A 72,089-nucleotide genomic window follows, 5' to 3' on the forward strand; every position below is an offset into this window, starting at 1 on the left:
GGAACCCTCAAAATGCTAAGGACAAAGGATTGGCTCAAGCTCAAAAGCTCAAGACTCTTCATTTTATATTTTAGTGATCTAAGATCACATTGAGTCTTTAGGAAAAGCCAATACTATCAAGGAGGGATGAGGTGTTGCTTAATGAGCCTCTTGCTTCATGTGCTTAGTGATATGCTCCAAAACCCTCAACTACTTTCCCATATCCACATATGACCTAAACCCTAAGCCAAACTCGGTCCTACCGATTCTTCCTATCCGGCGCCACCGAGTTTCACTTGTCATTAGCCACTGCCAAACCCTAGCAATTCGGTCCTACCGATAGGGATCTCGGTCTCACCGAGATGGGGTTGCAAACTCTTTGTTTCCCTTTCGTAACTTTTCGGTCCCACCGAAAGAGCGAATCGGTCCCACCGAGATTGCAATGTAAACTCAGTGTTTCCCCTTTGTAACTTTTCGGTCTCACCAAGTTCCACTCGGTCTCACCGAAAGAGCAAATCGGTCCCACCGAGTTTGCCTGACCAACTCTCTGGTTAGCTAGTTACCAAATTCGGTCTCACCGAGTTTGTGTAATCGGTCTCACTAAGATTACGTTATGCCCAAACCCTAACCATATCGGTCCTACCGAGTTGCATGTCAGTCCCACTGAAAATCACTAACGGTCACTAGGTTTACATTTTCGGTCCGACCGAGCTTATTGATTCGGTCCCACCGAGATTGGAAAACTGTGTAACGGTTGGATTTTGTGTGGAGGCTATATATACCCCTCCACCTTCTTCTCATTCGGGGAGAGAGCCATCAGAACACACACATCATTCCAACTCATATGTTCTGAGAGAGAACCACCTACTCATGTGTTGAGACCAAGACATTCCATTCCTACCATATGAATCTTGATCTCTAGCCTTCCCAAGTTGCTTTCCACTCAAACCCTCTTTCCACCAAATCCAAATCCTATGAGAGAGAGTTGAGTGTTGGGGAGACTATCATTTGAAGCACAAGAGCAAGGAGTTCATTACCTACACACCATTTGTTACTTCTTGGAGAGTGGTGTCTCCTAGATTGGCTAGGTGTCACTCGGGAGCCTCCGACAAGATTGTGGAGTTGAACCAAGGAGTTTGTAAGGGCAAGGAGATCGCCTACTTCGTGAAGATCTATCGCTAGTGAGGCAAGTCCTGTGTGGGCGATGGCCATGGTGGGATAGGCAAGGTTGCTTCTTCGTGGACCCTTTGTGGGTGGTTGCTTCTTCGTGGACCCTTCGTGGGTGGAGCCCTGTGTGGACTCGCGCAACCGTTACCCTTGGGTGGAGCCCTGTGTGGACTCGCGCAACCGTTACCCTTCGTGGGTTGAAGTCTCCATCAACGTGGATGTAGGATAGCACCACCTATCCGAACCATGGGAAAAACATCCGTGTCTCCAATAGCGTTTGAATTCTCCAAACCCTTCCCTTTACATTCTTGCAAGTTGCATGCTTTACTTTCCGCTGCCTATATACTCTTTGCATGCTTGCTTGAATTATGTGATGATTGCTTGACTTGTCCTAAATTAGCTAAAATCTGCCAAGAACTAAAATTGGGAAAAGGTTAAGTTTTTATTTGGTCAAGCAGTCTAATCACCCCCCCCCTCTAGACATACTTTCGATCCTACAAGTGGTATCAGAGCTTGGTCTCCATTTGCTTGATCTCCATAGCTTTTGGTGGTCATAGCCTTGGTTTCACAACCTAGGAGAGTATGGCGTCTAGCGAGAGAAATTATCACCGTAGAGGTCCTTACTTTGATGGTACTAATTTTGCTAGTTGGAAGCATAAAATGAAAATGCATATTCTTGGACATAACCCTACCGTTTGGGCTATTGTGTGTGTTGGTTTGCAAGGTGACTTCTTTGATGGGAGAGAACCGAACCGTGAAGCTACCACGGATGAGTTGAAGATGTTGCAATACAATGCTCAAGCTTGTGATATTCTCTTCAACGGATTGTGCCCCGAAGAATTCAACAAAATTAGCCGTCTTGAGAATGCAAAGGAAATTTGGGACACTTTGATTGATATGCACGAAGGTACCGACTCCGTCAAGGAATCCAAGTTGGATGTGCTTCAAAGCCAACTTGACAAGTTCAAGATGAAGGATGGTGAAGGTGTCGCCGAAATGTACTCTAGGCTTGCTCTCATCACAAATGAGATTGCCGGCTTAGGAAGTGAAGAGATGACCATAAATTCATCATCAAGAAGATTCTAAGAGCCTTGGATGGAAAATATGATACCGTGTGCACATTGATCCAAATGATGCCCAATTACAAAGATCTCAAGCCAACGGAAGTGATTGGAAGAATTGTTGCTCATGAGATGTCACTTAAGGATAAAGAGGAACTTCACAACAAATCAAGTGGTGCCTATAAAGCCTCATGTGAAGCCCCTACATCATCAAGTGAGAAACAAGACTTCAATGAAGAATTGAGCTTAATGGTGAAGAACTTCAACAAGTTCTACAAGAGTAGAAGCAAAGATAGAAGCTTCAAGTCAAGGTCCTACAATGACAAAAGATCTTCTAGTCGAGAGCGAAACTGCTACAATTGTGGAAGACCCGGACACTATTCCAAGGAGTGTACGGCTCCCTACAAAAGAAGAGAAGATTCTCCAAAAAGAAGAAGCAAAGAATCACCACCAAGAGAGAGAAGGAGTAGAGATGATCGTTATGAACGAAGATACTCACGGAGAAGCAAGGATTCGGAAAGGAAGGGAAAATCATCAAGGAGCTACACAAGACGAAGACATCAAGCTCATGTTGGTGAATGGGTATCCGGCTCCGACTCCGACAGCCACTCCGAGAGAAGTTATTACTCCAGCTCCGAAGATACTCAAGATGAAGGTGTTGCCGGTCTAGCACTTGTGTCAACCAACTCCTACGACATATTTGACTCACCAAATGAGGGAATTGGAAGATGCTTCATGGCCAAAGGTCCTAAGGTAACACACCCCGAGTATGTTGATTTCAATAGTGATGAAGATGACTTGTTAGGTGATGATTTGCTTGTTGACAACTCTAGTGATGAATACTATGATGAAATGTCAATTAAACATGCTAATCAAGATAAAACGAATGACAATGATAAGGAGAAGATTGAGGCTCTAACTAAAGAACTAAAAACTCTTAAGTTAGCTCATGACACTATCTTCGAAGATCATCGAGAACTTTTAAGAGCTCATGAGAAATTACGCTTTGAAAAGCTCAATCTTGAGCAAGAGCATGAGTTCTTAAAAGCAATCAATGATGATCTCCGCAAGAAAAGTTCTTCTTACATTGCCAAGCGTTTACTCTTATCCACTTACATGCCTCAAGTCAAGTCTAACAAGAAAGATTCTTCCTCTAGTAGTAACAATGATCATGCTAAATCCAATATTGTTGCTTCTAGTAGTTCTCTTGATTCCACTAATGATTCTCTTAGCCAAGTTACACTTGAGAAAGAAAATAGCTTATTGAAGGGAATTATAGAGAAAGGAGTGTACAAAAGCCTTGTCGGGAGTAAGCAATTCGAGGAAATTATGCGCAAGCAAGGAATGCACCGGAGGAATCAAGGTGTTGGTTTTGAACGAAAGTTCAATACCAATGGAGTTGAGTGGGAAGAAGATAAATACCCCAAGACAAAGTTTGTCCCTCAACAAGAGAAGTATACTTCTTTCAAGGGGACACAAGCTCAAGATGATCTTCCACCACAAGACTACGAGCAAAAAGGCAAGGACAAGCTTCAAGAGGAAATTGATGCATTTGAAGAAGCTCCAAAGACCTTAATCAAGTGGATTCCCAAGACTACTTCAAGTTCCACTTCATCAAGTACGACTACAACTCCAAGGATTCCCATCAAGATGGTGTGGATCCAAAAGAAGAAGAACTAGAGAGTTCTTGAGGGTGACTCCGCCAACATACTTCACTCTTATCATTTTGGCAAGAACAAGTGCAATAAACTTCCACATCTTGCACTGGTTCAAGGAGTCACAAACCCTCTTGTTGGTAAGACAAGGGACAAGGTGACCTAGAAGTTTTCATGGACATCATCTTTTGTGTGCATCACTCTATGTCTATGGATATCCTTGTTTGTTCCTTGTGGGACTAACCCATGTAGGTATTGAAAGTGCAATTCACTCAAATGGATAGCTCCAAGTGATCTACATCAACATTGAGCATCCACATCTTCAACATCTACATGAAGTCATCATCGACAAAACCCAAGGTTAGTTCATCCCTCTTAGGGGGGATATCACATCTAGGGGGAGATTTACTCTAAGACTTGAGCTAAAGCAACTCTAAAGATGTGAACACAACAATGCTTTATGTAAAAGTGGTAACCCCACTTGGGCTTAAACGATGAGTATGACCTATGATCAAGTGTTCTCACTTGACTCCTAAGTCAATATACTCATATATAGATGACCTAGTCATCGCAAATTGCTTGATAGATGCTAGAATTGGTTGTGCATGTCTTGTCACATATTTCATTTGCCATCTTATTGTGTGAGCATGCTGGTTGCATACTTTACTCATTCGAGGACATCCACTTGTTGTTTTGATTGTTTGGTTTTATCTTCTTTTGCCAAGTGGATGGACAAGAATGCCTAAGAACCTCCTCTAGCTATCTATGCTCTTCTCGTCTCAAACTCTATTCATGCTGCATCACAAAATTTGATCAAGTCAGATTCGAACCACTCTGTGTGAGGAGCGCTCGGAGTCCCCGATTCGTCATAGACTTAAACTTCCAAAACCTCTTTATGATTCTCGGTCTGACCGATACTCCACTTTCGGTCCTACCGAGATCATTAAGTTGATCTAGGTTTTCGATCTCGGTGCAACCGATTTGAACCTTTCGGTCACACCGAGTTTCAGTAACTGCACATAGTTATGAATCTCGGTGCCACCGAGTTGTTCCACTCGGTCACACCGACAGGGTCGGGCTATATATAGTCACGGGCAAAATTTGGAAATTTCTTCGAACCCCTTCGCCCGCGCGATAGCCTGCTCTGCCCTTGTGGTCTCCGGATCGTCTTCTCGTCGCCAGCAGCCTCCTGTCGCTGGTCTCCGTCGCCGTCAAAAGGAATTCTGCCCCGCCGTTGCCGCCGTAGCAAGTCCCCGCCGAACTAGGGTATGGACTTGATCTTTGTGCTATTCCTCGATCTGTTTCCTAGCACATTGTGATCATATTGATTCTAGCCACATTTGATAAACTTCTATCCAGTCAAAACGCCCGTAGATTAGGTTTTATTCGAAAATTCTAGGTTTAGGTTTCCGCCGAAACCATCTCGGACCCACCGAGTTGAAAAACTCGGTCCCACCGATTTGGCTCTTGCCATTGCACAAGTGAGACTCGGTCTGACCGAGAATTACTTATCGGTGTGACCGATTTTTGAACTCAGTGAAACCCTAGCAGTCTCGGTGCCACCGAACTGTGACTCGGTCCTACCGAGTTCACTAGTTTAGGTTCCAAAACTGCTTCGGTATCATCGAGTTTGAAAATCGGTAGATCCAAGATGATTTCAGTGGGAAACTAAAACTAAGTTTTTGGATCATTCTTTTGCAAAAATCTCTGCATTTTGTGATGCTCATCCACTCTATCTCTTCTATAATCTATTCACAGGGTCAGCAGTCAGTTTGCAGCATGTCTGATCAAAGTGATAGCCAAAACATGTCAGAGCAGCAAGTAGTGATGAGTGAGGGCACTAGTCCCTCAAGTTCTTTTGATGAAGGCAGTAGGAGCACTCCTAGCAATTTGCCAAAGGCTGCCACGAGACAAAGGAAGAAGAGGACTTCAGATTCCGAAGATGAGGACTATGTGGCAGAGGAAGAGGCCACTTCCAAGAGAATTGAGCCAGCTCAAGGCACTAAGCCAGGTCTGAAAATCAAAAGGCCAGCAGGCAGGCAGCCCATGTCAAAGGCAAGAGCCTCAACTGAGAAGCCCACTCCCCAAGAGCCAGTTGCTGCAGAGGGGAAGAAAAGAAAGGAAAGGGTGAAGAAGACTGTGGCTAGAGTGCTTGGCAAAGCTTCCATCATGGAAGAAGAAGAGGAAGAAGAGGTAGCTGCACCAGCACCCAAGGCACCCAAGCTGATGGGTGATGCCATAAGGTCAGGGGCTACTGCATCTAAGCCCAAAGCTGCCTCCAAGCCAAAGCCTAAGAGGAACACACGGAGCATTCCTGCAGCTGAGAAGAACAAGGCCCCAGTGCCTGAGACTGTTGCTGAAGAAGAAGAAGAAAATGTCCTAAGGAAGCTAAAGCCCAAGATCCCAGACCACAACAATGCTCATCCTGTGGCTGAGGATATGAAGCTCAGGAGAGATTCAGGGCTGAGGAAATGGAGAGAAGCAGACCCGTATGCTTCAAGAAGAAGGACAGCAGTGGACTACAGGTTTCACACCAAGGAGCAGCAGGATTTCTATGAGACTGTTTTGCTAGATAAGAAGCCAATTGTCTGTGACATGAGATGGGTTGATTGGACATACATCAAGGAGAAGGAGGAACACTACCCAGGAGTATATGACAGCTTTCATGCTTGTGGAGTAGCTGACTTTGTTGGGCATAAGCTCACAAAGTGGAATGAGGAGCTTATCATGCAATTCTACTCCACGGCACACTTTTATCCAGATGGGAGGATCACATGGATGTCTGAGGGTACAAGGTACCAATCCACAGTGGCTGAGTGGGCACAGATCATTAATGCCCCAGAGGAGCAAGATGATGACTTGGATATCTATGCCAAGAAGAAGATGGACCATAACTCCATGTCCAATATGTACAAGCAAATTCCCAATGAATCTCTTGACACCTTCAAGTTTGGCTCTGTGCATTACCTTCTGTCAGGGCTCCCGACGATCAATTGGATACTAAGGCACACCTTATTGCCTAAGTCTGGAGATCACAAGATGATCAGAGGCCATGCTATCAACTTGCTACATGTGTTCGATGTGCCTCAGAAGTTCAAGGTGATGAGCCTCATAGTGGAAACTATCAAGAGGACTATTGGAAATATGCCCTAGAGGCAATAATAAAAGCATTATTATTATATTTCCTTGTTCATGATAATTGTCTTTATTCATGCTATAATTGTGTTATCCGGAAATCGTAATACATGTGTGAATAATAGACACCAACATGTCCCTAGTAAGCCTCTAGTTGACTAGCTCGTTGATCAACAGATAGTCATGGTTTCCTGACTATGGACATTGGATGTCATTGATAACGAGATCACATCATTAGGAGAATGATGTGATGGACAAGACCCAATCCTAAACATAGCACAAGATCGTGTAGTTCGTTTGCTAGAGTTTTCCAATGTCAAGTATCTTTTCCTTAGACCATGAGATCGTGTAACTCCCGGATACCGTAGGAGTGCTTTGGGTATACCAAACGTCACAACGTAACTGGGTGACTATAAAGGTACACTACGGGTATCTCCGAAAGTGTCTGTTGGGTTGACATGGATCAAGACTGGGATTTGTCACTCCATATGACGGAGAGGTATCACTGGGCCCACTCGGTAATGCATCATCATAATGAGCTCAAAGTGACCAAGTGTCTGGTCACGGGATCATGCATTACGGTACGAGTAAAGTGACTTGCCGGTAACGAGATTGAACGAGGTGTTGGGATACCGACGATCGAATCTCGGGCAAGTAACATATCGATTGACAAAGGGAATTGCATACGGGGTTGATTGAATCCTCGACATCGTGGTTCATCCGATGATATCATCGTGGAGCATGTGGGAGCCAACATGGGTATCCAGATCCCGCTGTTGGTTATTGACCGGAGAGTCGTCTCGGTCATGTCTGCTTGTCTCCCGAACCCGTAGGGTCTACACACTTAAGGTTCGGTGACGCTAGGGTTGTGAAGATATGTATATGCAGTAACCCGAATGTTGTTCGGAGTCCCGGATGAGATCCCGAACGTCACAAGGAGTTCCGAAATGGTCCGGAGGTAAAGAATTATATATAGGAAGTGCTGTTTCAGCCATCGGGACAAGTTTCGGGGTCACCGGTATTGTACCGGGACCACCGGGAGGGTCCCGGGGGTCCACCGGGTGGGGCCACCTATCCCGGAGGGCCCCATGGGCTGAAGTGGGAAGGAACCCAGCCCATAGTGGGCTGGGGCGCCACCCCCCCAAGGGCCCATGCGCCTAGGGTTGGGGGGAAACCCTAAGGGGGGCGCCCCCTTGCTTGGGGGGCAAGCCCCCCACCCCTTGGCCGCCGCCCCCCCTAGTAGATTCCATCTACTAGGGCCGGCGCCCCCCCCCCTTGGCACCCCTATATATAGTTGATGAGAGGAGGGACTTCAGACCTTAGCCTTGGCGCCTCCCTCTCTCCCCGTTACGTCTCTCTCTCTCATAGTATAGGCGAAGCCCTGCTACTGTGACGCCCTGCATCCACCACCACGCCGTCGTGCTGCTGGATCTTCATCAACCTCTCCTTCCCCCTTGCTGGATCAAGAAGGAGGAGACGTCTCCCGTCCCGTACGTGTGTTGAACGCGGAGGTGCCGTCCGTTCGGCGCTTGGTCATCGGTGATTTGGATCACGTCGTGTTCGACTACATCATCACCGTTCTTTGAACGCTTCCGTACGCGATCTACAAAGGTATGTAGATGCATCCGATGACTCGTTGCTAGATGAACTCCTAGATGGATCTTGGTGAAACGAGTAGGAAAATTTTTGTTTTCTGCAACGTTCCCCAACAGTGGCATCATGAGCTAGGTCTATGCGTAGTTCTTCTTGCGCGAGTAGAACACAATTTGTTGTGGGCGTAGATTTGTCAACTTTCTTGCCGCTACTAGTCTTTTCTTGCTTCAACGGCATTGTGGGATGAAGCGGCCCGGACCAACCTTACACGTACGCTTATGTGAGACCGGTTCCACCGACTAACATGCACTAGTTGCATAAGGTGGCTGGCGGGTGTCTGTCTCTCCCACTTTAGTTGGAGCGGATTCGATGAACAGGGTCCTTATGAAGGGTAAATAGAAGCTGACAAATCACGTTGTGGCTTTAACGTAGGTAAGAAGACGTTCTTGCTAGAACCCTAATTCAGCCACGTAAAACTTGCAACAACAATTAGAGGATGTCTAACTTGTTTTTGCAGCAAGTGGTTTGTGATATGATATGGCCAAAGTTGTGATGGATGATGAATGATCTATATGTGATGTATGAGATGTTCATTCTATTGTAATAGGAATCACGACTTGCATGTCGATGAGTATGACAACCGGCAGGAGCCATAGGAGTTGTCTTTATTCTTTTATATGACCTGCGTGTCATTGAGAAACGCCATGTAAATTACTTTACTTTATTGCTAAACGCGTTAGCCATAGTAGTAGAAGTAATAGTTGGCGAGCAACTTCATGGAGACACGATGATGGAGATCATGATGATGGAGATCATGGTGTCAAGCCGGTGACAAGATGATCATGGAGCCCCAAGATGGAGATCAAAGGAGCTATGTGATGTTGGCCATATCATGTCACGTTTATTATTTGATTGCATGTGATGTTTATCATGTTTTGCATCTTGTTTACTTAGAACGACGGTAGTAAATAAGATGATCCCTCATAATAATTTCAAGAAGTGTTCCCCCTAACTGTGCACCGTTGCGACAGTTCGCTGTTTCAAAACACCACGTGATGATCGGGTGTTTTATTCACACGTTCACATACAACGGGTGTAAGACAGATTTACACATGCAAACACTTAGGTTGACTTGACGAGCCTAGCATGTACAGACATGGCCTCGGAACACAGAAGACCAAAAGGTCGAGCATGAGTCGTATAGAAGATACGATCAACATGAAGATGTTCACCGATGTTGACTAGTCCGTCTCACGTGATGATCGGACACGGCCTAGTTAACTCGGATCATGTAATACTTAGATGACTAGAGGGATGTCTAATCTAAGTGGGAGTTCATTAATTATTTGATTAGATGAACTTAATTATCATGAACTTAGTCTAAAATATTTTACAATATGTCTTGTAGATCAAATGGCCCACGTAGTCCTCAACTTCAACGCGTTCCTAGAGAAAACCAAGCTGAAAGACGATGGCAGCAACTATACGGACTGGGTCCGGAACCTGAGGATCATCCTCATAGCTGCCAAGAAAGATTATGTCCTACAAGCACCGCTAGGTGAAGCTCCCGTCCCACAGAACCAAGACGTTATGAACGCTTGGCAGACACGTGTTGACGACTACTCCCTCGTTCAGTGCGGCATGCTTTACAACTTAGAGCCGGGGCTCCAAAAACGTTTTGAGAGACATGGAGCATATGAGATGTTCAAAGAGCTGAAAATGGTTTTTCAAGCTCATGCCCGGATCGAGAGATATGAAGTCTCCGATAAGTTCTTCAGCTGTAAGATGGAGGAAAATAGTTCTGTCAGTGAACACATACTCACTATGTCTGGGTTACATAACCGCTTGTCTCAGCTGGGAGTTAATCTCCCGGATGATGCGGTCATTGACAGAATCCTCCAGTCGCTTCCACCAAGCTACAAGAGCTTTGTGATGAACTTCAACATGCAGGGGATGCAAAAGACCATTCCTGAGTTGTTCTCAATGCTGAAATCAGTGGAGGTAGAAGTCAAGAAGGAACATCAAGTGTTGATGGTCAATAAAACCACTAAGTTCAAGAAAGGCAAGGGTAAAAAGAACTTCAAGAAGGACGGCAAGGAGGTTGCCGCGCCCGGCAAGCAACCTGCCGGGAAGAAGCCAAAGAATGGACCCAAGCCCGAGACTGAGTGCTTTTATTGCAAGGGAAGCGGTCACTGGAAGCGGAACTGCCCTAAATACTTAGCAGACAAGAAGGCCGGCAAAACAAAAGGTATATGTGATATACATGTAATTGATGTGTACCTTACTAGTGTCCGTAGTAGCTCCTGGGTATTTGATACCGGTGCAGTTGCTCACATTTGTAACTCAAAGCAGGGGCTGCGGAATAAGCGGAAACTGGCAAAGGACGAGGTGACGATGCGCGTCGGGAATGGTTCCAAGGTCAATGTGATCGCCGTCGGCACGCTACCTCTATATCTACCTTCGGGATTAGTTTTAAACCTTAATAATTGTTATTTAGTGCCAGCTTTGAGCATGAACATTGTATCGGGATCTCGTTTAATTCGAGATGGCTACTCATTTAAATCCGAGAATAATGGTTGTTCTATTTATATGAGAGATATGTTTTATGGTCATGCTCCTATGGTGAATGGTTTATTCTTTATGAATCTCGAACGTGATACTACACATGTTCATAATGTGAGTACCAAAAGATGTAAGGTTGATAATAATAGCTCCACATACTTGTGGCACTGCCGCCTTGGTCACATAGGTGTCAAACGCATGAAGAAGCTCCATGCAGATGGGCTTTTAGAGTCTCTTGATTATGAATCATTTGACACATGCGAACCATGCCTCATGGGTAAGATGACCAAGACTCCGTTCTCAGGAACAATGGAGCGAGCAACCAACTTATTGGAAATCATACATACTGATGTATGCGGTCCAATGAGTGTTGAGGCTCGCGGTGGCTATCGTTATGTTCTCATGCTCACTGATGATTTAAGTAGATATGGGTATATCTACTTAATGAAACACAAGTCTGAAACCTTTGAAAAGTTCAAGGAATTTCAGAGTGAGGTTGAGAATCAACGTGACAGGAAGATCAAGTTTCTACGATCAGATCGTGGAGGAGAATACTTGAGTCACGAATTTGGCACACACTTAAGAAAATGTGGAATAGTTTCACAACTCACGCCGCCTGGAACACCTCAGCGTAACGGTGTGTCCGAACGTCGTAATCGCACTTTATTAGATATGGTGCGATCTATGATGTCTCTTACCGATTTACCACTATCTTTTTGGGGCTATGCTTTAGAGACTGCCGCATTCACTTTAAATAGGGCTCCGTCGAAATCCATTGAGACGACACCGTATGAATTATGGTTTGGGAAGAAACCTAAGCTGTCGTTTCTAAAAGTTTGGGGATGCGATGCTTATGTCAAGAAACTTCAACCTGAAAAGCTCGAACCCAAGTCGGAAAAATGCGTCTTCATAGGATACCCAAAAGAAACTATTGGGTACACCTTCTACCTCAGATCCGAAGGCAAGATCTTTATTGCCAAGAATGGGTCCTTTATAGAGAAAGAGTTTCTCTCGAAAGAAGTAAGTGGGAGGAAAGTAGAGCTTGATGAAGTATTACCTCTTGAACCAGAAAATGGCGCAACTCAAGAAAATGTTCCTGAGGTGCCTGCACCGACTAGAGAGGAAGTTAATGATAATGATCAAGATACTTCTGATCAAGCTCCTACTGAAATTCGAAGGTCCACAAGGACACGTTCCGCACCAGAGTGGTACGGCAACCCTGTCTTGGAAATAATGTTGTTAGACAACGGTGAACCTTCGAACTATGAAGAAGCGATGGCGGGCCCGGATTCCGACAAATGGCTAGAAGCCATGAAATCCGAGATAGGATCCATGTATGAAAACGAAGTATGGACTTTGACTGACTTGCCCGTTGAACGGCGAGCCATAGAAAATAAATGGATCTTTAAGAAGAAGACAGACGCGGATGGTAATGTGACCATCTATAAAGCTCGACTTGTCGCTAAGGGTTATTGACAAGTTCAAGGGGTTGACTACGATGAGACTTTCTCACCGGTAGCGAAGCTAAAGTCCGTCCGAATCATGTTAGCAATTGCCGCATTCTACGATTATGAGATATGGCAAATGGACGTCAAAACGGCATTCCTTAATGGTTTCCTTAAGGAAGAATTGTATATGATGCAGCCGGAAGGTTTTGTCGATCCTAAGAATGCTGACAAGGTGTGCAAGCTCCAACGCTCGATTTATGGGCTGGTGCAAGCATCTCGGAGTTGGAACATTCGCTTTGATGAGATGATCAAAGCATTTGGGTTTACGCAGACTTATGGAGAAGCCTGTGTTTACAAGAAAGTGAGTGGGAGCTCTATAGCATTTCTCATATTATATGTAGATGATATACTATTGATGGGAAATGATATAGAACTCTTGGACAGCATCAAGGCCTACTTGAATAAGAGTTTTTCAATGAAGGACCTTGGAGAAGCTGCTTATATATTAGGCATCAAAATCTATAGAGATAGATCGAGACGCCTCATAGGTCTTTCACAAAGCACATACCTTGATAAGATATTGAAGAAGTTCAATATGGATCAATCTAAGAAGGGGTTCTTGCCTGTGTTACAAGGTATGAAATTGAGCTCAGCTCAATGTCCGACCACGGCAGAAGATATAGAAGAGATGAGCGTCATCCCCTATGCATCGGCCATAGGTTCTATTATGTATGCCATGTTGTGTACCAGACCTGATGTAAACCTTGCCGTAAGTTTGGTAGGAAGGTACCAAAGTAATCCCGGCAAGGAACACTGGACAGCGGTCAAGAATATCCTGAAGTACCTGAAAAGGACTAAGGAAATGTTTCTCGTTTATGGAGGTGACGAAGAGCTCGTCGTAAAGGGTTACGTCGATGCTAGCTTCGACACAGATCTGGATGACTCAAAGTCACAAACCGGATACGTGTATATTTTGAATGGTGGGGCAGTAAGCTGGTGCAGTTGCAAGCAAAGCGTCGTGGCGGGATCTACATGTGAAGCGGAGTACATGGCAGCCTCAGAGGCAGCACATGAAGCAATATGGGTGAAGGAGTTCATCACCGACCTAGGAGTCATACCCAATGCGTCGGGGCCGATCAAGCTCTTCTGTGACAACACTGGAGCTATTGCTCTTGCCAAGGAGCCCAGGTTTCACAAGAAGACAAGGCACATCAAGCGTCGCTTCAACTCCATTCGTGAAAATGTTCAAGATGGAGACATAGAGATTTGTAAAGTACATACGGACCTGAATGTAGCAGATCCGTTGACTAAACCTCTCCCTAGAGCAAAACATGATCAACACCAGAATTCCATGGGTGTTCGATTCATCACAATGTAACTAGATTATTGACTCTAGTGCAAGTGGGAGACTGTTGGAAATATGCCCTAGAGGCAATAATAAAAGCATTATTATTATATTTCCTTGTTCATGATAATTGTCTTTATTCATGCTATAATTGTGTTATCCGGAAATCGTAATACATGTGTGAATAACAGACACCAACATGTCCCTAGTAAGCCTCTAGTTGACTAGCTCGTTGATCAACAGATAGTCATGGTTTCCTGACTATGGACATTGGATGTCATTGATAACGAGATCACATCATTAGGAGAATGATGTGATGGACAAGACCCAATCCTAAACATAGCACAAGATCGTGTAGTTCGTTTGCTAGAGTTTTCCAATGTCAAGTATCTTTTCCTTAGACCATGAGATCGTGTAACTCCCGGATACCGTAGGAGTGCTTTGGGTATACCAAACGTCACAATGTAACTGGGTGACTATAAAGGTACACTACGGGTATCTCCGAAAGTGTCTGTTTGGTTGACATGGATCAAGACTGGGATTTGTCACTCCGTATGACGGAGAGGTATCACTGGGCCCACTCGGTAATGCATCATCATAATGAGCTCAAAGTGACCAAGTGTCTGGTCACGGGATCATGCATTACGGTACGAGTAAAGTGACTTGCTGGTAACGAGATTGAACGAGGTGTTGGGATACCGACGATCAAATCTCGGGCAAGTAACATATCGATTGACAAAGGGAATTGCATACGGGGTTGATTGAATCCTCGACATCGTGGTTCATCCGATGAGATCATCGTGGAGCATGTGGGAGCCAACATGGGTATCCAGATCCCGCTGTTGGTTGTTGACCAGAGAGTCGTCTCGGTCATGTCTGCTTGTCTCCCGAACCCGTAGGGTCTACACACTTAAGGTTCGGTGACGCTAGGGTTGTGAAGATATGTATATGCAGTAACCCGAATGTTGTTCGGAGTCCCGGATGAGATCCCGAACGTCACGAGGAGTTCCGGAATGGTCCGGAGGTAAAGAATTATATATAGGAAGTGCTGTTTCGGCCATCGGGACAAGTTTCGGGGTCACCGGTATTGTACCGGGACCACCGGGAGGGTCCCGGGGGTCCACCGGGTGGGGCCACCTATCCCGGAGGGCCCCATGGGCTTAAGTGGGAAGGAACCCAGCCCATAGTGGGCTGGGGCGCCACCCCCCCAAGGGCCCATGCGCCTAGGGTTGGGGGGAAACCCTAAGGGGGGCGCCCCCTTGCTTGGGGGGCAAGCCCCCCACCCCTTGGCCGCCGCCCCCCCTAGTAGATTCCATCTACTAGGGCCGGCGCCCCCCCCTTGGCACCCCTATATATAGTTGATGAGAGGAGGGACTTCAGACCTTAGCCTTGGCGCCTCCCTCTCTCCCCGTTACGTCTCTCTCTCGTAGTATAGGTGAAGCCCTGCTACTGTGACGCCCTGCATCCACCACCACGCCGTCGTGCTGCTGGATCTTCATCAACCTCTCCTTCCCCCTTGCTGGATCAAGAAGGAGGAGACGTCTCCTGTCCCGTACGTGTGTTGAACGCGGAGGTGCCGTCCGTTCGGCGCTTGGTCATCGGTGATTTGGATCACGTCGTGTTCGACTACATCATCACCGTTCTTTGAACGCTTCCGTACGCGATCTACAAAGGTATGTAGATGCATCCGATGACTCGTTGCTAGATGAACTCCTAGATGGATCTTGGTGAAATGAGTAGGAAATTTTTTGTTTTCTGCAACGTTCCCCAACAAGGACTGCAGCAGATCAGAAGAGGAGCTGCGGATATGCCCCTCAGATTCAGGAGCTCATCAACTCCAAGATGGGCACGGGCATATATCTATTGGACAAGGAACACCTGCCCATCCGTCCAGATTTCGAGGACAATCAAGTTGTCATGACTGAGAACGAGCCATCATCTGCCCAAGCATTTGCAAAGAAGGAGAAGGCGAGGAAGGAGAAAGCTGCCAAGATGCCTACCCAAGAGGAGGCATCTGAATACTTCTTGAAGACCAAACAAGAGCAGCTTGGTTACTTGATTGCATCCACGCTGAGGATTGAGAAAAGTCTGGCCACCCTCACTCAGAATCAGCAGAGCCTAGAGAGAATCATGGAACAGAAGTTCTATGACTTGGATGTCAAGGTAACAGAAGTTCAGTCTGCAGTGGAGCAGCTCCAGAAGGACATGCAGGAGAGGAGAGGCAGGACTACCACTCATACCTTTGCCAGAGTGCCACGAGGCCTGAGGTCATCTGCCGTGCCAGTTGCTGACACAAGAGCCACCACCTCAGCACCAGCTACAGCCTCAGTTCCACCAGCTCCAGCATCTACTTCAGCTCCAACTCCAGCGACTACTTCAGCATCTACAGAAGCCTTCGTCCTTGGAGTGATCCGGACTCCACCACCACCTGAAGATCAAGCCTGAGCGTCGATCTAGCGCTATGCATTTTCTAGGAACTTTTTGGTAACTTGTTGCCAAAGGGGGAGAAGATGTATATATCATAGGCTTCGAGAGAGAGAGTGTTGCTTTTCTCTCTTGCTTTATTTGGTGGTTTTTTGAAGTTGTTTGCTTTTGAGTGCCTGAGATACTACGTTATTATTTGTGAGACATTGATGATCATGTGTTTGATCATAAGCTACACTTAATGCTTGTTTAATGCTATTATCCTATCTATCTTATGTGATCATTCACTTTTCTTGGTGATGAGTGCATGTATTTCATTCTTATCATTTTAAGCGCTCCACCAAGATGTATGTGACATGGAAGAGTAACCCATGACTCTAACTCTTTGTGCATTTGCAGTCCAAAGCAAATTTTAATTATGCACAAATTTAGGGGGAGCTCTTACTTATCACATACTTCTCAAAGCGACGATATATTTCATGCTTATTATCATTTGTCGAAGGTTTGATCTATATGTTGTCATCAATTACCAAAAAGGGGGAGATTGAAAGTGCAACTATCCCTAGGACTCGCGCAACCGTTACCCTTGGGTGGAGCCCTGTGTGGACTCGCGCAACCGTTACCCTTCGTGGGTTGAAGTCTCCATCAACGTGGATGTAGGATAGCACCACCTATCCGAACCACGGGAAAAACATCCGTGTCTCCAATAGCGTTTGAATTCTCCAAACCCTTCCCTTTACATTCTTGCAAGTTGCATGCTTTACTTTCCGCTGCCTATATACTCTTTGCATGCTTGCTTGAATTATGTGATGATTGCTTGACTTGTCCTAAATTAGCTAAAATCTGCCAAGAACTAAAATTGGGAAAAGTTTAAGTTTTTATTTGGTCAAGTAGTCTAATCACCCCCCCCCTCTAGACATACTTTCGATCCTAAAATTGCCCTAGCTCGAATCTGCTCCTGATCTCTCTTGTGCCTGTCTAACCAGTCTCGTAGACTTCTGAAAGAACATGTGGTGACCCCATGTTTGGTTTTGGTAATTGATGACAATCTATATGGACTAATGGTTGCCTTGAGTTATATTTGAAGGGTTTGTCCATAGGTATTGCTTGAAGACCATTCGTTGGTTTCAAGGTTATTAGAAGAAGAATATGTGTTGACCGAGGTGCTATTCAAGGATTTATCCAAATATTGGTCACATGAGAGTCGAGCCTATTGCAAGCATGTCCTGAAGAAGAAGATTGTGCGAATATTCATGTTTACCTTCAAGACGTCATCTTAATGAAGAGAGTTGGAAACATTCAAGGTTGATCAACACTAAGTTAAAGAGTGAATCAAGTTGATCAACACACAAAGCGTACAAGATGTACTGAGAGGGATCAAGTGATCCCATGGTATGGTAAGCATTGTCCATTACGCTTTGGGTACTAACCCATGGTCTACATGAGAGTTTTATGTGGGTTAGATATGTTTCCATGGGTATGCATCAAGAGGAAGATCTCATACAACTCATGGAGGATGATATCAAGTGGTGATCATCATCAATGTCTAGGTGTGCAAGTTCAAGTGGAGCATCACAAAGAGATCATGCTTGAAGCTTACCATCCATTGTGGTGACAATGTACTTGTGAAGATGTGTCAAAGAGTGGCTCACCCATAGTGGAGTATGGGGGTGCAATCAACTAGTCTTCATCGAGACAACGCAATCAAGAAAGGTGGTCCAACTTGAGGAAGTCAAGATCGTCATCATCTAGCTCAAGTGGACTATGTGTGAGGCAAAGGTTTTCCCTTGATAGGTTTTCTATTTTGTCGGTCTCATGGTGGTAGTTGGAGACTAGGTTATAGGTTTGATTGTCGTACTATCAAGGGGGGCTCTCATTTAAGTAGCTTGATCTTATTGTTCGTAGAGATCTCAAACCATTGCATATTTGCATCATATTTCTTGGTTCTTGTTTGGTGTTTCTCTTTGAGAGTTCTAGAGCTTTCGGTCATCTTCATGAGAAGCTCGTGTTCATCAAAAATGGAGTTCTCAATTGCATCTTCTATGATGTTTTCGATGTTGGAGTTTATGTAGGTTCTTCTCGGATGGAGGTTTCACATCTCTATAACATAGTATTTTTCATCATCTATCCAACAAGCTTGAGTTTGCTCAATTCGGAGCTCATTTGCAAAAGTTATGGCAGTCCAGGCTTTATTGTATCCTTTTGTTTCTCTTGGGCTGTTTTCAGCTCCTAAGCGATAGTACAGCTGCACTCCATGGTAGTACCGCTCATACGGTATTTCCATTATGAGCTACCGCACTCTCTTTCACTTGTTTTCGTGCTCCTGTAAATGGGAGACGGTAGCACGGTAGTAGAGGGCGGAAGTACCGCCCATGTGGTACTACCATAAGTCCACTTCCGCTGCCACTACTGGTTATTTTTGGGCTGCTGTAGTCTTTTCTGCTCTCGCGGTACTAGGGCGGTAGTAGGGCGCGGTAGTACTTCTCCATGCGGTACTACCACCCTGTCGCCACCTAATACCACCATGTCTATGTACTACTTGGCCTTTAGCGGTAGTACCGCTCCTAGGAGCAGTAGTACCGCTTGTGCACGACACGTGCACATAACGGTTGGATTTGGGGTGCCTATAAAAGGGGGCTTCTTCCCCATTGAACCCAATCCTTTGAACTCGTGTTCTTACCCCATTGTTGACCTTCTTCTAGCTTGCTAACTCTCAATCCCTCCATGGATTCTTGCTAGTTTTTGAGGAAAAAGGAGAGGAGATCTAGATCCACATTTCCACCGATCACTTTCTTCTCCATGTGAGGGGAACCCCTTGGATCTAGATCTTGGAGTTCTTTTGTTCTCTCCTTTGTTCTTCCTCCCATTTTCCTTCCTATCATTAATTGTTGTGGTGGATTTGGGAGAGAAGGACTTGGGCACTCCGTGTGCCCTTGCCATTGCATTTGGTGCATAGGTTTGTGAAAGTGCAACTATCCCTGGGTGGTTTTGGTAATTCCTAACAACATATAGTTCATTTAGCTAATGCTACTTAAAGATAAACATTTCAGGAAAGCTCGATGATTGGCATGGCATGGATGACAAAAGTGGATCCCCCAAAATTCTAAGGACAAATAATTGGCTCAAGCTCAAAGCTCAGGACTCTACATTTTTCATTTTAAGTGGTCCAAGATCACATTGAGTCCATAGGAAAAGCCAATACTATTAAGAGGGGATGAGGTGTTGCCTAATGGCTTACTTGCTCAAAGTGCTTAGTGATATGCTCCAGAAGCCCTCAACTACTTTCTCATATCCACATATGTCTCAAACCAAAAGTCAAACACGGCCCCATCGAAACTTTCTATCCGGTGCTACCGAGTTCAGTTGACATAGCCACTGCCAGAAACCCTAGTCTTTTCGGTCTCACCGATAGGGATCTCGGTCTCACCAGGATGGGATTGTAATCTCTCTGTTTCCCTTCATAACGTTTCAGCCAAACCGAGATGAGCGATCGGTCCCACCGAGATTGCAATGCAAACTCTCTGTTTCCCTTTCGTAACACTTTGGTCCAACCAAGATGAGCGAATCGATCCCACCGAGTTTGCCTGACCAACTCTCTGTTAGTCCATTACCAAAATCGGTCTCACCGAGTTTGTGTAATTGGTCTTACCGAGATTACGTTATGCCCTAACCCTAATGGAATCGGTCCCACCGAGTTGACATGTCGGTCCCACCGAAAATCCTAACGTTCACATTTTGAACTAAATCGCTATGGCCGAGTTGTATGATTCGGTCCCACCGAGTTTGGTGATTTGTGTGTAACGGTTAGATTTTGTGTGGAGGCTATTTATACCCCCCCCCCCCACCCACTCTTCATTAATGGAGAGAGCCATCAGAACATGCCTACACTTTCAACATACATTTTCTGAGAGAGACCCACCTACACTTGTGTTGAGGTCAAGATATTACACTCCAACCACATAAATCTTGATCTCTAGCCTTCCCTAAGTTGCTCTCCACTCAAATCATCTTTCCACCAAATCCAAATCCTGTGAGAGAGAGTTGAGTGTTGGGGAGACTATCATTTGAAGCACAAGAGCAAGGAGTTCATCATCAACACACCATTTGTTACCTCTTGGAGAGTGGTGTCTCCTAGATTAGTTAGGTGTCACTTGGGAGCCTCCGTCAAGATTGTGGAGTTGAACCAAGGAGTTTGTAAGGGCAAGGAGATCGCCTACTTCGTGAAGATCTACCCAAGTGAGGCAAGTCCTTCGTGGGCGACGGCCATGGTGGGATAGACAAGGTTGCTTCTTTGTGGACCCTTCGTGGGTGGAGCCCTCCGTGGACTCGCGCAACCGTTACCCTTCGTGGGTTGAAGTCTCCATCAACGTGGATGTACGATAGCACCACCTATCGGAACCACGCCAAAAATCTCCATGTCTCCAATTGTGTTTGCACACTCCAAACTCCTCCCTTTACCTTCATATGCAATTGTTTTACTTTTCGCTGCTATACTCTTAGAATTGCATGTGTAGGTTGATTGCTTGACTTGTGCTAAGTTGCTAAAATCTGCCTAGAACTAAAATTGGGAAAAGGCTAGATTTTTATTTGGTCAAGTAGTCTAATCACCCCCCCCCCTCTATACATACTTTCGATCCTACGGTTTGAGTTCTCCACGGTGATATGTGGAAGTTAAAAGTTGAGAATCTTATTACTCTTGGGTGCGTGGTACCGTAGAGGTTGTTCCTCTTGGGTGCTTGGGCGCCCTAGACGATTGGTGGTGTCTTGGAGCTCAATCATTGTGGTGTAAAGCTCCGGGCTTGCGTCAGGGTCTCCAATTAGGTTGTGGAGATTGCCCCCGAGCAATTTGTACGGGTTCCGGTGACTGCCCCCAAGGGTTGCCATTTGTACGGGTTCGGTGACCGCTCTCAAGGGTCCCTTAGTGGAATCACGACATCTTGCATTGTGCGAGGATGTGAGGAGATTACGGTGGCCCTAGTGGCATTTTGGGGAGCATTGTGCCTCCACGCCTCTCCAAAGGAGATTGGCATCTGCAAGGATGTGAACTTGGGGATACATGTCGTCTCTGCGTGCCTTGGTTATCTCTTACCCGAGCCCTTTACTTATGCACTTTACTTTGTGATAGTCATAGTGTTTCATGTTATATATAGCATAAGTTGGTGCACATAGGTGAGCCTAGTTGTTTTAGGTTTTGTGCTTGACAGATTAAACGCAAGTTTTATTCCGCATTTGTTCAAGCCTAAATCATAATTTTTTAAAGCGCCTATTCACCCCACTCTAGGCGACATGCATGATCTTACACCTTCCAAGCCGACTGGTGCACAGCTCCGTGATCCGTAAAAGGATCGGGAAGGAGCTTTATTTTCTTGTAGCTTATCGCGTAGGTCGAAGATCCCTGGGTGCTCGACCGCACTCTTGCCGCGAGGGCAGGTTTTGGCAGGGGCATTGAGTGCCCCTGTCGGTCGGTCTCTCCCTCTAGGGGGGCGGTCTCGTTGGCCTGCATGGCCATGTGATACGTCTCTGTCGTATCTACTTTTCCAAACACTTTTGCCCTTGTTTTGGACTCTAAATTGCATGATTTGAATGGAACTAACCCGGACTGACGCTGCTTTTAGCAGAATTACCATGGTGTTATTTATATGCAAAAACAAACGTTCTCGGAATGACCTGAAACTTCACGGAGCAACTTTTCAGAAAATATGAAAAATACCTGCAAAAGATGAAGGCCAGGGGGGCCACCACCTCTCCACAAGGGTGGGGGCGCGCCTGCCCCCCTAGGGCGTGCCCCCCTACCTCATGGGCCCCTTTGTTGCCTCTCCGACTCCAACTCCAACTCCATATATTGTGTTTCGGGGAGAAAAAATCAGAGAGAAGAAATCATCGCGTTTTATGTTAGGGAGCCGCCGCCAAGCCCTAAAACCTCTCGGGAGGGCTGATCTGGAGTCCGTTCGGGGTTCCGGAGAGGGGAATCCGTCGCCATCGTCATCATCAACCATCCTCCATCACCAATTTCATGATGCTCACCACTGTGCGTGAGTAATTCCATCGTAGGCTTGCTGGACGGTGATGGGTTGGATGGGATCTATCATGTAATTGAGTTAGTTTTGTTAGGGTTTGATCCCTAGTGTCCACTATGTTCTGAGATTGATGTTGCTATGACTTTGCTATGCTTAATGCTTGTCACTAGGGCCCGAGTGCCATGATTTCAGATCTGAACCTATTATGTTTTCATCAATATATGAGAGTTCTTGATCCTATCTTGCAAGTCTATAGTCACCTATTATGTGTTATGATCCGTTAACCCCGAAGTGACAATAATCGGGATACTTACCGGTGACGACCGTAGTTTGAGGAGTTCATGTATTCACTATGTGTTAATGCTTTGTTCCGGTTCTCTATTAAAAGGAGGCCTTAATATCCCTTAGTTTCCGTAAGGACCCCGCTGCCACGAGAGGGTATGACAAAAGATGACATGCAAGTTCTTTTCCATAAGCACGTATGACTATATTCAGAATACATGCCTACATTACATTGACGAACTGGAGCTAGTTCTATGTCACCCTAGGTTATGACTGTTACATGATGAACCGCATCCGGCATAATTCTCCATCACCGATCCATTGCCTATGAGCTTTCCATATATTGTTCTTCGCTTATTTACTTTTCCGTTGCTATTGCTATCATCACTACAAAATACCAAAAACATTACTTTTACTACTGTTACCTTTTGTTACCATTATCACTACTATCATATTACTTTGCTACTAAATACTTTGCTGTAGATATTAAGTTTCTAGGTGTGGTTGAATTGACAACTCAGCTGCTAATACTTGAGAATATTCTTTGGCTCCCCTTGTGTCGAATCAATAAATTTGGGTTGAATACTATACCCTCGAAAACTGTTGCGATCCCCTATACTTGTGGGTTATCAAGACTATTTTCTGGCGCCGTTGCCGGGGAGCATAGCTCTATTCTTTGATTCACTTGGGATATATATCTGCTTATCATTATGAAGAACTTGAGAGATCCAAAAACCAAGATCTATCCCTCAACTACGAGGGGAGGTAAGGAACTGCCATCTAGCTCTGCACTTGATTCACCTTATGTTTTGAGTAAGCTTGCGGCACCTACACCTGCTTCTGCTATTCGTTCTGATATGTCGCATGTTATTGATGATGCCACTTCTGCTATGCATGATACTTATGATGAAACTACCTCTATGCGTGATACTACTGTGCCACTTAGTGATTTTCTTGAGGATCAACTTGCTAGGGCTAGAGAGATTGAAAATATTGAATCTGATGATACTAATGAAAGTGATGATGAAGAATCGCTTGTTATTCCTAAGGGTTATGTTTTTGTTCAAGAAGCTTCTTTAGCTATTTTAGCTTGCAAAAATAGAAATGAACTCAAAAGGCTATTAGCTAAATGGAGTAAGCAATCTCTAAATGCTAGAATGGAACCTGGATCTGCTTTTGCTACTTCACCTATCTTTGTTACTGATAAGGATTATGAATTCTCTGTTGATCCTGATATAATTACTTTGGTTGAATCTGATCCTTTTCATGGCTAAAACTGTTATGGCACATCTTACTAAATTGAATGATATAGCCACCCTATTCACTAAAGATAAGAGAACTCGTTACTTTTACATTCTTAAAATATTTCCGTTCTCATTAAAAGGTGATGCTAAGATATGGTTTAATTCTCTTGATCCTGGTTGTGTGCGTAGTCCCTAGGATATGATTTATTACTTCTCTGCTAAATACTTCCCTGCTCATAAGAAACAAGCTGCTTTAAGGGATATATATAATTTTGTGCAAATTGAAGAAGAGAGTCTCCCACAAGCTTGGGGGAGGCCTCTCCAATTACTTAATGCTTTGCTTGATCATCCTCTTAAGAAAAATGAAATACTTGATATCTTTTATAATGGACTAACCGATGCCTCCAGAGATTACCTGGATAGTTGTGTTGGTTCTGTTTTCAGGGAAAGAACACTGGATGAAGCTAAAATTCTATTGAATAATATGTTGACAAATGAAAATAATTGGACACCCCCGGAGCCAATTCCTGAGCCTATTCCTAAACCAACTCCGAAGAAGAGGGGTATTCTATTTCTCAGTCCTGAAGATATGCAAGAGGCAAAGAAATCTATGAAAGAAAAAGGTATTAAAGCTGAAGATGTTAAGAATTTACCTCCTATTGAAGAAATACATGGTCTTAATTTACCTCCTGTTGAAGAAACATATAATCCAAATCCTTCTCCTATTGAAGAAACTCATGGTCTTGATAACCTGACACAGGTAGTAAAGGTAAATTCTCTCTATAGATATGATAAAGCCGGAATCCCATTTACTAAATTTGCTAGCCCATGCTTAGATGAGTTTGATAAATTTATGGCTAAGCAAGAAGATTTTAATGCTTATTTTGGTAGACAATTGAAATACAATTCAAATATGCTTGAACACTTGGGTGATTATATGGCTAATGTTAAAGGTGAACTTAAACTTATTAGTAAACATGCTTCTATGGTTACCACTCAAGTAGAACAAGTACTTAAAGCTCAAAATGATTTGCTCAATGAATTGAATAGTAAAGATAATGATAATGCTGTTAGAGTGGCTACTAGGACTGGTAGAATGACTCAGGAACCTTTGTATCCTGAAGGCCACCCTAAGAGAATTGAGCAAGATTCTCAGAGAAATAATATAGATGTACCTAGTTCTTCTAAAAAGAAGAAAAAGAAAAATGATAGGACTTTGCATGCTTCTAGTGAACCTATTACTGAAACACCTGAGAATCCAAATGATATTTCTATTTCTGATGCTGAAACTCAATCTGGTAATGAACCCGAAACTAGTGATAATGTTAATAATAATGTTCATAATGATGCTCAACCTAGTAATGATAATGACATAGAAATTGAACCTGCTGTTGATCTTGATAACCCACAATCAAAGAATCAACGTTATGATAAGAAAGATTTTATTCCTAGGAAACATGGTAAAGAAAGAGAGCCTTGGGTTCAGAAACCCATGCCTTTTCCTCTCAAACCATCTAAGAAAAAGGATGATGAGGATTTTGAGCGCTTTGCTGAAATGATTAGACCTATCTTTTTGCGTATGCGATTAACTGATATGCTCAAAACCAATCCTTATGCTAAGTACATGAAAGATATTATTACAAATAAAAGAAAGATACCGGAAGCTGAAATTTCCACCATGCTTGCTAATTATACTTTTAAGGGTGGAATACCAAAGAAACTTGGAGATCCCGGTGTACCAACTATACCATGCTCCATTAAAAGAAACTATGTTAAAACTGCTTTATGTGATCTTGGAGCCGGTGTTAGTGTTATGCCTCTGTCTTTATATCATAGACTTGATTTGAATAAGTTGACACCTACTGAAATATCTTTGCAAACGGCTGAAAAATCAACTGCTATACTTGTCGGTATTTGTGAGGACGTGCCTGTTGTAGTTGCAAACGTTACTATTTTAACGGACTTTGTTATTCTTGATATTCCCGAGGACGGTATTATGTCTATTATTCTTGGAAGACCCTTTTTGAATACTGCAGGGGCTGTTATTGATTGCACTAAAGGCAATGTCACTTTTCATGTAAATGGTAATGAGCATACGGTACACTTTCCGAGGAAACAACCTCAAGTTCATAGTATCAACTCTATTGGAAAAATTCCATCGATTATATTTGGAGGTTTTGAATTTCCTCTTCCTACTGTCAATAAGAAATATGATATTATTATTATTGGGGATGTGCATATCCCCGTTGAGGTAACATAGTGTTATTCGAAATTTCTCCGGTTCCATGTTATTCGAAATGAGTTCGTTAACAAGACTTGATCAACCTTGTTAGTGGATTCCTTTTGATGATCATGAGATGGATGAAACTAGAAGGCACAACCTTGTGTACCCCACTTTTACTTTCTGTTATTTTATATTAAATAAAATAAAAATAAATATTTTTCTGTCTGTTATCTAATTATCCGTGCAATATAAAAAATACCTCGAAAATAAAAGTTCTCCAAATGCCCTGAAATTTAAATATGATTTTTTCCAGAATATTTGAGAATATTTGGCACTAAGAACACAGCGGGGGGGTGTCAACCACCTGCCCACGAGGGTGGAGGGCGCGCCCCCTGCCTTGTGGGCCCATAGTGGCCCTCCTCCACTTATCCTTTCACCCACACACCCCTTCTTCCTCCCACAAACACGAATAACCAGCTCAATCCCGAGTCCAAGCTCGTTTTGCTGCCATTTTCGATCTCCTTGCTCAAAGCACCTCTCACAAAACTGCTTGGGGAGATTGTTCCTTGGTATGTGACTCCTCCATTGGTCCAATTAGTTTTTGTTCTAGTGCTTTATTCATTGCAAATTTTTGCTGCTTATGTGACCCTATTCTTGAGCTTGCATGTCAAATTTATATGGTTCCAAGTAGTTTTGATGCATGATATAGGCCCTGGGCACTTGTAGGAGTAGTTGCTATCAATTTTATTGAGTTTGGTTTACTTTTATTTTGAAGTTACTAAAAAATTTCAGAATTTTTCAGAGGAAGAAATATGCTTAGAAAAATGTTCCAAGGTGGTTCTTCAAGGAAGCAAGGCCCCAGGCTTGCAATGCGTGATGCTGATGAAGAGCCACCAAGAGACGCTCCAGTGCGTCCTTGTGAGTGGCCTTCTGATCTCGTGAGCTTCGAGGAAGAGAAGTGCAGCCAGTATCACAACCTCACCAGTACCTTTGTGAGGAGGTTTGAATTTTCAACTTCACGTAATTCTCCAACTGTCCTGTTTGATCTTTATGATAATTCTTACACTATGGACTTAGAGGATTTTACCACTGCTTGCAAACTTCCACAATGGGGTAGTATAAGGGATCCTCGCAAATCTGAATTTAGAGATTTTCTTGCTAGCATAACTGTAAGAGAATCTAGAGATATTACACAAGCTACCATAGGGAGCATTCACTTTCCTGCTATACATTACTTTGCTCCCTTCATAGGTAGATGCATTAATGGTAAAGATGAGGCATGTCACATGTGTGTCCCTGACCTCAGTATTCTTAGGAGTGCTGTGTTAGGAGATAAATCTTATAATTTGGGAGCCATTGTTGCACGTAGGTTGCATCTTAATAGATTTAATGGAGATTTCTTTGGTGGAATTTATGCAACCCGCATAGCTAATTTTCTTGGTGTAGCCATACGCGAAGATGATATTGAATTACCTCCTGCTTATCTAGATTTTAATGCTATGGTTCACCACCAGTTTGTCGAGAGGAACGAATCACCTCTCCAGTATTGACTAATCTTTGAGAGACGCCGTGTTGTCCGTATTACTCTCCCTGCTCCTGCCTTCTTTGATTATCAGGCAAGAGGAAGATATACTATTACCAGAGAGGAGGCAGATGAGTACGAGAGGAGAGAGGAGGCCGCTCGTCGCCACGCTGCAGCTCAGCAGGCGATAGCCGCTGCATCGCAGTACGACCGCAGCTACTATTATGGATATCCGCCAGGCCAGCCGTGGCCATAGACCAACTTAGGATAAAAGCCTAAGCTTGGGGGAGTACGTATTTCCCACCGACATTATATTTATGCTCACACACTCATTGCTAGATGTCGGTGATCATACTTTTTCATTGTATCATCCATGCTAGTTTATTTTCCTTTTTATGCTTTCTTCTTGTGTGTTTAATAAACCTTAAGAAAAACCAAAAAAATTAGTTGTAGCTTTTAATCAGTTTAATTTCCATGCTTGTACTAATAATTAAAAAGAAAACCCAAAAAGATTTCTTGTTCTTCTTTTGCTTGTTGGGAGCTTTCCCGTGTAAGTAGTTTTATTTTTTTTCTTTTCTTTGGGGTCGATAGGAGAAGACCATAATTAAATTGTTGAAGTGGCTCTTATATACATAAATGTTGATCTGGCGAAAGAGCCCATATTGCCTTGTCTTCTCCTGTTTATTGAATGCTTGCAGATTCCAGCTTAGTCCAATGCACGTGCACTATTATTATTATTCACATCATTCGATCGTGCAAGTGAAAGGCAATTATGATGTTATATGATGGACTGGCTGAGATGAGAAAAGCTGGTATGAACTCGACCTCTTTTGTTTTTGTAAATATGATTAGTTCATCGTTCCTGATTCAGCCTATTATGAATAAACATGTTTGCAATGACAACTAGAGATCATAGTTTCTTGTGCCATGCTTGATTAGCTATGAGTTATAATGGTTTACCTTGCGTGCCAACATGCTATTGAATTAGTTATGATGTGGTATGATAGGGTGGTATCCTCCTCTGAATGATTTAAGTGACTTGACTTGGCGCATGTTCACGCATGTAGTTGAAACAAAATCAACATAGCCTTCATGATATTTATGTTCATGGTGGATTATATCCTACTCATGCTTGCATTCGGTGTTGATTAATTTTAATGCATGTTCATGACTGTTGTCACTCTCTAGCTGGTCGCTTCCCAGTCTTTTGCTAGCCTTCACCTGTACTAAGCGGGAATACTGCTTGTGCATCCAAACTCCTTAAACCCCAAAGTTATTCCACATGAGTCCACTATACCTACCTATATACGGTATCTACCTGCCGTTCCAAGTAAATTTGTATGTGCCAAACTCTAAACCTTCAAATAAATATCCTGTTTTGTATGCTCGAATAGCTCATGTATCAACTAGGGTTGTCTGTATCTTCCATGTTAGACGGGTTATTCTCAAGAGGAGTGGACTCCGCTCCTCACTCACGAGATAAATGGTTGGTCACCGGGATGCCCAGCCCCATGCTTTATGCAAACTAAATCAAAATAATTGCAAACAAAACTCCCCCTGGGACTCTTGTTAGTTGGAGGCACTCGTTGTTTCGAGCAAGCCATGGATTGATACTTGTTGGTGGAAGGGGGAGTATAAACTTTACCATTCTGTTTGGAAACCGCCTATAATGTGTGTAGCATGGAAGATATCGCCATCTCTTGGTTGTTATGTTGACAATGAAAGTATACCGCTCAAAATATTATTCACCTCTGTTTCAAAAACGAGCTCTGGCACCTCTACAAATCCCTGCTTCCCTCTGCGAAGGGCCTATCTATTTACTTTTATGCTGAGTCATCATCCTCTTATTAAAAAGCACCAGTTGGAGAGCACCGCTGTCATTTGCATTCATTACTTTTAGTTTACATTGAGTATGACTTGACTGGATCTCTTTTACCATGAATTACAATGTCTAGTCGGTCCTTGGTCTTTAAAGGTGCTCCGCATTTATGTTTTGCGGTCTCAGAAAGGGCTAGCGAGATACCACCTTGTTATATCATATTATGATTGTTTTGAGAAAGTGTTGTCATCCGAGATTTATTATTATGGCTCGCTAGTTGATTATGCTATTGATATGAGTAAACTTGAGACCTACGCGTTATTGTGAATGTGGTTAGTTATAATCTTTGCTGAAAACTTGAATGCTTGCTTTACATATTTACAACAACAAGAGCAAACCGAGTTTGTAAAAGTTTTTCTTTATCACTTTCAGTTTATCAACTGAATTGCTTGAGGACAAGCAAAGGTTTAAGCTTGGGGGAGTTGATACATCTCCGTCGTATCTACTTTTCCAAACACTTTTGCCCTTGTTTTGGACTCTAACTTGCATGATTTGAATGGAACTAACCCGGACTGACGTTGTTTTCAGCAGAATTGCCATGGTGTTATTTATGTGCAGGAGCAAACGTTCTCGGAATGACCTGAAACTTCACGGAGCCACTTTTCAGAAAATAAGAAAAATACCTGCAAAATATGAAGGCCAGGGGGCCCACCACCTTGCCACGAGGGTGGGGGCGCGCCCCCTACCTCGTGGGCCCCCTGTTGCCTCTCCGACTCCAACTCCACCTCCATATATTGAGTTTCGGGGAGAAAAAAATCAGAGAGAAGAAATCATCGCGTTTTTCAATATGGAGCCGCCGCCAAGCCCTAAAACCTCTTGAGAGGGCTGATCTGGAGTCCGTTCGGGGCTCCAGAGAGGGGAATCCTTCGCCATCGTCATCATCAACCTTCCTCCATCACCAATTTCATGATGCTCACCGCCGTGCGTGAGTAATTCCATCATAGGCTTGTTGGACGGTGATGGGTTGGATGGGATCTATCATGTAATCAAGTTAGTTTTGTTAGGGTTTGATCCCTAGCGTCCACTATGTTCTGAGATTGATGTTGCTATGACTTTGCTATGCTTAATGCTTGTCACTAGGGCCCGAGTGCCATGATTTCAGATCTGAACCTATTATGTTTTCATCAATATATGAGAGTTCTTGATCCTATCTTGCAAGTCTATAGTCACCTATTATGTGTTATGATCCGTTAACCCCGAAGTGACAATAATCGGGATACTTACCAGTGATGACCGTAGTTTGAGGAGTTCATGTATTCACTATGTGTTAATGCTTTGTTCCGGTTCTCTATTAAAAAGAGGCCTTAATATCCCTTAGTTTCCGTAAGGACCCCGCTGCCACGGGAGGGTAGGACAAAAGATGTCATGCAAGTTCTTTTCCATAAGCACGTATGACTATATTCGGAATACATGCCTACATTACATTGACGAACTGGAGCTAGTTCTGTGTCACCCTAGGTTATGACTGTTACATGATGAACCGCATCTGGCATAATTCTCCATCACCTATCCATTGCCTACGAGCTTTCCATATATTATTCTTCGCTTATTTACTTTTCCGTTGCTATTGCTATCATCACTACGAAATACCAAAAATAGTACTTTTACTACTGTTACCTTTTGTTACCGTTATCACTACTATCATATTACTTTGCTACTAAATACTTTGCTGCAGATATTAAGTTTCCAGGTGTGGTTGAATTGACAACTCAGCTGCTAATACTTGAGAATATTCTTTGGCTCCCCTTGTGTCGAATCAATAGATTTGGGTTGAATACTATACCCTCGAAAACTGTTGCGATCCCCTATACTTGTGGGTTATCACCATGCGTTAGCAGTGCCTTATCCGTTGCCTCGTCGCCAAAGTCAGGCAGCAGCCGCCTTTTAGGGAACGACTTGGGGGCTGAGCCTGGAGTCTCGAGGTCTGCTTGAAGCACCCGAATTTTCATCCACTTGTCGTTGAGCTCATTCTCATGAGTATACAACTCTTGCTGCTTCTTTTTCATACTTCAGGCGGTTGCGATTACCTGTTGCTGAAACCGTGCTTGTTCGGATGGGTCTATTGGTACGACAAAGTCTTTGGGTCCAAGACTTATGTTGTCTTAGGACTCTGGCATGTAATCTTTGTCCGACCCATCATGGAAAGTATCCATATCATCGAGATTTTCCTCGGCGGGTGTGCCAGCAGGCCCATTATGCTGGGCGGGTGAGGCTTGAATGTCCTCGCCTAGGTTCTGGACGGCTTCAAGGATGGCACCGTTATTGGCGGCGACCGAGTGTTGGTCGTGCTCCTACTTCCATTGTGGCCCTTGGGTTGCCTTTTAAGGCGACGACGCTTAGGTTTTTCACCGGACTTATCCTTGGATTTGTCCTTTGGAGTGTCGAGCATGCAGACGTCATAGGTAGACGTGGCGGCCCAATTTCCTGTGTGGGGCATGGACATTGGTGGTTCTTCTTTGGAATCGACACTAACATCTTCATCCATGTCGATTGCTTCATCGGAGCCGTAGTCGAGCGCATCGGTCAAGTCCTCGACCCTAGCGACTAAGTGGGTGGTGGGTGGGATGAAAATTTCCCGATCGTCGGCTTTACATCCAATCTCATCATAGAAATCGGATGAGACCGCCAGGTTTTTGATTCGATCCAGTACCTCATTTACGTGTGAGAGCTCTTCAACATCCAGAATATGGTTGTAGGCTGGGCTGATCTGAAACAGGTTGTTTGGGCCACTTGACGTGGCGTCGTCCTCTTGCTCACCCGAGGTTGATCCCTGGGTGGCGGGAGTGGTTATTGGAGATGTGAGCGGCTTTGTCGGGTCTGAAGACAAGCTCGGCTCAAGGGAGGCATCCTGGGACCCAACGCTTAAGCCGGATGTAGCGATTGTCGGATCTATCTCTGGGGTTGGCTCTAAGAGGAGTGTGGATCTGAGGATGCCATCGTTGGTTGGCTCCGGGATAATGGCGTCGGAGCTTTCAGGCTGATCCGAGGTAAATCCCGAAAGGACCAAATCCCCTCGAGCGTCCGCGGTGTACGCCAGGCTTCCGAACGTAATGACTTGGCATGTAGCACAATGTTGCCGAAGGCAAAAGGTTAGTCGGGGACGAAGATGCCCCCATAGCCGATGCTGCTATCTATCCGTAGATGAGTCATCGACCATTAATGATCAAACAACGAGCTCTCAATGAAAGCACCAATGTCATTGTCAAAACCGACAGATCTTGAGTAGGGGGGACGAGCTATCAGATCAGATCGATGGATAACAGGAGAAGAACACACAAGGAGTTTACCCAGGTTCGGGCCCTCTCTATGGAGGTAAAACCCTACGTCATGCTCTTGTTTATATTATGAAGGTATCGAAGTATAGAGTTGATCTACCTCGAGATCGTAAGTTGTGGTCTAAACCCTAGGGTATGATGAATGGATGTATGGATGGATCCCCTCTACGAACTAAACCTCCTGGTTTATATAGGCACTAGGGGTATCTAGGGTTACACATGGTCGGTTGCCATCTAAGGACTTACATGCCGAATCTAATCGAATATGCTTGAAGTACACGCCAAGTCTTCGGTCGCCGCACTATGAAGGCCTCCGGAGTCTCGCTTCCTCAGTGGGCTAGTAGTCCGGCCCATACATTAGTTAGCCCGGGCTAGGACACCCTAGTCCAGGACACCGTCGGGTAGGGACCGTGAAACCACTGATTCCAGGAGGTGTTGTCGGTGAGGATCTATAGCCATAAGGTGTTGTTTGGCACATAGTCTGGATGTGCCTTCACCTCCGCCGTTAGCGCTGTCCGAAACCTTCCGATGGCTCACACCATGGCGGGCAAGCCGGCAGCCGGGATAGGCTCCACTGGAACGCTCATCCAATTCAGTTGTTATCCCAATGACAAGTGCATGTCTGGTGGCCCCACGATGCCGCAACGGGCGAGAAGCTCGGCTTCCTGGACTTTGAGGCCGCGGCAACCCTGGCGATGCCATGGCGGCGGAAGGGGAGGTGGGAGAAGAGGGCTAGTGTTTGTGTTGCGACGGTGACATATAATGTTGTGGAGGGGGAGGGCTGCATATATGACAGGGGAGGAGGGTGGGTGGGCACCGTTGCTAGTGTTAAGCCACCATTAATGGTCGCCGGTGATGCGACTTCTTATGTGTGAAGATGCGTGCACTCACCGTGTGGGAAACAGCCAGCGTACGCGAATTCAAGAATGCATGCAGCCATACAGGTGGGCCCTGACAGTGCCACACGGCAAGGGGGTCCCACGTGTCAATATCGGGCCAAGTAACGGTCATCTGCTTTGACCGGATGGCAAGCCTCCGTTTGGGCTTTTGTGAGGCCGAGCTGAGTAGAGGAGGGAGAAAGTGAGGAATGCTAGATGGCTTGGACAAAAGCGCGCACGACAGAGGAATGATGGGCATGAAAATAGAAATCCCTAATAAATATGTGAAAGGAAATTGTATCTCTGGTATTAAACTCTTAGTTTTGGTCTAGCCTTTCTAAGTGGAAGAGATATTTATCGACATTGTAAGGAAGTGATTGGAGATGGGAAAAAATAGATTTTGTGAAGATTGCAGGGTGTGAGATAAACCATTAAAAATTTCCTACACCCTCTGTTCCTAAATATAAGTCTTTGTAAAGGTTCCACTATGGACCACCAAATCTGCTTGTGGCTTTCCCCAGAAATTTCTATGCAAAACAAAACCCCTTCAATTGTTTTTGCGGTTAATGGCCAAGAAAAATATTCTAACTAAGGATAATATTTTGAGAAGAGGTTGGAAAGGTAGTGTTGTGTTTTCTGTGGACAAGAAGAATCTACTAATCATTTATTCTTTCAATGCTCTGCTGCTAGATTGATTTGGAGTCTTATGAAAGGTACTTTTGCCCTTAATTCCACCTGTGTTAATCTGTCTGAGTATTTTGGAAAGTGGATTAAAGGCTTTCCGAAACTTGATAGACAATTGGTGCTGGTGGGGGTTGCTGCAATGTTCTGGATGATTTGGAGATGCTGCAATGGCATTTTTTTAAGAAGAATCATCTCTAATCCCATGGCTATGATCAAACATGGATTGGTCTATCTTGCAGATAAAGGAGTCAGGACAAAGGGTGCTAAAGCTGAGGGCAAAACTCAACGAGCAGGTAGCAAGCGGGCATCACAGGGCTGGAGACCGAGAGTGCTTAGGATTGGTGGCTGATTGTAGATCTCGTGACTAGTGCTTTGCTACATCGTCTTCAACTGAAGCTTCTTTTTTTGAAAGGAATAAGATCTACTCCGCTTAGACTTGGATCCTAGCCATATCGCTAGTCACCACATCAGCTACAAAGTCTGGGGCAACATCAGCCCAAATGGTGAAAGGCACAGTCGCCTTCAGGCCGAACTGGGCAAGCAAGTGTGCAGCAGTATTGTTGTTTCTACGACAGAAAACAAAGTCCGAAACATCAAAAGAAACATAGCATACACTACGGGCCTCACGCAGGAGAACACCAACTGCTGAACTGTCATAATCTCTCGTCTTCAGCGCATGCACCAAAACCTGGCAATCTGATTCGAAAGTGATCATGTGAGCCCCAAGGTCCACAGCCCCCTCAATTGCCTTGAGACAAGCTGAAGCTTCAGCCTGAAGAGGGTCCTGGACATGATCAATCTTCCCCGCTGCCGCAGCAATGAACGAACCAGCATCGTCCCGGATAATGAAGCCCCAGGCGCCAGAGCCCGTCTCTTGAAGGAAAGCTGCATCAAAATTAATTTTAATGAAGTTCTGTTTAGGAGGCTTCTACGCGGGAGCACCATGATTAGGTGGGGCGCTGGAAGTAGCAGTCTTGAGCTCCAGGGAGAAATCCAGTAAATGCTTGGTAATAAAAGCACTAGTTTCAGTAGTTGATCTCGCCTTTTCCCCAACGTTTACCTTATTTCTTGTTGTCCACCAATCCCAGAGGAGGGTGACCACATGCACTTGATGTTCCTGGGGCAACGTCCAGATCTTGTTGAGGACCTCTTTTGGGTTCTTGCATTCACACAGCTTAAGCCGGACATCCTCCAAGCATTGTTCCCGCCACAAGGCTTTAACCTCCTTGCACTTGAGAAACAGGTGACCACCATCTTCATCCAAGCGCCAACACATGGGGCAACGCGTATCAAGCTCGACTTGTTTCCTCTTTATATTCAACCTTGTGGGAAGGCTATTATGAGCTAGGTGCCAAGTGAAAAGACGCACCTTACCCGGAACACCCAGCTTTCAAAGTTTGTTCCAAAGGAGGGATCCCTGCTCCTGAGCAGAAGATGAGCTAGCATCATGGTGAAGCCTTCTCTCGCGTATGGCCACCCCTAGCTGGTACGCCGATTTAACTGACAACTGACCCTTCTTGTCATAATGCCATAAAATAAAGTCCTCCATGCCGGGCCGCAAAGGTATAGCCAAGATTGCATGAGCATCATCCTCACAAAAAAGTTCACGCACCAGAACAACATCCCACTATTCAGTGATTGGGTTCACAAGCTCAGAAACTTTGGAGATAATTGCATGTCCTTGATGCGATGTCGGCCGTCTAGTAGAGCCCCTTGGGATCCATGGGTCTGTCCAGACCTGCACCTTGGTACCGTCGCCAATTCTCCACACAATGCCTTCCTTTAAAAGGTCACGACCGCGTAAGATGCTCTGCCAAGTATACGATGCGCCCGGCTGTACTGCTGCCTCAAGAATGGAGCAATCAGGGAAGTACTTCGCCTTCAAAATAGTAGCACAAAGGGTGTCCAGAAACTGCAGAAGCCTCCAGCTTTGCCGAGACAACATCGCCATGTTAAATAAATGCAGATCCCTAAGGCCCAGTCCCCCTTCCTTCTTCGGTTTCATCATCCGTTCCCAGCTCACCCAATGGCATTTATCCTTGCCGTCCTGCTGACTCCACCAATACCGACATATAATTTTGCTAATCTCATCACACAGGGATTTGGTTAGATCAAAGCAGGACATGGCATAGGTAGGAATAGCCTGAGCCACTGCTTTAATGAGCACTTCCTTTCCCGCCTTCGAGAGCAATCTTTCAATCCAGCCTTGAATATGCTTCCAGATTTTCTCCTTCAAGTATTCAAAGTCTTTCTTTTTTGCAGCACCCAGGTGAACCGGTAGCCCTGGGTAACGTTCGTTTCTTGATTCAACCGTAATATGTAGCACACTGAGCACTTGTTGTTTTCGCTGACCACTCGTGCCTTTGCTGAAGAATGCAGATGACTTATCTTTGTTGATCATTTGGCCCGTCTGAGATTCATACAGAGCCAAGACTTGCTGAAGCTTCTCAGCACTAGCCACTGTGGCTTTCATCACAATGAGTGATTCGTCCGCAAAAAATAGGTGGTTGATCCTTGGTGCTTGGGAACAAACCTGCATCCCCTCAATCGTGTGGTCTAGCTCAGCACGTTGCAGCAGAATAGAGAAGGATTCAGCACAAATGATGAAAAGGTACGGCGACAATGGATCACCCTGCCGGAGGCCCCGCTGAGGAAAGAAAGCATCCGTTAATTTCCCGTTCACCTTCACCCGATATGACACAGATCGCACACATTGCATAATAACACTCACCCAAGCACGCGAGAAGCCCATATGCAACATCATTTCCTCAAGGAAGTCCCACTCCACCCTGTCATAGGCCTTGCTCATATCCAGTTTCACCGCCACCATCCCGTCCCGGCCCCCCTTCTTACGATGCATCATGTGGGTGATCTCATATGCCAGCAGGACATTATCCGTGATCATATGTCCCGGCACAAATGCAGATTGGGTAGGGGATATGATGTCCGGGAGGATGACCTTCAGACGGTTTGCCAAGACTTTGGAGATGAGTTTATACAGGACATTGCAGAGGCTTATGGGTCGGTATTGGGTGAGACGATCAGGATTCTTCACCTTCGGGGTCAGCACTATAGTTGTCTCATTCCACCCCATCGGCATGTCACCACCATTCAGAACACTCAGGACTTCCTCCTGGATTTTCGCCCCCATCTTCTCCCAGAACATTTTATAGAAAATTGCCGGCATCCCATCAGGACCAGGAGCTTTAAGATCCCCTATATTGTCAAGGGATTGCTTTATCTCCTCCCCACTAAAAGGCTTCAAAAGCTGCTCATTCATGTCGCCGGTTACAGTTTTGGGCACGTGTTGGAGAAGATCATTGTTTAGCGGGCCTACAGAAGACATGAACAAACTTTTGTAATAGTTAGCAATAAAGGGCCCCAGCTCTGCCTCCCTCTCCATGACACCCCCCCCTCCTTCTTCAAGCTCCTGATAGTGTTCACCCTTCTCCTTTCAGAGGCATGTGCATGGAAAAAAACCCGTGTTACGGTCACCATTCTTGAGCCAATTGACATGAGCTCGCTGCTGCCAATAAAGATTATATTGATCCTCCAGCCGGCTGAGCTTATACCTTGGAGGTGCTCACGTGAAACCTGCTTTTGATCTAGTACCCCCCGTCGACACTTCTCAAGATCCTTTTTTGCTCTCTTAATTCTGTTCCGTAGCTCCCCTAGAACCTCCCTGTCCCAGCGAACTAGGCTACCTCCAATTCTCTTCATTGCCTCCCCCACCGAACAGAATTCGTCATTCACTGCTGCCTCCCATGTTTCCGTCACCACCTGCTCACACCCCTCCTCATTCAACCAGCGCGCCTCAAAACAAAAGCACCTTTGCCCCCCACCTTGAGAACCTCCCACTGTTTGCCCATTCAGCTCCGCAATAATAGGACGGTGATCAGAGTGTCGCGGGTCACCATTGATAATTTTGTGCAGTGGGAAAAGACATCTCCAGCCCATATTGGCGACCGCCCGATCCAGACGTTCCCTGGTGTAACCATCCGCATCTCTCCAGTTGTTCCTCCATGTGAAGGGATCACCAACATACCCTAGATCATTCAGCTCACAGACTTCTAGAGCCCTACGAAAAGTGTCCATGCTACCTTGGGCCCGAGCCGGCCCCCCTTCCTTTTCTCCCGCAAAAAGAATCTCGTTGAAGTCACCCAGGCCAAGCCACAGCAAATCTGATTGGCCATGCAGCGCCCTTAGCAGCCTCCACGTGTTCTCCTTCTCCCCCGCCCTCGATTCTCCGTAGATCCCCGTCAGCCTCCACTTAACACCATTCTCCCCCACCACCTCCACATCTATGTGGTATCGGCCCTTTGACTTGAGATTCACCTCCACACCCCTCCGCCAAAACAAAGCCAAACCACCACATGTCCCATCACAATCTTGCACCACCATGTGCACCAGACTCCATCTCCACCTCAGGAACTCAATCTCCTTTTCCCTTAGCTTCGTTTCAGAGAGAAAGAGGATGTCGGGGTCTTCTGCCTGTTGAAGCTCGAGCAAGCTACGAACTGCTGATGGGTTCCCAAGCCCATGGCAGTTCCATGCTATTACTTTCATTGACGCTTGCAGGGCTGTCCCGACAGCCCCGCTTCGCTCCCGTAGGTCATGCTAGTGCTACTCTTGTTCCTCTTTACCTCTCCACTTCCCGCCTCATCACATTCCATCTCCTCCCCCCCCCCTTTTCTTGCCCACACTAACACCCAGGATCGCGGTGTCCCCCTTCTTACCCTTACGGTCATATCTGTGGAATTTTGCTCCCTTGTTATTCCCGACCTTATTGCCAGCTTGCTCGCACACTGGCTTCTCTGTCAGAGGCACCTCCGGCTTCCCTTCTATCCCCCCAATTGTGTTTCCGACCGCACCATCGATATGTCCACTAGATATATCCATGCCATCCTCCTTATGCACCCCCACTTCGCCAGCCACCTCATAAATTAGTTGTTTTCTGCTGACATTCAGACCATCCTTTCCATCTCCAGGAGTCTGTCCTACATCTGATTGTGCCCCTACATTTTGTTGTTTTAAGGGACTAGTAACCTCCTGGTCACGACCTCCTTTATTTGTTGGCTGATGTCTTGCGCCCAATTTGTCCTTCCTCCAGTTATCGCTATCACTCCCCGATCTCCCCTTGGAATTACCTAGGCTGAGGCTCCTTCCGCTGCCACTGCTGGGCCCCGAGAACATGGTTCGACCGTCGTTCCAGCTACCCCTACCACTCTCATTCGTAGACCTGGGAATATGTGCCTTGAGCCAAGGACCGAATTGCTTCTTCTCTCCCTTCTTTAACCTTATAGAGCATTCCTTCTCCACATGATCGAGCATGCCGCAGGTGTAGCAAAAGTCCGGCAAGAATTCATATTCAAAACGGCACCAATTGTCCTCTATTTTCTTCTGTCTTTCCTCCTCAGTTATGGGCTCCCCTCCCTTCCCCTTATCATCATCTGTGTCAAGGACAAAACCCCTCATAATCGGGTTAGAGATGTCCATGCGGACTTTGATCCTCAAGAACTTGCCCACCGCCATACCATCTGGCCCAGCATCCACCTCATTCAACTGAAGCTTTTGTTGCTCCGCTGCTTCCTTTTTGTCATGGTAGTTCTAGTTTGTTGGTCTGAACCGGTCATGTTTCTGTTTTGGAGTCTGGAGTTTTGGAGGGTTTCCAGCCTGGCTTGGCCTCCTGTGGGATCTTGCAAGATCTCTGTCTGAGCTGCAGATCATAGTGTCCCAGTTATGTAAATTTGGGTGGTGTTGGCTGCTTCTTTTGGGCCTGGTAGTGCTAGTGTGATTAGAGTTTGTAGTGGCTTACTAAGACCATAAAAAGAGCATCATCAGCCTGTTAGAGTTATAATATAAGTCATGTACCCCTTTGTATTTATCCCGTTGTATAAGGGGTTTCCTGCATATGTTCCACACCTGTACATGTATATATATATCGGCCTATGGCCTCATGGGAATACAAGTTGCCTATTCCTAACATGGTATTAGAGCTAGGTTAATTTTTTCGCACGCTGCAACTCGTGCGTTCGATCCCTCCTCTCCAGATCGATCTCCTCTCTCGATCTCTCACCTCTCCCGATCGGCGATCGAAGCAGCAGGCCGCAGGGGGCGATCTCTCTCCTCTCCCGATCGGCGATCGAAGCTGCCGCTCCCGCTCGATCTCTGAATCGCTCGAAGGACTCCATCGAATGATCGCTAAGCACCGAAGCTGCCGCTCCCGCTCGATCTCAGCATCGCTCGAAGGCCGCCTCTGCGTGATCGCTCAGCAGGCCCAGCAGGGATTCGTCCCGCAGGAAGGATTCCATCGCTCCCGCACTGCCACCTCCGCCTGATCGCTCGATCTCATCTCTCGCTCGCAGGCCCGACTTCGGATTCCTAAAAAAAATAAAAAAAATGTCTGCTGCATCAGGCTATGTTGCTGTTCCTCGTTGTCCGATGATCTTTGATGGTACTAACTACACCGAGTTTACTGGCTTCATGCGCATTCACATGCGTGGCATCCGTCTTTGGGGTGTTCTTTCTGGCGAGGTCTGCTGTCCGCCACGTCCGGTTCCTCCGGTGGCTCCTATTCCGCCGACTCCATCGGTTCTTCCTACGGATGCTAATCAGGCCGCCAAGGATGCGGCTAAGCTTGCTGATGAGGCTGCTGATCGTGCTTATGATGAGAGGGTTTTGGCTTATGAGGAGGCTCTTCAGACATATCATGGTCGTGCTTATGAGAGGGTTTTTCCTCAGCATTACACTCGTCGTCCACGACCAGTCGATGCCTCTGTGGATGAGTCGTCATCTTCCTCTCAGCCTACTTATGGCTTGCGTTCTCGTCCTCGTCCGCCTGTTGATCGCTTTGGATTTCCCACCGCTGGTGCTGCTGTTCTTGAGCCGACTTCTTACCGTCAGGCTGTTGTTAATCCTGAATGGCAGTTTGCGATGGCAGAGGAGATTGCTGCTCTTGAACGCACTGGTACCTGGGATCTTGTTTCTCTTCCTCCCGGAGTCCGTCCGATCACTTGTAAGTGGGTCTACAAGGTTAAGACTCGCTCCGATGGTTCTCTTGAGCGTCACAAAGCTCGTCTTGTGGCTCGTGGTTTTCAGCAGGAGCACGGTCGTGATTATGATGAGACTTTTGCTCCTGTGGCCCATATGACCACTGTTCGTACACTTCTTGTCGTTGCCTCTGCACGCCACTGGTCTATATCTCAGCTTGATGTTAAGAATGCCTTTCTTAATGGTGAGCTGCGTGAGGAGGTGTACATGCAGCCACCACCTGGGTATTCTGTTCCTGATGGCATGGTATGTCGTCTTCGTCGCTCTCTCTATGGCCTTAAGCAAGCCCCCCGCGCCTGGTTTGAGCGCTTTGCCTCTGTGATCACTGCTGCTGGTTTTTCAGCAAGTGCTCATGATCCAACATTGTTTATTCACCTTTCTCCTCGTGATCGGACTCTTCTTCTTCTCTATGTTGATGACATGATCATCACGGGGGATGACCCCGAGTATATTGCCTTTGTAAAGGCCCGTCTTAGTGAGCTGTTTCTTATGTCTGATCTTGGACCTCTTCGCTACTTTCTTGGGATTGAAGTCTCTTCTACCTCTGATGTCTTTTTTATATCCCAGGAAAAGTATATCCAGGATCTTCTTGCTTGTGCTGCTCTTACTGACGAGCGCGTTGTTGAGACTCCTATGGAGCTCAATGTTCACCTCCGTGCTACTGATGGTGATCCTCTCCCTGACCCGACGCGTTATCGTCATCTTGTTGGCAGTCTTGTCTATCTAGCTGTCACTCGTCCGGACATCTCTTATCCGGTTCATATTCTGAGTCAGTTTGTCTCTGCTCCCACATCGGTTCACTATAGTCATCTCCTTCGTGTTCTCCGATATCTTCGAGGCACGATCTCTCACCGTCTCTTCTTTCCTCGCTCCAGTTCTTTACAACTTCAGGCCTATTTGGATGCTACGTGGGCTAGTGATCCTTCAGATCGCCGTTCACTTTCTTCTTACTGTGTTTTTCTTGGTGGTTCTCTCATTGCCTGGAAGATGAAGAAACAGCTTGCAGTTTTCCGTTCGAGTGCCGAGGCTGAGTTGCGAGCAATGGCTCTTTTGACGGCAGAGGTGACTTGGTTACGGTGGTTACTTCAGGATTTTGGTGTTTCTGTCACTACACCGACTCTGCTCTTATCTGACAGTACAGGTGCTATCAGCATTGCGCGCGATCCTGTGAAGCATGAGCTCACCAAGCATATTGGTGTTGATGCTTTCTATGTGCGCGCTGGTGTGCAGGATCAGGTTATTGCTCTTCAGTATGTGCCTTTCGAGTTACAGTTGGCGGATTTCCTGACGAAGGCCCAGACTAGAGCACAACATGGCTTTTATCTCTCCAAACTCAGTATTGTTCATCCACCATGAGTTTGAGGGGGGATGTTAGAGTTATAATATAAGTCATGTACCCATTTGTATTTATCCCGTTGTATAAGGGGTTTCCTGCATATGTTCCACACCTGTACATGTATATATATATATATATATATATATCGGCCTATGACCTCATGAAAATACAAGTTGCCTATTCCTAACACTCCCTCCGTTCCAAATTACTCATCACAGAAAAATAGATGTATCTAAAACTAAAATACATCTAGATAAATCCATACCTGCGACAAGTAATTTGGAACGGAGGGAGTAGATTGAAACAACAGATGTTGAGGTTTGATAAAGAGCAAAACACCACAGCTTGAAATGTATCGATCAGAGTGGATACACGAACTAAACACGAGTATTCATGTAAACTTCACAGAGAAAATTACTGTTAACATCATTTGGTGACCGGTGTAGTTCTCACATATTACATCAACTTACTACACATTCTTCCAAACATAGTCGGAGGACCTATTAACCATCGACAATAAATAACACGGAGATCTGGTGAGAATACAATTGAGGACTTATACATGACATCAGGAAATATATGGCCTATTGACTACATGACGATACAGAAGTTTATATAAATAGACATCCTAAAATGCTGAAGTTAGTACTTTACAGGAGACACTGCCAAAAGCCATGGTTACCAACGCTAGTTGCGCCCTTCTAAAGGATGCTCCCCCTTAGTGGAGGTCGCTGGCTGAACTGCTGTCCGAGAACTGAGAAGCACTCGTGTTGAGAGCCTAATTGATCTCAACCTCCAGTTAGAAGTATATAACCGTTATCGATCTTTATATGTTGATGTTGTCATTACTGTTGAAGAGCGCAGCTATCCCTGAGTTATCCAAATGATGCAGCCCAAATGATTGAATAGCTTGACTCTTCAATTTACATAAATGTACATGGAACTTGCAGGACACAGATACCAACCATACTTGGCATTCCTGTTGATTCCTATGTTGGATCTTGTGCCTCAGGACTAACCATTCTCACACGGCGAGCAGCAGCTAGAGGTGGCCTACCAACTGCTTCCAGTATCCTTGTGAACACAACCTTTGCAGGGACACATGTAACTGGTGGAATTGCTCCGTCTGGTTTGATCAAGTCACCGAAAATGCCACTGTGCGTACGCGGCTTTGCTTGAGTGCCACCTCCATGATGCCTTCTTCCAGTGGGAATGGAAGAGAGGGTTCTGACCTTCTGGCTTGACAGACTTGCCTTCTTGGATGGCTTCTTTTGAGATTTGGATGCCGATGACCTCTTCTTACTATTTGACATGCTTTTCTTATCACCCTTAACCTGGTGATTTGCGGAAGTTGAGTATTTACTGAAGACTGGTTTCATTTCCCAGTCTGGATATGCAAGCCTGCCTTCATTGCCACAGTCCATTGATGCTCCTAAAGGATTAGAACGGGGAATTCTTTGCATGGCTGTCCTCCTGCCTGTATGCCAGGCAGTTGGAGCTCCTGTGCTCTCTTCCATACTAATATCACCACCAGAAACCAGGTGGTCAGTGGAACCATCAACAAGTATTTCAATTTGGATAGGGTGTCCAACAATTGCTTTGCCATCCAGTCTGCTCATCAAGGAAACAAGAGGAACATGCTCTCCATGGTAGCTGGCTTGGACCTTCAAGTCAATATCAAACAACATTGGGCCCATGCGACCCAAACGTGAACTGCCATTTCTTTGGTAAAATGAAGGTTCGTCCCAATATGCCTTCCGATCAACACGAAATATCTGATCTGTATCCCAGTTAGGTGGAGAAATCTTGGAAGAATCATTTTCATAGTCATTATAATAGATATAGCTTCGGCTAAGATCTCTTGTAGCTCTCAAAGATGTTGGGTATGTTCGACTATGATACAAGTTAACCTCAGGGTGGCTTGTGCCCTCGAATAGATCTGTTTCATCAGAATCATAGTGGGGCTCCTCTTTGATTTGGTTACTAAGCACTTGCTGATCGGATGTCTGCACACTCTCTTTTCTATGATTTATACCATTTGTGTTGTACACAGATCCTTTCATGAGACCATTGGGTTTATCCAAACAGGATTTTCCATCCGTCATATGGGTTGATTTCTTCACTGCACTACGGTTATTACGTTTACCTTTTATATGCCAGCGGGAGACACCCTGCTCAGAAGAACCATCCTCTTCCTCTGATTGATTCAATTGATGCATATAAGCAGAATAGGCGACCTCATTGTCATCATCATCATCATCATAATTATCCACATGTCCAAACCTGTCAGAAGTCCGAAGGAAATAAGGATCACGGGGGCGTAACTCTGGAGGCAGAATCCTATTAGCACCTGTTCATAAGAACACCATAAGAAAGGTGATCAAACAAGGAAAAATTCAAAACTCCACAGAGAACTAGAACAAAATAACAAGGTACAGTAAGAGATTCTGAACCGCAGTAATAATGAAGGCTTAGCTATAGTAAAACATGCATCACAAAATAGGTACGTTCTATTTATTTAAAGCAAGTTATCGAAATCTTTCTGTCTAGTGAAACACCAATGGGGCACGATGTGATGTGCATGAACACCAACATTTGACTCAAGTTATTGTATATAAACAACCCTCATTAGTTCACTTGTTTCTCAAAATTAAGGTGGCATATTGGGAAGAGAAGTGCACAGTGCAGTAACGGTGAAGCTGAAGGGAATGGTGTTTTGAAATCGTGGTGGAGAGAAGGGGAGAGAGATGTGAACAGCTGTGTTAAAAAAGGAAGAAAGTGCGTAAAGCTTTCCAAAGTGGAGAGCCAGACTTGTTCTTGAACCACACAATGCAATATTCCATGTTTGACAGGATTCATCTAACATAAATAGCTCAATGAGTTTGTTGTCATATAAGAGCTTGGTCACACACACAAGGTGACTCATCCTTGTGAATTTGAAACCTGTACTTTTATAATGCTATGATAACATTATCTCTAACCATCCGATCAAGTTATCTAATGGCTAACCAAACGTTACTGCAGGGTGAGCTCTCAGTTGGCTAGAGGTGCGAGTGCGTGCCCAGACCACCCAGGTTCGAGGCTTGGACTCCGCAGGGTGAGCTCACACTAGTTTCTTAACAAGGGCAGCCCGGTGCACGTAGCTCCTGCTTGCGGGTCCGGGGAAGGGTCCGACCACTTTGGGTCTTCTGTACGCAGCCTTTCCCTACATTTCTGCAAGAGGCTGTTTCCAGGACTTGAACCCGTGACCTCATGGTCACAAGGCAACAGCTTTACCGCTGTGCCAAGACTGCCTCCGCAGGCTCCGCAGAGTGAGCTCACACTAGTTTCTTCTAACTAAAAATTCCAAAGGTGCTAGTGTCCATTGGTAGAGTTTTTTAATCCATCTAATGGTTTATATTTAGATCTTTCCTTTTAACATAGCATGCTTGTCTCATGTAATCACATTCTACCATACAACAGCTCTGATTTATTGTTGACATGCCCCATTCGGAACGAGTAATTAGTCACGAGTCATGAAAAAAATCATACTGCCCCATCATACATATGAAGTTTTGGGCATGGGCATGTTGTCCAACATGTATTCCTCTTACTTACCAATTATCCAGTGCACTTAACTGTGTTGTGCACATAAATTAATAAATGGAAACCCCTACACTTCATGAATGATTCAAGTGCTCAAGGACATATACAGGTGGGTCGATTATGCGGTATTTAGGTGGATCACAGTCAGAAGTGCAAAAATTACCCTCTTGGGCACTTGGTCTAACCTACCAAGTTTGGATTGTGTTTAAAGAAGATATATGGGACTATGTGATTAGACAGCAATGTTCTAGCCACAAGCCAAAGCATCTGCACAAACCAAACATTTGTGACACCATCTTTAAGAAAGAAAATCTATGCAGATTTAAAAAAAATGAGTAGACTTCAGCTGTTAGCTGCACCTTTTGAAACTAATGATCTATAGTGACATAACAAGGAGGATGATATTAGCATGAAAGGCTATCTAATTCTCTGACTAAATCCATTATGCAGTGACTTTTATTAGACAGGAAGCCTAATGTGGCAGACATGTAGGCGCCATGTTGCCTAGAACCACATTGAAATGATCAAAGCCGCTTTAGAATAGTCTGCCAGGGACATTTTACCTAGTTTTGAAAGTTGATGATTACATTTGTCCTGTTTTATTGTTCAGGTGGGTACGTGCAGTCAGGAAATAGTTGGGGTGTGAGAAGTACATGTTTTCCTTTGTCAAATTTGATTTGGATACTTCAATGCTACAACTATAAAATGTTGGCAGCATGTACGCTGGGTGATGCAAAAATTATCTGTTACCATATTTAGCAATGTGAATTCACATAGTCCTACTACTTAACAATGAAAAGAGGGAAGTTAACAAGGGGTACACACGTACTTTGCAAAAGCTCCGTATCATCTTCTGTTTCACTTTCTGAGCATTCCCTCTCTGAAGACTCAGATACGTGTTTCTCAACAAAGTCTGAAGATGTATGTTCCTCAGAAGAGGAATCTGGATGCTGAAGATAACTTTCGGTGTCAAAATCAGCTCCTGTAGAAACCATTTGAGCAGAAGGTAAATCACTATGACTATGAGTTTCACCAGAATCACTAGGCAGGTATGCATATATACTTCTTTTAGCCCGATAGGTGGCAGGTGATGGATCTTTATCTCCCCCAATTAAGATAGCCCCATAATCATCATTGTGCGGCAAGTGCTGCGTCAAGTTTGCACTGCTCTGCAAGACTTGAACAAGTGGTCGGTGTCTGTCACATTTTTCAATAGATTCATCGAAATCACTTCCATCCGATCTATTCTTTTTCACAATTGTACAATTCTCCTTGCTCTCTAAACTTGCTCCACCCTGAATATGTCTCACATGGGATAAGTCTCCAATGTGGTTACTGATAAGATTCTCTGAGGTGCCCTGCGACTCTGAAAAGTTTATCTTCAAACCGGCATTGAGAAAATACTGCCCAGCTTCTTTTTTTGCAGGAAGAGCAGATACATCTTTTCTTTTCCTCTTTTTGCTCTTGTAGCGAGTACTTCCAAGGTCTTTGCGATGTTTCGTGCAAGCTGCATTTCATGTCAGCTTTATCATATCCATACATCCTATTTAAGTAACTAAAGGATGAAAAAAGCTTATTTAACGTTGTCAATCTAAGAGGGCGTACCAGAAAAGTAGGCAGGTCTGAAACCTTGAGTCTGATGCAGTTTCCTCTCTAATTCAAGGGCATGAAGAATGGCATCTTCTCTCCGTGCATATTTCTCTCTTTTCTTCGAAAGAGTCCCTTGAGTAGCCTCTGCCCTCTCAATGCAGGCATCGAACTCCCCACACCTAAATGCTTTAACGCGCTTTGATTTCTCAAGGTTGTACCAGTCACTGTGAAAAAATAAGAGGATGAAAAGTTTATACAAAATGAAGAATTTGTCATAACTCAGAAACTTTGAAGATGTGGAAAGACAAATTTACACTAGTTGAGTGCATGGGGAAAGAACAAAAGATATTAACAGCTATTAATTCCTGAAGAAAACAGTCCCAGCGAAATAGAACAGGAAACTAAGCTCAAACTGTAATAAATATGTGTCTGCTATTCAGAATACGGATTAGCAAAATAACTAGTTTGCGACTTTTCAAGAAATATGCTTAATAGTAACTGACAAAATATTAAACATTACTATTTCACTTGAGCAGAAGATTAGTAGGTTTCCCTCCCTCCTGTTTGGTTTCTACAAAACTACTGTTTTCTATGAGATACGCAAACAAATAAAATCAATTGATTGTTTCCTACAAAATCAACAAACCAAACACAGAAACAATATACGAACCGTATAATACGTAATCAAATATGATTCAGGTGCTTCAGAAATAAGGGGTGAAACAAATTGGCATCAACTTTTTTTTATTCATTCAGCCTTCGTAAAACAAATAATTTTCACTAAATACCTAGCTACAGGATACAATTAAAAACAGCCGTGCAAGGTCCCCAAAAAATAACAATTTAACAGTTTGAACGTGCAACAACTATGTAAGGGCATCTACAATCGTTGGCACTTATCTAGGTGCTTAAACAGGAAAAGATATATACCAGTGTCTCTCTTCCAGTGCTAGGCGCTAACCGCCGGCACTAATCACGATTAGAAACATAGTTCAACAAGGCACGCCTAGGCGGGCACTTAAGCACGCCTAGGCTCTAGCAAAACACCTAGTGCTTAACGTGCGCATAATTGTGTTTAAGCATGCGCTTTAGTCAGAAGAACACAAGGCGCTGGGAAAACATACAATTGATGCCTAGCGCTTTTTTTACTTTGATTAGAAATATATTCGCAAAAAACACAATTAGAAATAGCGCTTCTTGTCTCTTCTCGTGTGGAAAAAATTGACAACCGCTCGTGGCAAGATTTTGCGCCAATGCCGCATCAGACGCCAGGAATTGATGATGCAACTGCCGATCGACTGGGAAATATTCCCTGACGCCCTCTCCTAGCGCCGGACGTTGGAGATGGCCTAATGTATGATGTGAACAGCTCTAAATTTCATCTCAAAATGCATGCACAGAACGCAAATAAACTGGTAGCGAGCTTAACAGCGGGCATGAAAATAAGATTTCCTGGTACAACCAGAGGCGGAGCCACCTTCCAGGCTCCTCGAACGAAACTTCATTGGAGTTGTAGCAGGATTTAGGACTCAACTGGCTGATTTCATGGACAAATGCTACTCTTAGTGATAGCAGTTAGACTCTGCCTAGGCATTGTTTCTTCCATCAAAGTTCCAAACTCAGCGTCCCAAAAGCATCAGAAACAAGTGCTAATCGAACTTGACAGGGCGCCTTCTTCTTCTTGAGAAGACAAGCAAAAAGGCAGGAGTTGAAAACTTACACGCTGGCGTCCTCGCGGCCGAGAAGCTTGACCGGCGTGCCGGACCTTGGAGACATGATCTGCGATGGCGGCAGCTCGGATTGGCCCAGGATCCTGCCGGGCCACCAGGAGCCGTTCCTCCGGCGCACCCACACGATGGTCCCCGGCGAGGTGTCCCCGACGCTGCAGCAGCCCTCGTCCGCGTCTCCTCCTCCCTCCGAGCCTCCCCCCATCCCGCGCCGCCCCCCACCGCCAGGCCAAACCCTAACGAACTAACCGCGCCTCCTCAGCCCGCTTCTAGAAGCTTCCCTCGCCCTCGAGATCTGCCTTCCATTCAAGTCACGGGGGGCGCCGGCACCCGGGAGGCGCCCCGCCCGGCGCCTCCTCCGCGCGGCAGGCTCGGGCGAGATCGCGCTGCCCTCGCCCCCGCTCCGCCTCCGGCAGCTTCTAGAAGCTTCCCCCGCGGGACTCCTGGGGCCTCCTCCTCGTCCTCGTCCTCCCTCTCCTCTCCTCCACCCTCCGAGGGGCGGGGCGGGGGCCCGGCGGTGCGCTGGCTCGCGGCCGGCACGGCGGACGGCTCCGGCGCGGCTCCGGTGTGTGTTTCTTCTGGCTCCTCGTTCCAGAAGGAAAAATAAAGAAAGTGGGAAATAGAAAGGTGTTCTTTTCTCTTTTCTTTTGGAGCGGTTTGTTGGTCTTGGCTGGTCTGGACCGCGTGGAGGGAGGGAGAGGGGAAGGGACAAGAGACGGCAACCGACGCGGTCGCTGGTCGAGCCCGGGTCGAACCCAGGAGCGGCGCCAGCGGCCGCGCCTGAGAAGGAACCGCGAAGGGTCGGTCCATGCGCCGGGTGCCGACGGAGGCGTCTCGCCTGTGGTTTTTCGGGTTTCCACTTCCACATGGATCGGTGGTACACGCACGTTAAGACAGGAACAATTTTTTATATATATACAAGTAATAAAAGAGCATCTACAATGGGACCTCTCTTACCCTCTCAGCGGAAAACCTACACAAGATTCGGATAAAAAGGACAGCACTAGACGCCGATCGTAAACTTACACAGGGTTCAGATAAAAAGGGCCGCATCAGACGCCGGTCGACTGGCGCCATTCCCCCAGCCGGTCACATCTCGAGTGTATGTTGCGTTGTCTCTCAAGCGTCGGATCAAGCCCCGCTTTGATCCCTTCTCGCGACCCTTCCCTTCCCCTCCCCCCTCACATCATCGCACACGGGAGGGAGAGTGATAGTGAGAGCCGCCGACCCAACTGCCATGGACGTGTGAGGCCTCGTCGTTGGTGGTGATTGCAACCTCACTCTTGTCGTCAAAGCAGCACCCACCGTCGTCCGCATCCCTCACCATCACTAGCTTGTGTTGCAGCTCCTACCGTGGATGGATCGTTGCTCCGACATCGCCGCCTCATAGCAGCGGCCAAAAGCAGTTGCAGTTTGTTTGTCCAATGGTTGCAGCACCGATGCGCCGCCAGCGCCCATGCCGTCGACGCTCGCCGCCCCATGGTTGCAACCCCAGGTGCACCGCCCGCCGCCCTCGTCATTGATGCTCGCGGCATGGGTGGACGCCGCTCGCACAACCGTCGCCTCTTGGCCGCCAATTGCACCGGTTTTATAACTACCCGCCCACTTACGGAGCAGCGTTTGATAGACTCTAAGTGAGTCGATCCTCATCCGGAGAGCATGCGAGGACATCATGTGTAGGACATGGCATATACATTGTACTTAAGACTTAGAGATGACAATATCTAGTTGCGTCTCTGTAAGTGCATCTAGTGCCATCCCTAGTTGGTTTTGGAGTATTGACGACAAACCTAATTGAGGGACTAATGTGTTTGTGAGAATTGCAGGAAAACACAGGTAGAAGTCCCTCCATTGATTCGGTTTACTACCAGAGATGACCCCTAAAAATGAATGAAGACATTGAAGTCAAAGGTGGTATATGAAGATATTCACATTGAAGACTATGACAACAGAAGACACGTTATGAAGCCTATGGAACTCGAAGACTTAGACCTTTCGTAGTTTTTTTTATCTTTGTTGAGTCATAGGAACCACCGTACTGTTAAGTGGGGTCCAGGAAAACAAGTCAGAATGACTTAAGTGATGCCTAAATCAAAAAACCTATGTCTTCGAGTGAAGACAATGAGAGCAAATCTTGTCCAGAGCCGGACAAGTCAGCTTTGCTTGTAGCCCAAGTAAAGTTGCCATGAGAGTTCGAAATCTGACCGTTGAGACACGTGTCAGTTCCTTAGTGACCCAGGGTCATTTCGGACAAATCAGGTCGGGTTGCCAAGTGGCTATAAATAGCCCACCCCCACAACCACAAACAGTGGCTGCTCAGATTTCAGTGCACGGCTTTTGTCGTTTGAGAGCAACCCACCTCGAAGCCTTTGAGAGAAAATTCCTAGTGAGGAGAAAAGCCCTAACCACCCAGAGCCAGAGTAAATTGGGCATCACTTAAGTCTTCTTGTCTGTGTGATCTAAAGACTTATTACACTTGAGGACTGTGAATCCTCCAGACGGTTAGGCGTCGCGTTCAGAGCATCCAAGAGACATTGTGGATTGCCAGTGAACGAAGTCTGTGAAGGTTTGGGAGTCCACCTTGAAGACTTGCCAGAGTGATTGGGCGAGGACTAAGTGACCTTAGCTCAAGGAGATTACGGTGAGGACTTGGTGTCCTGAACTGTGTGTTCAGGACTGGGTGTCCGGGACTGTGTGTCCTAAGGTTTAAATACCTAGCCGCTCCAACCAGACGTACAGTTGTCACAGCAACTGGAACTGGTCCAACATATCATTGTCTTCAACGAGTCATTGGTTTCATCTTCACTTCCTTCTCTTGCTGTTACTCATTGTGAAGTCATTGCGTGCTTGCTTTATCATTTGTCTTCACAACGTGAATGCATGATCTGTTTGGCTTCATAACTTCTTCCCACTTGATCCTTATTACACTGAAGCTGTTTGTCACTGTGCTTTCACTCTATTGAATACATGACCATGGCTGGCCTAGTGTAATCTAACTTCCGCTGCATAGTAATAGGCATAATCTTCACTGTTTGTCTTCATAACTCCCAAGTTTTGAAGACTTTCATAAAAATCGCCTATTCACCCCCCCTCTAGTCGATATAACGCACTTTCAATTGGTATCAGAGCAAGGTGCTCCCTTGTTCTGTGTGATTCGGTTTAACCACCTGAAGTTTTAGCTATGTCGACTGCAGGGATAATCAAAGTCTCCGCTGCGTGCCCCGTCTTTGATGGAACTGAATATCCCTACTGGAAGAATAAGATGCGCATGCATCTTGAAGCCATTGACGTCGACCTATGGTATGTCGTCGAGAACGGCGTTCCCAAGGCTGGAGAAGGTGTCACTGCTGCTGATGTCAAGAAATTCATTCAACTGGACTCTACTGCCAAGAACATCATCTGTGGTCATCTGACCAAAGGACAGTATGGCCGTGTGAGTGCCTTGAAGACATCCAAACTGGTCTGGGACTGGCTCTCCAAGGTCAATGAAGGCATCTCAACCCAGAGAGATCAACGAATCAGTGTCCTTCGCAATCTCTTCAACCGCTTCAAGCGAAATGACAATGAGAATGTCCAGCACACATTTGATAGACTCAATGACATCACAAATGAGCTTCAAGCCCTCGGCGTCACTGAAATCACCAAACATGAAATCGTCAAAACGCTGCTGAGATCACTTGATAGTTCGTTTGACATCCTGGCCCTGATGATTCAAGAACGTCCTGATTTCAAGACACTCGATCCGTCTGACATACTTGAGAGGCTCAACACACACGAGTTTCAGCTTTCTGAGAAAAGAGATATCTACGGTCCAAACTATGGGCGAACTCGCGCCTTGAAGGCAAAAGTTGTCTCCTCATCTGAAGAAGAATCTGACTGCAGTTCTGATGATCCTGAAGACATTGGAAGAGAACTTGCAATGCTAGTGAAGAAGTTCCAAAAATTCACCAAGAAGAAAGGCTTCAGAAAATCTTCACGATCAAGCTCAAGAAATGATGAAGCTTCTGCTCATGACTACAAGAAGAAAACATGTCACAAGTGCAAGAAAACTGGACACTTCATCTCTGAGTGTCCACAGTGGGACAATGAGAACAGAAGGAAGAAGAAGAGCAAGGAATATGATTCTGACGACAAGAAGAAGAAGAAATACTCAAAGTCTTCTTCCAAGTCTTCATCAAAGTCTTCATCACACAAGAAGAGCTTATCTGGCAAGGCACGTGCGTTTGTTGGAAAGGAGATGGATTCAGAGGAGGAGTCCGCATCTGAGGAGGCAGAGGTGGAGTCTGAGGAGGAGTCTGATTCTGGCATTGCGAGTCTGGCTACAGCATACGTCGCAAAGTCCATCTTCAACACTGAAGACAATGACTGCATCACCGACACCAACGCAAATGACAAGAACGACTCCACTCCTACCTACTGCTTCATGGCACGCGGTGCCAAGGTAAACACACGCACTACTCGCTATGAAACATCTAGTGACGATGACTCTGAATGTGATTCAAAACCTAGCTACAAAACACTTGCTAAAATTGCAACTGAACAACAGAAAGCTATGGAACATATTCAAAAACTGTTAGACAGAAGCGATGATCTGTTGGGTGCTGAAATGACTCGATCTGAATCCTTAATTGAAGACATAAAAAACCTTCACGTTAAGTATCAGGAACTTGAAGATCGTCATGATACTCTCTCAACAACTCATGAAAAGCTTTCCTATGATTATCTTCAAAGGAAGCAAGAACTTGAGAAATTGAGGGTGGCTCATGAAGATCTTCAAAAGGAAAACGAGTCACTTCGCTCCGAACAGATCAGTCCCGCTCAGGAAGGATTTGAACCACCATGTCTTAAATGCATTGAGCGTGATAATGCTAATTCTGTTGCTGAATGTTCCACTTCTACTGCTGTTGCAATATCTTCAACTGTTGACGTGGTAACTAACCCCTCTGCTGAGGATACCACTACTATTGCTGATGAGAATGCTATGTTGAAGACATTGCTTGAAACAGGGATGTATAAAAGTCTTAAAGGACATCAGACACTATGTGATGTCCTTAAGAAGCAGATCCTGAATCGAAACCCTAGGAAAGAGGGTGTTGGATTTGTGAGGAAAATCAATGCAGATGGCTCTTACTGGAAACCTGAGCAGTACCCCAAAACCACATGGGTTGCTGCAAAGGAACTTTCAGCAGATCCATCCAACTTATCTGGCTTCACTTGTGCTAACCCCATTATCATTGATGAATCCTTTGATGCAAACTATAAACTGTTTAAGAATCAGAATGGTGAAGTGTTTGCCAGGTACATTGGTACTAACTACAGGAATGGACCGCCTATGAAGAAGTCTGGGTTTCCAAAAAGTGTCTGAAAAATCTTCCTGTGAATGTCTTCATGACACCTCACTTGAAGAAGACAAATCTCAGACCAAAGGCTTCATACGGTCCAATGGCTTCATACAAACAGAGGACTCACCTGAGTCACACTAACACAAATGTTTTGCAGGAAAACCATACTCAGGCACATGAGTATGAGAGCGGTTCATCGAACCGTGTTCATGTGACCAAAAATTATTCTGCTTATTCCTATGAGTATTATTGTCCACCTGCTAGACTGTTTGCTAAGGCTTCAAAGCCAAAATTCTCAGATGCTGCACTTAGACTTATTGCTTCTAAGCCACCCTTGAAGATGTGGGTGGTTAAGAAAGCTTAATTCTCTTTTGCAGGGAAAGGTCTCTAGCAGAAAAACAAAATCTTCTGATGCTATTGCTGGGGACCTTAAAAATCTTGTAGGGCGCAAAATAAAATGCCCGAATGGGATCAATATGTACTTCGTTCCTGAATCGCATGCTACTCTCCCTATTAGTCCTAATCTGGATTTAAGTTTTCATAACCCACTGGTTCGTCAAATGTTTATGCTTCACAATTCTCTTCGTGAAGCCTATCCCCCTAACTGTACTGTAGGGTACGACACCAGCGACTTCAAAATCTTCAGAATGGATTATTGATAGTGGGTGTACAAATCACATGACTGGCAGAAGAAGCCTTCTTATGGACTCAACATTACGTCCATCCGACAAGAGCCACATCACATTTGCTGACACTGGTAAAAGTAAGGTATTGGGTCTAGGTAGAGTTGCAATCTCAAAGGATCAACACATGGATAAAGTCATGCTTGTTGAATCCCTTGGCTTCAACTTAATGTCTGTCTCAATGCTTTGCGATCTCAATATGATTGTAATGTTTGGAAAATATCGCTGCCTGGTGCTAATGGAATCTGACAAATCTCTAGTGTTTGAAGGGTATCGGAAAGGTGACTTGTACGTGGTAGATTTCTCAGCAGGACCACAACTTGCGGTATGCCTTCTTGCAAAAGCTTCAGAATGCTGGCTTTGGCATCGGAGGCTTGGGCATGCTGGCATGAGGAACCTCCACACCCTTGCGAAGAAGAAGCATGTCATAGGCATCGAGGGCGTCAAGTTCAAGAAAGATCATTTATGCGGTGCCTGTGAAGCAGGGAAGATGACAAGGGCAAAACATCCTTCGAAGACAATCATGACTACTACACAACCCTTTGAACTGCTCCACATGGATCTTTTCGGTCCCACTCACTACTCAACTTTTACTACTACTGCTTGCCTCTATGGCTTCGTCATTGTTGATGATTACTCTAGATATACTTGGATACACATAATCCTTTACAAGACTGAAGTGCAGGATGTCTTCAGACGCTTCGCTAATCGAGCTATGAACAATTTTGGCGCCAAGATAAAGCATATTAGAAGTGACAATGGCACTGAATTCAAGAACACTGACCTTGATACATATCTTGATACCTTGGGCATCACACATGAATTCTCAGCTCCGTACACGCCACAGCAGAATGGCGTCGTCGAACGCAAGAACAGAACACTCGTTGAAATGGCCAGAACAATCCTAGATGAATACAAGACTCCAAGAAAATTCTGGACTGAAGCCATTGATACTGCATGCCATACAATCAATCGTGTTTATCTTCACAAGCTTCTGAACAAGACATCTTATGAGCTCCTAACTGGCAAGAAGCCAAATGTCAGTTACTTCAGAGTATTTGGCGCAAAGTGCTGGATCAAGGACCCCCATCACACCTCAAAGTTTGCACCAAAAGCACATGAGGGTTTTATGCTTGGATATGGAAAGGATTCACACTCCTACAGAGTCTTCAATCTCTTCCATTACAAAGTGGTCGAAAAAGTGGATGTGCGGTTTGATGAAACAAATGGTTCACAAAGAGAGCAACTGCCCAATGTGCTAGATGAAGTCCCAGCTAGTGAATCAATCAAGCTTATGGGAACTGGAGAGATTATGCCTTCTGAAGCTCATCCTGAAGAAGAACTCATCATCTCAGCACCTGATCAACATGAAGACAATGCTGAACATGAAGACATTCCTCCAAACAACAACGCAGATCAGCAAGAGCAAAGTCTTCGCCCTATACATCCTCGTGTTGCAAATGAAGTGCAGATTGACAGAATACTTGACAGCATCAATGCACCTGGTCCACTCACTCGTTCAAGGGCAACTCAGCTAGCAAACTTCTGTGGGCATTTCGCATTCGTCTCAATATCAGAACCCAAGAAAGTTGAAGAAGCCTTCATGGAACCTGAATGGATTCAAGCTATGCAAGAAGAGCTTCAACAGTTTGAGCTGAATAATGTATGGGAACTGGTTAAGCGTCCCGATCCACGAAAGCACAACATAATAGGCACCAAATGGATATACCGCAACAAGCAAGATGAGCATGGTCAAGTTGTCAGAAACAAAGCTCGTCTCGTTGCTCAAGGATATACTCAAGTAGAGGGCATTGACTTCGATGAAACTTTTGCTCCTGTGGCTAGGCTTGAAGCCATACGCATACTGCTGGCCTATGCAAATCATCATAACATACTTCTATATCAAATGGATGTGAAAAGTGCCTTTCTCAATGGCAAGATTGAAGAAGAAGTGTATGTTGCACAACCACCTGGTTTTGAAAATCCAAAACATCCTGATATGGTATACAAGCTCAACAAGGCACTGTATGGCCTCAAACAAGCCCCTAGGGCCTGGTATGATACACTCAAGTACTTTCTGAAGAGCAAAGGCTTCATACCTGGTTCCCTGGATCCCACTCTTTTCATGAAGACATACGATGGTGAACTATTTGTGTGCCAAATATATGTGGATGACATTATCTTCGACTGCACCAATCGAAAGTACAGTGAAGAGTTTGGATATATGATGCAAGAGCAATATCAGATGTCCATGATGGGGGAGCTGAAGTTCTTTCTTGGTCTTCAAATCCGACAACAGCGCAATGGCATCTTCATATCTCAAGAGAAGTATCTCAAAGATTGCCTGAAGAAGTTCGGTATGCAAGACTACAAAGGCTTCACAACACCAATGCCAGCCAAACATCATCTAGGTCCTGACGACAATGGTAAAGAGTTCGATCAAAAGGTATACCGCTCCATGATTGGGTCTTTGCTTTATTTATGTGCATCTAGGCCAGATATCATGCTTAGTGTTTGCATGTGTGCTCGATTTCAAGCGGCACCAAAGGAGTCGCATCACTTAGCTGTGAAGCAAATTCTTCGATATTTGGCTCACACCCCAACTCTAGGATTATGGTATCCAAAGGTCTCAGAGTTTGATTTAGTTGGATTTTCGGATGCTGATTATGCTGATGACAAAGTTGATCGCAAGTCTACATCAGGCACATGTCACTTTCTGGGACGATCACTTGTATGTTGGTCTTCAAAGAAGCAGAACTGTGTATCTCTCTCCACTGCTGAATCTGAATACATTGCTGCTGGATCTTGCTGCGCTCAGCTTCTGTGGATGAAGCAAACACTCAAGGATTATGGCATTCATCTGAAGCAAGTGCCACTTTACTGCGACAACGAAAGCGCCATCAAGATTGCCAACAACCCAGTTCAGCACTCGAAGACAAAGCACATTGAAATTCGCCATCACTTTCTCAGAGATCATGTTGTGAAGGAAGACATTGATATCATACACGTCAACACTGAAGAGCAATTGACAGATATCTTCACCAAGCCCTTGGATGAGAAGAGGTTTTGCAAATTACGGTGTGAGCTAAATATCTTGGAATCCTCAAATGTCCTGTGATCAGGCACACATCCTAACACTTATGCATATTGATGACTTAGATGTGCAACGCACAAAGTAAAGTATATCTTCAATCAATGAAGACATACATTCTAAGTGTGAATACATTAATGTGGAATTTGACTTCGGAGCGCCACAATAATTGTGCGTCGTGTCTGGGTCTAATACTTCCTATACGGTGGGTAACGCCACCACCAAACGTTCCATTTTGAAGTGTTTAACTCATGGCGTTACCTCGCAATATCTTCACATTGGTTTGGCTTCGAACTTAACATGTCTTCATGATTATCTTCACTACGATGATTATATATATATATATATGCTCTAAGTGTTCTGTCCTCTACAGCATTCACTTATAGCTATGTCTTCTTGGTTGAATCTTTTGAACTAAGTGAATGTGATCGGACCCTTACCTCTCTATGCTTTCTATCTCAAACTCTATCTCTCCAAGTCATATGCATTCTGTTAAAACTGTCGAATGTCTTCACTGTGTCCTTGTCAGCTGAAGACATAGAGACAACCATAAAAGTCCGTTTTTAATGCTCATTCCTCCACATAAGATCCGGAGAAGCAGGAACGACCGCCCGACAATTTAGGCATGTGTGGGACGTGGAACAAACCCCAAACTTCCGCTAACTGGCCACGCGTGTCTCAAATGCGAACCGCCAGGGGCACCTGCGTAATAGCACAGTGCCGCCTCTGAGTCTATAAATTCACACTTACCGCAGTCATTATCTCCTTCCATCCTCGCACGAACCCTAGCGCCACCGCTAGCACTCGACGACGCAGGAGACGAAGCGCTTCGCTGCCGCAACCTCTCCAACGCCGTCCTCATGCCGACCGCGGACATCGTCCTCTCCGCCGTCGCCGTAGGTATTTTCCGTCGCCAAGTTAGGGCACGGAGGACTGAACTGCTCGGCATCAACTTCCTTCCGTCTAGCAGTTCCAGTGTGGTAAATAAAACTTCTTTTTACAGCCTCTTTTGATCTCTTGGTTCTGTCACTTTCAACCATAAGAAGTTTCTCTTCACACCAGTTAGATCTCTCGCTGCATCCCATAACATGCCTAGTATATTCACTTATGCTTCATAAAGTAGTTAGATTCCTCACTTGTACTGATCTATGGGTTCGTACAAATCTGGAACCAACTTCTTATCTATAAGTGAATGTCTTCACACAATGAGGTCAATGTCTTCTAAACTGATTAATCTTCAAAACCTTCTGAGAATGCATATGACCTCTTCCCCTTCCCTCGCACCTTAATGCTGTCACAGGTACATGTCCGTGGGAGAATCCTTCGGTTCTCATAGTCTGCATTCATTTGCAGAATTCCTACAGCATCACATAAACTCTCCTGAAGTCAGTTCCTGTTTGTCCAGAAAAAGAAAGCCTTTGAAGCCTTTGAAAGTTTTGAAGCCTTTCAAGTTAAAGTTTATGGCTTCAGTTGCAGCAGCAAGAAAGGGGGGCAGATAGAGACGTGAGGGAACTTCCAAGGATCTGCCTGAAGACTTGGCAGAAATGTACAAAACAGATCCAGAAGAGAGCTATGGGCAGCGCAAAACCCGAATCCAATGGATTCGACGCTATTGGGCAGAACAGTGGTTCAAATACCGCTTCGTCACCCAGGAGTATGCTGAAAAGAATGCAATCAAGAGTTCATGGGGGGATATCTTATACAAGAACCTTGTACCCAGAACCAGAGATGAAGCCATTGCTCAAGGCTTCTACCCATGCATGGTCCGAGGACCACAGCCTGATGATGCACATCCGTCGTCACTTCTCTGGTGTCGTGACGACAATCTCTTCAAACGCAACTTTCAGTTTGCTCAACAGTCTGCGAAGCTAAACAAGAAGAAATTTGGGCTTGACTTCAATCTTGGTCCCTCCTCACCAAGGGCAGATGGCACACGCGACGCGGAACCCAATATCATCGGTCCATTTTGCCAATCTTGAGGGCCTGATCACCCACATCTTAGTCCAAGGGACTGCTGTGAATGACCCTCCAGCTGATTCTGAGTCTGATGAAGCTCCTGCTGTGCCGAAGCCAAAGCAGACAAAGAAACCAAAAGCTTCGAAGCCGGCCCCTGCCTCAAAAATCTCAAGGGCGAAGCCATTGAAAACTGCACCTCCTGAAGTCAGTGTGCAGTCTGAAGATGTATCCCGCATCTCCAAGCCCCTGAAGGATAAGGAGCCCCAGCAACACACAGGCAAAGAGCTCACTGCTGCTGCCATTCTACGCAGTGAAGCCATTGATCTATCAAGCGATGAAGATCTGGGCGATGACGCACTAGAACAGCTCATCAAAAGCAAGGAGGAAGCGGAAATCTTCAACAATCTGCCTCTCTTTGATGTCGCCATCATCCACAGCTTCATCGATGAATGGTTTGACACACCAGATATAAGCTTCAATGATCTGCAGCTGCCTGTTGGACTCAGCATCGCCTTCCAAGGCGCAATTGCTTCAGAACTGGCCATTGCTCAGCGCATTGTTGAGCTGAAGCAGAAAATTGATCACGAAAAAGCTCAGTTCAAGAAGCACATGGCCAGTCTCAGCGTGCAGGAAGTGAGAAGCTTCAAAATCATGCTGCATGATCTCAAAGAAAACTTTCTGAAGAAGCGTGCTGAAGCTCAAGGCTCGCGTGAAAGGATGAAGTTATTGGCTGACAAATGTGTTCAAGCCTACAACGAGGCTGAAAAGCGCAAGGCACTTGGGCGTCCAGGCATCGACCCCAAGATGGCCGCAAAGAAGAAGAAGCAGCCTGCTGTGAGTGAACCAGAGGCATCAAGACAAGCAGCCACTTCCATTGTCTTCCCAACCGCCACGACTGGCTCGAAACCAAAGAGTCGGTCAACAGCTTCAGAGCTAAAGAAGACAAGAGCTGCAGAAGCTGAAGCCAGAAAAAGGAAGAGCTCTGAAGCCTCTCCTTCTGCCCCCAGTAAAAAGAAGCGCAAGACTAAGAAGTCTAGGGCTGCTCCCACAGAGCCCTTGATGGTTGAACCCCTTTCTGTCATTCACCCCAATGCAGAAAGAAGACTAACAGTTCATGAACCTGCTCCCACAGAGGCACCTGACGCTGAAGATATTCCAGCAGCCGACCCACTAGCTGCTGAAGACATTGGTCATCAGGACAATGTGCAAGGTGATGCAGCCCTTCCTCAGCTTGAAACAAGCGAACCCATCACCATTGGTCGTCCTCTGACGCCAATTGCACAAGATGAGTCATGGGCGGATCGCCCTCAGGAGGAAGAAGACATTCAGGCCCAGCCCACTCCGACACCACAAGTGTCGTCTGCGTTCCGTAGGCTTCGCAAAGGTCCACAGCCTCAAGTCCAGTCTGCAGAAATTCCGGCTGCATCAGCCGAAGATAATCAAGAAGCACCTCCAGAACTCACTCCCTCGCTCCATCAAGATGCAGTTCCCCAAGAGAACGTGCCTGAAGATGTCCCTCAAACTACTAACACTGAAGCCAATGTGGAGCCCGCCCCACCAAATGCTTCAGCGAACAGTGAAGCCACTGAGCCAGACACTTCAGTTCCTGAGTCTGCTGCAGGTCCACAATTTGACTACCACATAGAGCACAGGCCTCATGTCCAGAAGCCAGTCCCAAGGCTTCCAAGGTTCCCAGGTCCTGCATCAGCACCTGGCTCCCTTGATGTAAATAGCTTCAAGGCAGACAACACATTTTTCGATAGCTCCAAGAACCCATATTCAAGGGAAAGGATTGTATCAGACAGGTTCTGGAGCTATTCACAGCGCAGCTATTATTCTTGCATCTTATACAACCAAGGTCGCATCTTCCCACACAAGCGCCTTGAGGTTGAAGCTATTGCTGGTCTGCCATGTCTTGAGGAAGCTTTGGACTGCTTCAGGCAAGTGGGTCTGCTGCCATTCATGACTGATGAAGAGCACTGGAACGAAGAGCTTCTGCTTCAGTTTTATGCCACTCTCCACATCAAAGGCTACAACAGAGATCCTAAGACTTGGATCCTGGAGTGGATGACCGGAAATATCCATCATGAAGCCAATGCATTCAATATCATTGAGCTCACTGGCCTGCCCACTCCAGGTGAATTCTTCGAGGAAGGGTGTCAACTTCATTCTGAAGCTATTGAGAGCATAATTCAGAGACCTGAACCCAATATGAGTCAGATGCTCTCAATGATGAAGCCATTGCCTCAAGATGCACCCTATCCAACTGAGTTCTTCGTTGAAGACCTAGAGTACCTGCCCAGGACCATATATCATATTATCCGGCGGACTCTCTGGCCCATTAAGGGACACTCTCCACATGCCAAGATTGAGGGTGCAATGAAGACTCTCATATTCTATATCATGCATGGCAAATGCTTCAATGCACAGGATCTTTTCATACGACAACTTGCTGCGTCAGGCTCGGACTTATTTGGTCTAAAAATCTATGCCCCTTGGGTGATGAGGCTGATCAAACTGCACTCTACAATTTCGTATCAGCCCTCAGCCCGAAACCATCGCATCTTCCTGCCAGATGTGGATATCTCTGCTGAAGCAATATACCCTGAGCCTGCCAAGCAACCAATAAGTCTTCAGAATGCCGAACACCAGAGCTTCACGCAGAATGTTGAAGGTGTTGAAGCCATGTCCAGGGTCTATCCTATGGCTGGCACTACACGTGCACCAGCATCAACTGAAGCCACAAATAGCACAAACGCTCCAAGACCCAAGAAGCGTGCTCGTGTCCTCACTGACCGAGAGCTTCTTGTGGCCCTTCACCAAAAGCAAGATAGGCATCACGACTGGCTGAAACGTCAGATGAAGAGCCTCTTGGTGGATGTCAATCGTCTTCGAAACCTGGCCACCAAGAATGCCTTCGTTACGCATGAGACTTGCCATCGTACGTGGAAAGGGCTCTCAATGATCTACACTGAAGCTGAACTTGAAGAGGATGGCTTCACAGAGCGCTTAAAATTCGACACCACACCTCCTAGGAGGGTTGTGATGCGCAACACACCGTCACTTGAAGACTCTGAGTATTCCTCATCTGCTGCCACCGTCACTGCGAGGATCATTGATGAAGATGATGATGCTACTTCACCACCACCCGCTTCAGCACCTCAAAGCTCAGCACCGCCAAACAACTCCACCGACCCTGCTGCGCCTGGGAACGCGTAGAAAACTCTATGTCTTCAAACCTTTTTGGTCATTTCTGACAAAAGGGGAGAAGCATATGATGTTTATAGTCTTCAAGCGGGTCAATATGGGCGGGTGCCTTGTTTTGTTATACTTGCTTCGTGTTTGCAACTCTTGTTTTGCTTCATTTGGTTCTTTTGAGTTGAAAACACGAAAACTCGATGGTCGTCTGCTACTTGTTTTACCACTCCATGTGCGACGATAAATTCCGCACTCATCTCATTCTGCAGACGTCCATTTCCCATTATGCATGTTATTATCTTCATATACTTTCACATGCATAGTAGATTGTCATCATAAGCTGAAGCTGATCTCCACAAGTACAACCTGCCATGTGCATTTGCATTCCAAAAGCAAATTAACTTATATGCACATCTTCAGGGGGAGCACTTGCAACTTATGATGACAATTCCTTTACAGACTTCACACTTTATATTCCCCGTTGAAAACTTCAACTAGTTTGTCATCAATCACCAAAAAGGGGGAGATTGTAAGTGCATCTAGTGCCACCCCTAGTTGGTTTTGGAGTATTGACGACAAACCTAGTTGAGGGACTAATGTGTTTGTGAGAATTGCAGGAAAACACAGGTAGAAGTCCCTCATTGATTCGGTTTACTACCAGAGATGACCCCTAAAAATGAATGAAGACATTGAAGTCAAAGGTGGTATATGAAGATATTCACATTGAAGACTATGACAACAGAAGACACGTTATGAAGCCTATGGAACTCGAAGACTTAGATCTTTCGTAGTTTTTTTATCTTTGTTGAGTCATAGGAACCACCGTACTGTTAAGTGGGGTCCAGGAGAACAAGTCAGAATGACTTAAGTGATGCCTAAATCAAAAAACCTATGTCTTCGAGTGAAGACAATGAGAGCAAATCTTGTCCAGAGCCGGACAAGTCAGCTTTGCTTGTAGCCCAAGTAAAGTTGCCATGAGAGTTCGAAATCTGACCGTTGAGACACGTGTCAGTTCCTTAGTGACCCAGGGTCATTTCGGACAAATCAGGTCGGGTTGCCAAGTGGCTATAAATAGCCCACCCCCACAACCATAAACAGTGGCTGCTCAGATTTCAGTGCACGGCTTTTGTCGTTTGAGAGCAACCCACCTCGAAGCCTTTGAGAGAAAATTCCTAGTGAGGAGAAAAGCCCTAACCACCCAGAGCCAGAGTAAATTGGGCATCACTTAAGTCTTCTTGTCTGTGTGATCTGAAGACTTATTACACTTGAGGACTGTGAATCCTCCAGACAGTTAGGCGTCGCGTTCAGAGCATCCAAGAGACATTGTGGATTGCCAGTGAACGAAGTCTGTGAAGGTTTGGGAGTCCACCTTGAAGACTTGCCAGAGTGATTGGGCGAGGACTAAGTGACCTTAGCTCAAGGAGATTACGGTGAGGACTTGGTGTCCTGAACTGTGTGTTCAGGACTGGGTGTCCGGGACTGTGTGTCCTAAGGTTTAAATACCTAGCCGCTCCAACCAGACGTACAGTTGTCACAGCAACTGGAACTGGTCCAACATATCATTGTCTTCAACGAGTCATTGGTTTCATCTTCACTTCCTTCTCTTGTTGTTACTCATTGTGAAGTCATTGCGTGCTTGCTTTATCATTTGTCTTCACAACGTGAATGCATGATCTGTTTGGCTTCATAACTTCTTCCTACTTGATCCTTATTACACTGAAGCTGTTTGTCACTGTGCTTTCACTCTATTGAATACATGACCATGGCTGGCCTAGTATAATCTAACTTCCGCTGCATAGTAATAGGCATAATCTTCACTGTTTGTCTTCATAACTCCCAAGTTTTGAAGACTTTCATAAAAATCGCCTATTCACCCCCCCTCTAGTCGATATAACGCACTTTCAGTCTCAAAGTGGGTCTATTCGACTCGGTGATCTTTATCCCCGAGTCCATACTATCGGTTTAACATCTCTATGCTCATGACTTATGAAACATAGTCATCAATCGGCGTATACTAGTCAAAGGATATGTGTTGACATAACCTCATCAATTAGGGACCATTAGAACAACCACCATACAAAAATATATTTCCACAAACAAGTCACATAGTTATTGATACATATCACTGATGATGTTCAAGGACAATACAAAAGACTCATGAATACATAGGAAAATTTCATCACATGATTGTCTCTAGGGCATATAGTGCTCATCCCGGAATCAAGTGTCCCAAAGCGAGGACGTGACGACGTGCCTGGGATCATCGGCGAGGTCTAGCGGCAACGAGCCCCGGCGGCGGTTGATCTCGAGAAGCCGCGCACTCGCCGGAATGGCCAACACTGGCACCCGATCCGGGCTCATATGCCAGCTGGTTGGCAGGTGGACGTCTGGCCACAACAGTGGGGGGAGGTGTCGCAGTAGCGCTAGCACACCTTCATCTCCACGTACGGGCGTATCCGTGTCGCATCGGCGCGTGGGGCAATGGTGAAGCTGATGACGTCACGCGAGCCTCGCGGGCCTGAAGAAGACCCCGCCTCACGGCCGTGCTTCTCCGGCTTGGCTATGGCGGACGACGGCATGCTCTAGGACTAGTCGGGGCTCGAGGGGTAGGAAGAGTGTGGAAGCGTCGAAGATGCAAATGGGGACAAGGATGTGGACGACCGGTCCATGACTTCGGTATTAAAAAATGACGCTTGGGTGGCGGCCATCGACAGGCGGGCCTGTGTCATGCATGCAACTTAAATGTAAGCGGTGGGAGCTCAGGTTTACTTCGGACTAGTAACCATGCACGTGCACGCACATGTCCCTCATCAAATATAAATGTGAATATGCTCAAAGTACCCAAAATTTAAAATCCATGTCCTAGTATAATTTTTTAAAAATGTTCATAAATGGGAATCTATATATAAGTATTCTAGAATGAGCTTTCGGAGATAAATTATAGTTGAACATAAGAATCTTAAGATTTCTTTCAAAAACCAATAAATACATTCAGTAAACACCATGCTAGGTGTATGCCAAGTGCACTTCATAGAGTTTTACACTGAACAAATACTATGCCGAGTACATATCTGCCTTTGCAGGGTGCTCAACATAGAATGTTTTTTATGTAGTGTATTTGCCCAAAGAAAAATTTCAACATCACAAACTGCAGGCTCCTCATAGAGAAAGATCGTTTTGATATACTGAAGAGGCATTTAATATTAATGTGAAAATAAATGAGGTTACATCTATTGTTAACATGGTATATAGATACAATCCACCAAATACAAATAGGGCTATTCAAACAAGACTTCAAATCGTAATCTGAAAATAAGGAGGTGCACTTAACTTTGGTGGCAAACAGAGCACATAACAAATCTGACGTGAATTATCATATGCATGTGTGCAAATGCACATACAAAGTAATGCACAATTTTTTTTCAATATTCAAGCTTGTACTATGTACAAATAACCAAGTCAAAAAATATTGCAGTACGATCGAATATTGGAAATCAACTACATATGTTCAGATTTTCAGTGTAAAAACAGGGCAATAAAGCAGGAATACAACGACGCTGGATGTCTCCAAGCAGCTCAAAGCAAAATCCTGTCAAGCAATGACCTCACTATGTGTGTCGCTGCTGTTGATGGCGTCTTTGTCTTCTATGCATGACAGAAGCAACTTATATGGGACATGAAGATGACAATAACTGTTGCACGGGCATGGTCCCAAGCTAAGCTATGCTCGCTTGAATTAGAATTTGGCGAAGAGCATTGTTGTATCATCACTTGTGTCTGAATTAGAATATATGATAGCTGTGTTGCAAACAGAATATTCAGTTTCGCTATTTCTATAAGTAAAATAAAAACCACAATCCATCAGTGTGTAATTCCATCTATCAACAGAAGGCCATATATTTTATTTAACTTTGAATGCAGATTGGCCTATTTCTTAGCAAAAGAGTCCATATCTGGAAAAAGAAATTTTGGATTGGAAAATGCATTTAGGAAATTTCAAACCAGAATCACTATGTCTTAAGCTCAACTTAATTGGAAGAACCACTACGAAGTTTTCAATACAAAATAGTCAGATTGTTACGCAAAAAAACATTGAGAGTAGCATTACTACATGTGGAAATCATCATAATAATTAGAAGAGCATACCCTGCCCAGATGGATAGGGGAGCCGATACATATAGACCAGTGTGCAACACATGTAATCAACAAATATAAGGTGAGATTCTACTCACCATATTTGTGTCGCAAAATCAATTTCAACAGTATAATCTAATAGTAGAGGGTAAACATAGATAAGTGTTTACCTCTTGTCCGATGTCTTTGTTGATGCCATTGACATTTCCAAAATCGTCCTGCAACCTTCCATTTATGTGATTGTTATAAATACACCTCAAATCTGATGTGATCACAAACTGTAAAAAATAAAATGAGCAGATAAGCATCACATTCCAACCATAATCCATCAAACTTTAATAAGTAATACATAGATAAGCTATAAAAACTATTTTCTTAATTCAGTGAAAGCACAAAAGAAACATTACTGGATGAGGTAATAAAGAATAGCTAAATGATGCAACACTGGGAACATATTCAGATTTCAGAATACAATAAGTTTGAGGCTCGTATTAAAAAGGAACTTCAATGCCCTTCATTTGATTTTGCTGGAGAATGTTTCAAGGGATTTCTGAATAACTTTATCGTTTCTAACTAAATTGAAAGGTTAGTTTGTAAAGCCAAATATCAAATTAGCATTGAAAAGAATACATATAGATTACACGTTTGCACTTAGTTTATGTACATACCCAGCACCGGGGTGTACCTTCATGTGATTGAAGGCTGATGTAGAGAGTGTTGGGTTATGTAGCATAAATTCAAAATTTTCCTACGTGTCACCAAGATCTATCTATGGAGTCATCTAGCAACGAGGGAGGAGTGGATCTACATACCCTTGTAGATCGCGCGCGGAAGCGTTCAAGAGAACGGGGTTGATGGAGTCGTACTCGTCGTGATCCAAATCACCGATGATCCTAGCGCCGAACGGACGGCATCTCCGCGTTCAACACACGTACGGAGCAGCGACGTCTCCTCCTTCTTGATCCAACAAGGGGGAAGGAGAGGTTGATGGAGATCCAATAGCACGACAGCGTGGTGGAAGTAGCGGGATTCCAACAGGGCTTCGCCAAGCGCTGCGGGAGGAAGGAGATGTGTCATGGGAGGGAGAGGGAGGCGCCAGGCCTTAGATTGGTTTGCCCTCCCTTTCCCCCACTATATATAGGGCCAAGGGAGAGGGGGAGGGCACAGCCTTGCCCCTTCCTCCAAGGAAGGGTGCGGCCAAGGGGGGGAGGAGTCCATCCTCCCCAAGGCACCTCGGAGGTGCCTTCCCCCTTTAGGACTCTCCCCTTTCCCTCTCTCTTGGCGCATGGGCCTCTTGGGGCTGGTGCCCTTGGCCCATATAGGCCAAGGCGCACCCCCTACAGCCCATGTGGCCCCCCGGGGCAGGTGGACCCACCCGGTGGGCCCCCGGGACCCTTCCGGTGGTCCCGGTACAATACCAGTGACCCCGAAACTTGTCCCGATGGCCGAAATAGCACTTCCTATATATAATTCTTTACCTCCGGACCATTCCGGAACTCCTAATGACGTCCGGGATCTCATCCGGGACTCCGAACAACTTTCGGGTTATCGCATACTAATATCTCTATAACCCTAGCGTCACCGAACCTTAAGTGTGTAGACCCTACGGGTTCGGGAGACATGCAGCCATGACCGAGATGACTCTCCGGTCAATAACCAACAGCGGGATCTGGATACCCATGTTGGATCCCACATGTTCCACGATGATCTCATCGGATGAACCACGATGTCAAGGACTTAATCAATCCCGTATACAATTCCCTTTGTCTAGCGGTACGATACTTGCCCGAGATTCGATCGTCGGTATCCCGATACCTTGTTCAATCTCGTTACCGGCAAGTCTCTTTACTCGTTCCGTAACACATCATCCCGTGATCAACTCCTTGATCACATTGTGCACATTATGATGATGTCCTACCGAGTGGGCCCAGAGATACCTCTCCGTCACATGGAGTGACAAATCCCAGTCTTGATTCGTGCCAACCCAACAGACACTTTCGGAGATACCCGTAGTGCACCTTTATAGTCACCCAGTTACGTTGTGACGTTTGGTACACCCAAAGCACTCCTACGGTATCCGGGAGTTGCACAATCTCATGGTCTAAGGAAATGATACTTGACATTAGAAAAGCTTTAGCATACGAACTACACGATCTTTGTGCTAGGCTTAGGATTGGGTCTTGTCCATCACATCATTCTCCTAATGATGTGATCCCGTTATCAATGACATCCAATGTCCATGGTCAGGAAACCGTAACCATCTATTGATCAACGAGCTAGTCAACTAGAGGCTTACTAGGGACATGGTGTTGTCTATGTATCCACACATGTATCTGAGTTTCCTATCAATACAATTATAGCATGGATAATAAACGATTATCATGAACAAGGAAATATAATAATAACTAATTTATTATTGCCTCTAGGGCATATTTCCAACAGTCTCCCACTTGCACTAGAGTCAATAATCTAGTTCACATCGCCATGTGATTAACACTCACAGGTCACATCGCCATGTAACCAACATCCAAAGAGTTTATAGAGTCAATAATCTAGTTCACATCACTATGTGATTAACACTCAATGAGTTCTGGGTTTGATCATGTTGCTTGTGAGAGAGGTTTTAGTCAACGGGTCTGAACCTTTCAGATCCGTGTGTGCTTTACAAATCTTTATGTCATCTCCTAGATGCAGCTACCACGCTCTATTTGGAGCCATTTCAAATAACTGTTCTACTTGGAGTTATTCTAAATTGTTGCTCCATTATACGTATCCGGTATCTCTACTCAGAGCTATCCGGATAGGTGTTAAGCTTTCATCGTCATAACTCTTTACGTCGAACTCTTCATCACCTCCATAACCGAGAAAATTCCTTAGTCCACTAGTTACTAAGGATAACTTTGACCGCTGTACTGTGATCCATTCTTGGATCACTCTTGTACCCCTTGACTGACTCATGGCAAGGCACACTTCAGGTGCGGTACACAGCATAGCATACTGTAGAGCCTGTACCTTAAGCATAGGGGACGACCTTCGTCCTTTCTCTCTATTCTGCCATGGTCGAGCTTTAAGTCTTAACTTCATACCTTACAACTCAGGCAAGAACTCCTTCTTTGACTGATCCATCTTGAACACCTTCAAGATCATGTCAAGGTATGTGCTCATTTGAAAGTACCATTAAGAGTTTTGATCTATCCTTATAGATCTTGATGCTCAATGCTCAAGTAGCTTAATCCAGGCTTTCCATTGAAAAACACTTTCCAAATAACCCTATATGCTTTCCAGAAATTCTACGTCATTTCTGATCAACAATATGTCAACAACATATATTTGTCAGAAATTCTATAATGCTCCCACTCACTTCTTTGGAAATACAAGTTTCTCATAAACTTTGTATACACCCAAAATCTTTGATCATCTCATCAAAGCATACATTCCAACTCCGAGATGCTTACTCCAGTCCCTAGAAGGATTGCTGGAGCTTTGCATACTTATTAGCATCTTTTAGGATTGACAAAACCTTCCGGTTTGTATCACATACAACCTTTCTAAAAAAAACGTCGAGGAAACAATGTTTTGACATCCTATCCGCAAGATTTCATAAATAATGCAGTAATCACTAATATAATTTCAACAGACTCTTAGCATCACTACGAGTGAGAAGGTCTCATCGTAGTCAACTCCTTGAACTTGTCGGAAAACATCTCAACGACAAGTCGAGCTTTCTTAATGGTGACATTTACCATCATTGTCCGTCTTCCTTTTAAAATCCATCTGCACTCAACAGCCTTACGACCATCAAGTTGTTCTGCCAAAGTCTACACTTTGTTTTCATACATGGATCCTTTCTCGAATTTTATGGCCTCGAGCCATTTTTCGGAATCTGGGCCCACCATCGCTTCTCCATAGCTCGTAGGCTCATTGTTGTCTAGCAACATGACTTCCAAGACAGGATTACGTACCAGTCTGAAGTAGTACGCATCCTTGTCATCCCACGAGGTTTGGTAGTGACTTGATCTGAAG

General features: G+C 45.1%; 3 protein-coding genes across 4 annotated transcripts; all 3 read right to left on the reverse strand.

Moving 5' to 3' along the window:
• Positions 1–34,804: 34,804 nt before the first annotated feature.
• LOC147965799 (uncharacterized) lies at positions 34,805–35,650 on the reverse strand. The gene is made up of 2 exons (XM_087530613.1): positions 35,317–35,650; positions 34,805–35,259 (listed from the first exon to the last, which is right to left on the reverse strand). Exons 1-2 carry the CDS (start codon positions 35,648–35,650, stop codon positions 34,805–34,807), a joined length of 789 nt encoding a protein of 262 aa, XP_087386739.1.
• A 114-nt stretch (positions 35,651–35,764) lies between these two features.
• Positions 35,765–38,940, reverse strand: LOC147965800 (uncharacterized). The gene is made up of 5 exons (XM_087530614.1): positions 37,947–38,940; positions 37,106–37,707; positions 36,908–37,021; positions 36,113–36,253; positions 35,765–36,001 (listed from the first exon to the last, which is right to left on the reverse strand). The coding sequence occupies exons 1-5, from the start codon at positions 38,938–38,940 to the stop codon at positions 35,765–35,767; spliced, it is 2,088 nt and encodes a 695-aa protein (XP_087386740.1).
• Positions 38,941–43,150: 4,210 nt separating this feature from the next.
• LOC125514223 (uncharacterized) lies at positions 43,151–50,321 on the reverse strand. 2 transcript variants are annotated; one of them, XM_048679514.2, is made up of 5 exons: positions 49,656–50,320; positions 47,951–48,159; positions 47,409–47,852; positions 47,175–47,327; positions 43,151–45,110 (listed from the first exon to the last, which is right to left on the reverse strand). In XM_048679514.2, the coding sequence occupies exons 1-5, from the start codon at positions 49,865–49,867 to the stop codon at positions 43,750–43,752; spliced, it is 2,379 nt and encodes a 792-aa protein (XP_048535471.1). In that variant the 5' UTR covers positions 49,868–50,320; the 3' UTR covers positions 43,151–43,749. The 2 variants fall into 2 exon arrangements, with proteins under 2 accessions (XP_048535471.1, XP_048535470.1); XM_048679513.2 differs by having other exon boundaries at positions 47,175–47,852; positions 49,656–50,321.
• Positions 50,322–72,089: the final 21,768 nt, after the last annotated feature.

Source organism: Triticum urartu, chromosome 6A (assembly GCF_056163025.1).
Source record: "Triticum urartu cultivar PI428250 chromosome 6A, HENAU_Tu73, whole genome shotgun sequence".
NCBI classification, from domain to species: Eukaryota; Viridiplantae; Streptophyta; class Magnoliopsida; order Poales; family Poaceae; genus Triticum; species Triticum urartu.

What these genes read in the sequence shown, in the direction of transcription:
- LOC147965799 (XM_087530613.1), bottom strand. Translation starts at nt 35,650, where the DNA reads ATGTGTTGGCGCTTGGATGAAGATGGTGGTCACCTGTTTCTCAAGTGC. An exon ending in CAGCGCCCCACCTAATCATG is followed by an intron (nt 35,260 to 35,316) that starts GTGCTCCCGCGT and finishes ATTTTGATGCAG; the next exon opens with CTTTCCTTCAAGAGACGGGC.
- LOC147965800 (XM_087530614.1), bottom strand. Translation starts at nt 38,940, where the DNA reads ATGAAAGTAATAGCATGGAACTGCCATGGGCTTGGGAACCCATCAGCA. An exon ending in ACACGATTGAGGGGATGCAG is followed by an intron (nt 36,254 to 36,907) that starts GTTTGTTCCCAA and finishes ACTATTTTGAAG; the next exon opens with GCGAAGTACTTCCCTGATTG. An exon ending in GCGACGGTACCAAGGTGCAG is followed by an intron (nt 36,002 to 36,112) that starts GTCTGGACAGAC and finishes ATCACTGAATAG; the next exon opens with TGGGATGTTGTTCTGGTGCG.
- LOC125514223 (XM_048679513.2), bottom strand. Translation starts at nt 49,867, where the DNA reads ATGGGGGGAGGCTCGGAGGGAGGAGGAGACGCGGACGAGGGCTGCTGC. An exon ending in GGCCGCGAGGACGCCAGCGT is followed by an intron (nt 48,160 to 49,655) that starts GTAAGTTTTCAA and finishes ATTTTTTCACAG; the next exon opens with TGACTGGTACAACCTTGAGA. An exon ending in CAGACCTGCCTACTTTTCTG is followed by an intron (nt 47,853 to 47,950) that starts GTACGCCCTCTT and finishes CATGAAATGCAG; the next exon opens with CTTGCACGAAACATCGCAAA.